The 62,521-nt window shown below is 44.6% G+C and overlaps 3 protein-coding genes across 6 annotated transcripts; 1 reads left to right on the top strand and 2 right to left on the bottom strand.

Annotated features, from left to right (window-relative positions):
• The first annotated feature begins 10,310 nt into the window (after positions 1-10,310).
• Positions 10,311-29,818, top strand: Ttpal (alpha tocopherol transfer protein like). Of its 4 annotated transcripts, none has more exons than XM_057780743.1 (5): positions 10,311-10,414; positions 15,109-15,571; positions 19,945-20,138; positions 22,208-22,318; positions 25,644-29,818. In XM_057780743.1, exons 2-5 carry the CDS (start codon positions 15,124-15,126, stop codon positions 25,920-25,922), a joined length of 1,032 nt encoding a protein of 343 aa, XP_057636726.1. In that variant the 5' UTR covers positions 10,311-10,414; positions 15,109-15,123; the 3' UTR covers positions 25,923-29,818. The 4 variants fall into 4 exon arrangements, with proteins under 4 accessions (XP_057636726.1, XP_057636727.1, XP_057636725.1 ...); XM_057780744.1 differs by having other exon boundaries at positions 10,338-10,414; positions 15,106-15,571; XM_057780742.1 differs by lacking the exon at positions 10,311-10,414 and having other exon boundaries at positions 14,718-15,571.
• A 5,409-nt stretch (positions 29,819-35,227) lies between these two features.
• Positions 35,228-60,751, bottom strand: Serinc3 (serine incorporator 3). The gene is made up of 10 exons (XM_057780815.1): positions 60,594-60,751; positions 53,130-53,291; positions 50,282-50,478; positions 47,996-48,075; positions 45,426-45,563; positions 44,522-44,691; positions 41,303-41,393; positions 40,685-40,865; positions 36,861-37,085; positions 35,228-36,147 (listed from the first exon to the last, which is right to left on the bottom strand). Exons 1-10 carry the CDS (start codon positions 60,630-60,632, stop codon positions 36,009-36,011), a joined length of 1,422 nt encoding a protein of 473 aa, XP_057636798.1. The 5' UTR covers positions 60,633-60,751; the 3' UTR covers positions 35,228-36,008.
• On the bottom strand, positions 41,410-44,505 carry LOC130881299 (28S ribosomal protein S21, mitochondrial-like). Its single transcript, XM_057780816.1, has one exon. The coding sequence runs from the start codon at positions 42,216-42,218 to the stop codon at positions 41,955-41,957; it is 264 nt and encodes an 87-aa protein (XP_057636799.1). The 5' UTR covers positions 42,219-44,505; the 3' UTR covers positions 41,410-41,954.
• Positions 60,752-62,521: the final 1,770 nt, after the last annotated feature.

Raw genomic sequence — 62,521 nt, 5'->3', positions numbered from 1 at the left:
GTGTTTTCGTTTTGCCTTTTGGATTTTTTATTTGTTTGAGACGAAGTTTCATGTAGCCCAGGCTGTCCTTGAACTGGGCTTGTAGCTGAGGATGGCCTGGGCCTTCTTGTCCTCCTATCTCCAACTTCCCTGGTATTGGGATCACAAACACGCCCTGCTACACCGAGTTCATGCAGGGCTGGGGGAAGCCAGCGCTGGGGATGTAGTCAGTTGGTGGAGTGCTTACCTAGCATGCAGAGAGTGCTGGTTATGATATCCAGTATCTAATAAGATAGGATGGCTCATGCCTGTAATTCCAGCATTCAAGAGGTGAGAGGATCCACAGTTCAAGGTCATCTTTTCATTATTCTTTATAGCTGAATACAATTCTATGGTGTATTTATGAACTTTGGACCGGTCCTGGAACTCGCTTTGTAGACCAGGCTGGCCTCTGCTTCCCCAGTGTTGGGATTAAAGGTGTACGCCACCACTGCCCAGCTCTTTTTCTTCTTTTTATAAATTTAAGTTTATGTTCACTGGTGTTTTACCCACATGTGTGTCTATGTGAGGTGCCAAGCTCTGGAACTGGAGTTACAGACAGGTGTGAGCTGCCATGTGGGTCCTGGGATTTGAACATGGGTCCTCTGCAAGAGCAATCAGTGCTCTTCCCCGCTGAACCATCTCTCCAGCTTGCCATATTTTCTTTATCCGTAGCTGAGTGCCCAAGCTGTATCCATATCTTGGCTATGATACACTGGGCATCAATAAACGTGAATAGCTATGTGGAATGCTGATAGAGCTTACTTGGGGTGGATATCCAGGAGCAGTGTAGCTGGATCATATGGTAAGTCTATTTTTAGTATTTTGAGGAACCTGAATACTGATTTCCATAATGACTACAACAGTTTACAAGCTTGAAGTCTTGATTCCAAAGGGCAATTCTTGGCTTTTCTTTTGTTTCAAGGCCACATTAAAAAAAAAAAAATACCCAAACCTACACTAACCCAATGGGTCCCAAGTCCAGCCCGGCCTGGCCATGATACCCTCCCTGAAGGGTGCCAGAGGGAATGCAGCTGGGAACAGTTCTACCTCCTCTGATACAGGTGCTGACACAAATGCGCTGTGGCTTTTCAGGCATTGTCACCACAGTGCCATTGGAAGCTACCTGAAACACTTTCACCTTAAAAATCAGCACAGCGACTTACACCAGTAAGCCCAGCATCTCCAGAGCTGAGGTGGGAGGCTTAACAGTTCAAGGTCAGCCTGGGTTACCCCGTGAGACCCTGTCTCCAAAAAAACCCAAACCAACACAAACGGTAGTAATCACAGCTGGCTCTTGACAACCCCATGGAGACGTGTACATGTCTGCTTTTCTGCGATGTTTCGAACGCCCTGCAGAGGGTATATTGTTTTATTGTCTTCTCCTTTCCCCTCTACAGTGAACTTTGGGCATCTCAAGTCAGCTAATGATGTTGGGACGGAAAGTGCCTGACTCAAAGGCTGAGAAACTTGAGCAGTCAGCAAGCACTGGCCAGGGGAAGGCTGATAACAGTTAAGATTTACTAAGAGCTTTATGGTGCCTGGCCTGGTGCTGCTGGTATAATGGGAGTGCGCTCTCATTTGATCCTCGAGGCAATCTGGAGTCTGTTATTAATCAGATGCAAACCTTCAAGTGTAGCTCCTAGGTAGTATACCTGGGGGACACGAGGGAAGGTCTTCTGAGTGGAGAAGAATCGTGTGACAGGCCCTGAAGGCGGGCCAGCTTGGAGTCACACCGTGAGACCCTGATGGAAGAGGGAAGGGAAAGGAAAATTTACACTCAGTGAGAGTAGCCCATGGCACAAACCCCACCTACAGCAAAATCAAGACAGATCTGTAATTTTTTTAATCTACCATACAGCCCCCATTTCTATACTTTTGGTTGTGAGCCTAGCCTTTAACGGCTGAGCCATCTCTCCAGCCCAACCCCCATTTCTAGAAAGTTTGTGTGCGTGTGCATGAACACCGCGCGTGGAGATTGGAGGAAAGCGTCAGGGATCTTCCACCATCTTTCTCCACCTCAGAATCTGAGACATGATCACTCACTAAACCTGGAGCTTGCTGGTTCAACTAGAGTGGCTGGTCACCAATCCTGGGGCCCTACCTGCCTGTCACCACCTCCCCTGCTCAGGATCGCAGACGCACATCGTCTCACCCAACTGTTGCTCGTTTATTGTGCTGCTGCTTTGCTTGCATATGTCTGTGCGCCGTGGATGTTACCCCATAAAGTCCCAGGAGAGGACTTCAGATTCCTCGGAACTGGAGTTACAGACAGTCATGAGCCTCCATGTGGGAGCTGGGAATGGAACCTGGGTCCTCTGTAAGACTCTCCCCTGTTTTTGTTGGTTCCTTTGGTTTTGTTTTTCGTTTGGTTGGTTAGGTTTTTGTGTAAACGCTGGGAATCCAAACTCAGGTCCCCATGAATGAATCCTCCTAGTGAATACTCTGCCAGTGAAGGTGTCTTCCCAGTCCACTCCCTAAATCCCTTTAAAAATGTGTTCTGGGAGCTAGTGTGATGGCTTAGTGGTTAAGAGCGCCGGCTGTTCTTCCAGAGGACCCAGATTCAAGTCCCAGCACCCACAAGGCAGCTCACAACTGTCTGTAACTCCAGTTCCAAGGAATCTGACACCTTTACACTAAAAGCACATAAAATAAAGTTAAATAAATCATTTTTTTAAAAAACGTGTTCTGTAGAGAAACATCTTCCCGGTCTCTGGGAGGAGACTCACCCCCACTGCTCTTCTGCTCAGTAGACAACTTCATAATCTCACATTAGAACACTCAGCCAAGCTGCCAATACAGGCTCCCAATTCGATTTAGGTGCAAGCCTCCTCCATAGCCAGGCCAGGTTTGCTGGGGGACGAGGACTAAATGCCTGTCATCTCCTTCCTTTGTGCCAGGGGTGAAATGGATACCTGTCATCCCTTTGCTCTGGGCCAGGGGGGTTCATAGGGATGAGGAGGGTAAACAGCCTGGCTGTCTTCCAGCTCTCTGGACCCAGCAGGCATCGGAAGCTTCCAATTTAACTGGGCAGCACTGAGATAGCCATGTGTACAGGCCTTTCTTGCCTTTGACCTTGGAGGATACACTTGTTTAGCAAGTGCACGGGAGATGGGGGGAGGGGTTCCCCTTAAGAATCCAATCCCTGAGCCTTGCAGCCTACCCCCTCCCCCCAGGAAGCAGTTGGTCACGGGGTGGGGATGGGGGACAAGCAGAGTCCTTCCTATAGGCAGTCTCTGCTCACCATGGCCCATGGGAGACCCTCAAGTACTCTCCCTGAAATGCCTGTGTGCAGGCTGACCTTGGCAGACACAGACAAATGTCCAGTTGCTTGCGTCTCAGCCCTAGATGTCCCTGCATCAAACTCCCAAACTTAAGTTTTCCAAATAACACCTCTCTTCCTGCATCTTCCCCCGGAAATGGCAGCTGCATCATCTGTCTGCTCCCTCTTCCCATCCGGGAGACCTGTGGATAAACACTGGATAAATACAGGGCTCAGAGGAAGGGGAGGGGCTTCTGTCTCTCCAGGCCAGAGCTTCGCATTGGGGAGTTTGGCACTGTGCCCTTGAAAAAATGATCGCTGGCTATCCCAGGAGCTCTTTCTCCAACTTTGTACAATTCCCTTCTACCTTCCTGAGCCTCACTTTTCCCATTTCTTCAGGGGGTAGTGATATTTACCCACTGGGCTTGTGATGATGTCAGGAGTGACCCAGTGAATTTACAGATCTGACACCCTGGGACTCCACACAGACCTGCGATTCCTTCCCTGTGACCAGTAAGTCATTTGACCTCTCTGTTTTCTTCCCTCCTTCTTCTTTTCCTTCCTCCTCTCTTATTTCAACAGGGTTACACTATGTAGCCCCAGCCGGGCCTTGAATTCACTATGTAGCCCAGGCTGGACTCAAGTTTGAGAACTTCCTGCCTCAGGCTTCTGAATGCTGAGATTATGGACTTGCTTCTTGTTTGCTCAGCTGCCACACGGGGTGCTCAGTAGAGTGAACACAAGGGGAGAGCCTAGTACAGTGCCAGGCGTGGGGTCAGAACTAGGTCTAGGCTGTGCATTAGGTCAGTGGAAGGGGAGGTGAGCTCTTAGGCCAGCGTTGATGCAGCAAGGGGTGGGTCTCCCCCATCTGCCCCCTAATCATTTCAGGCCATGTTTTGGAAAATATTCAGTCTGGCTGGGATCCAAAGCCCCTGGGAACAGACAGGACATCCTGTCCTTGTCCCTCCAGGCAGCCATGCTGACTCAGGGAGATCGATGTGTGACCACAAAAACACAGCTGGGCTCTGACCTCTTCTGGGAATTCCACACGGCTAAGCCCTGGGTACTACCCTACTCCCATTCAGAGACCTGGATGGCTCCCTTCTAGGGCCTGATTCTGGGCTCTGGAGCAGAAGGTAGCACACAGAGAAACAGAAGTCCCTGGCACTAGAGGCAGACCAGGCCTGGGGGTCACAAGCTTCACATGACCCTCCAATTGAAGTCAGACATCTCTCGCGCTTGCCAAGCCTCTGGCTCTCCCCCTCCCCCCAGCCCAGCCCTGGTCTGGACACTTTTCCAGCCAAACCAGGCTCCAAAACCACTGGTTGGGCAACCCTTGACCTCAGACTGGGTCAGACCCATCAGTGAAATTGTTGAAGAGAGTGGAATGTTTCTTTTTGAATCCCAAGACCTAGAGTGAGCCCTCCCCATCCTGAAACTCCAGCTCCCAACCTCTCAGGGTCATTAACTTGTTCTGTAACTTTGGGCAAGTTCCTCTACCTCTCTGAGTTCCAGCCCTGCCCCCTCCCCAAGAACTTCATGACAGCCACAGGGGCAGGTGCCCAGTGAGGGTAAGTTATTATTGTAAACAGCATCAGATGCCAAGCATAAAGTAGCATGGGCACAATACATCGGCGTCTCTGGGCTCAGTCTCCAGCCCTCCTCTCTTTCCCGCACCCATAATCAAATTAATGAACAGCAAGGGGTATAAGCTATGGAGTGTGAGATGATCAGGGTTCAATGCCAGGGGCAAAGGAGCCACAAGGCCCCACCTCTCCCTGAAGACTTTTAGGCAGTTAACGGGTGCTGGGAGAGGAGAACCGTTTACGATGTTGGCAACACGGCTTAACTGCTCAGCTGGTAGAGGAGCTTGCAGCCAAGCCTGGTGATCTGTGTTCAATCCTCGGGACTCACATGGTAGAAGAAAAAGATGATTCCAACAAAAGTTGATCTCTGACCTCTACTCGTGTGCCATGTGTACACAAACACTCACACCAGGTGTACACATACCACACACAGATGCACTAAATAAATAAATGTAAATTTAAAAACAAATAAAAAGATGCTTGACCAGTTCCTGTGTGGCCACCAGTAATTTCTTTGAGCCTTGTAAAAACGGAGTCGTGAGGAGTCTGTTATTTTATATGCTCTGGGATCCGTGCCTGGCAGACAGCAAGCCCTGATAAGGACTAAGCATTTCTAAGCATGTTCATAATGTTCCCGGGGTCATAAAGCTGTATTTCTGATGATTCACACGGGACTCATAAGTAGGGAGGGCCTACTATGTGTCTACTGCTATGGGAAACCATAAAACCTGAGCGTGTACAAGCACACACACACGCATGTGCACATATATACTTAGGGAGGTAAGCAGCTTGATTTTCACTTTTTAAAACCTTGATTTTAAGGGGCTGGAGAGATTGTTCAGTGGTTAAGAGCATCGGCTGCTCTTCCAGAGGACCTAGGTTCAATTTCCAGCACCCACATGACAGCTCACAACTCTAACTCCAAGAACTGACAGCCTCACACAGACATACACACAGGCAAAACACCAATGCACATAAAATAAAAAATAAACAATATAAAAACAAACAACAAAACCTTGATTTTATAAAAACAAAGCAGAGGCAAAAAGTCAAATTAAATGTATAACTTTGCTGGTTGTGGTGGCGCATGCCTTTAATCCCAGCACTCGGGAGGCAGAGGCAGGTGGATCTCTGTGAGTTTGAGGCCAGTCTGGTCTACAGAGACTCTGTTACACAGAGAAACCCTTTCTCAAACAATAACAACAAACAAATAAAAGTTATTTCTCAGGTCAGGAGAGATGGCTCAGCAATTTAGAGCACTTTCTGCTCTTCCAGAAGACTGGGTTCTCCTAGCACCCACATGACAGCTGTCAATCATCTGTAGCTCCAGCTCCAGGGAACCCAATGCCCTCTTCTGGCCTCTGAGGGTGGTGCACAGACACACATGCAGACAAAGCACCCACAAACAGAAAACAAAAAACAAATCATTTTTAAAAGGACTTATTTCAAGACAGGCATGGCACGCAGAACTGTTCACCTGGGTTTGACCCTGGATCCTATGTGGTATAAGTCTCCTGTAAGTCGTCCTCTGATCTCCACACATGCATGGTGTGGAGCATGTAATCACATGTAAAAGGAACACATGTAATTTTGAAAGAGTATAATTTGTGGCCAGGGGTGGTAGCTCCTCTCTGTAACCCCAGAACGTGGGATGCAGAGGCAGAACCGCTGCAAGTTTGAAGCCACCCTGCTCTACACAGGGAGTACCAAGCCAGCCATGGTTACAGAGCAAAACCCTGTCTCAGAAACAGGGGTCGGAGTATCCGCGAGCCGCATTTATATGCTTATACATTTCATTTTTAAATGGCCTCTTTACTCGTGCCAAAAATCCCACTGTAAAGTCTATACAGCTGAAAACGGTGCAGGCGTTCCTAGCCACACTAGTAATGTCAGGATTTATTTCTTTGGAGGTGGGACAAAGCTTGGAGAGCAGGCTGTTTGCAGCCTTCCAACCCAAGATGCAGGATAAGCTGCCGCTGTTTGATGACCTTTCTGCTCTTGAGTGGGGTGGTCACCGTTAACAGACATTCTGAGTCACAGTGTGCCAGATCTCTGCACATGCCACTCCTCTACACAAGGCTCACCACCCTCCTTTATGCACAGGGAAATGGGTCTTTCAATGTGATATGTCAGGCCTGCTATTTCTGAGTGTCCAAGACAGAAAAGAATACAGAAGTTCAAGTCTCTACTCGACCTCTTAATTGCTCTGTAATCATGGACACTGTCTTGCCCTTCCTTGATCTGAGCCTGCTCTCCAACCTCCGAAGCCACAGAGCCCAACTGTGAATGACCTTGACGACAAAGTAAAAGTTGGCACTGTGCTGTCGTAGACTTGAGTTCAAATCCCATTCATCTCAGATCGCTTTCTGAACTGGAATGTCCTGTTCTGTAAGCAACCGTCTCCTCTGCTGCTGTCCACCGGATTATTAGCAGGCATAAGTCAGAAGGTTGGAGCTCAGTGCTTCACTGTATCCAACTGCTCCTCAGGAAGAAACTCTGGCTCTTGCCTTATTTGAGATTCTTCCTCCATTTCTAACCATTCACTGTGAGCAAGGAAAGTTCCCCATACTTACCACGCTGATCGCCCCCTGCTGTCAGCATCTAGAACTGCAGCCTGTGCTCCCAGTGCCCGCAGTAGACCTGGATCTGGGTTAAAGATGGGTTTAATCTCAACACCTAGAACAGCAGGGTCCAAAGCTTTGCTAGAGACCAAACGTTTATTTGTTCAGCTTGAGGAAAGTTCAAGTTCATTATTTTTTGTCTTACAAGCCATTTAACTGGCTTTTTTTTTCCCCTCAGGAAGACTATGTTGGTTACTTTTCTGTTTTGGAGAATGAATCCTTCCTTTCTTAAGCCAGGGAATGGTTCCAGGTAAAGTCTCCCCACTTCAATGAACACGACGACTAAGGTAATGCTGTACAGGCACTTCACCGGTGGTTCTAGAGTCTATCAGGACAGCAATTAGCACTCACAGATCTAGAAGCTCTGGGAGTTTGAAAGGCTTGGCCAAGGTCATATTAGATCACCAGATTTTGGTGGCTGAATAATTAATCATGCCCTGCCCCTTGAGATGTTCTCATCGCAGCCTCTGAAACTCACAGCTATTCTGTGGGGGTAAAAGAGAGGTTGTAGATGTGATTAAGGTTTTTTCTCTCTTTTTTTAAAGATTTATTTATTTATTATGAGTACAGTGTTCTGCCTGCATGTATGCCTGCACACCAGAAGCAGACACCAGATTGCATTACAGATGGTTGTGAGCCACCATGTGGCTGCTGGGAATTAAACTCAGGTCTATCTGGAAGGAGCAGTCAGTGCTCTTAATCTCTGAACCATCTCTCCAGCCCATGATTAAGGTTCTTAAGATAGGGAGATTATTCTGGGTTAATAGGTGGGCCCAATGTAATTGCAAAAAGTTCTAAGTAGGAGGCAGAAGGATGGGTGTGATGGCGAAATCCTCTCAACTGCTTGGGACGTTAAGGCAGGAGGATGGGTGAGGTACTGAAATAGTCTCAGCTGCTCAGGAGCCTGAGGCAGGGGCTTTGTAAGTTCAAGTCCAACCTGAGTAACTGTCTCAAAAACAAAACAAAAATTTGAAACAAGGTTTTATTTCGTGGCCCTGGCTGTCCTGGAACTCATTATGTAAACCAGGCTGGCCTCAGACTCACAGAGATCCTCCTGCCTCTGCTCCCGGAGTGCTGGGATTAAAGGCACCAGCACCACAATGCCCAGATTTCTCAAATATTTGAATATGACTGAAAGAAGAGACATGCGCATTCACACTTATAATCCCTGCACATCCAAACCGGCACAGGAGGACTGAGAGTTTGAGGTCAGCCTGGACCACAGCAAGTTCCAGAGCAGGCTGGGCTATAAGACACTACCCCAAACAAACAAACAGCCCTTCTGCCAAATCTTAAAAGACTTATGTAGTTTAGCAATAAAACATTTGGCTAGCATAAATAACAGTCCAAGTTCGAACCCCTGCCCCCCTCGCACACACACACACACAACACACACACTCATGAAGGAGCCAGGAGTCATTCATTCGTATCTGTGAGAGCTGAAGCAAGATGGTGCAGCGATGTGGGGAAGGCCAGGGACGGAGTAATACCACAAGCCTCCACAAGTACCCAGAGAGGATGTAGCATTGCCGACTCCCTGGTATCTTTAGTAAGGCAAGAAAATCCATTTGTGTTATTTCCAGTCACCCGGTAGTGATTTGCTGTAGGAGGAACTTGAAACTAATACATAGATCTGCGGTGAGGGGAGCAACAGGACACCTATTTAAATTGGGGTGTCTGAGAAACAACAGTTTCCAAAGTCTGAACGTGTCCCAAATGTTACATAAGACACGTTGTCTTAAAAATAGACTTCTGTTTATCTGAAATTCAAATTTAACTGAGTGTTCTATATTTTATTTGGCAACCTAGAAGTTGGGGATTGGAGAGAACCCAGGATCACAGGTCTCATGACTTGCAACCTGGGGTGACTGGTACACATTTATATGCCCAGCACTCAGGAGATAAAGGCACCAGGATAGTGAGTTGGAGGCCAGCCTGGTCTACATGATGACACCCCATACTAAAAACAACAAACAAACAAACAAACAGATAAACACAATTTAGGATTCCCAGACCACTTCACACTTCTTCCCGGCAGGCAAAACCCGGTGTCCTTACATCCCTCCTGGACCCTTCCCACAGCCCTAAGACTCCTCTTACCCATAAGGAATGGAAAGGAAGAGGTGACTTAAGGTCATTCCTTTGGATCTGACATTCTCTTGGACCACCAGAATTTTTCCAGAAATGGTTTGTTGTCCTTATTGTACCTGAAAGAGGAACCTCAGAGATTTGCCCCCAAATTATAGTTGTACAAAACAGGTATATGTATGTAGTGAGGGTAGTTAATGGGTCAAGCACAGAGCTAGTGAACTCCCTTTCAAACTATGGCTGTCTGGAGACAACCTCGTGAGCCCCAAAGTAGGAAACAGGTAGTTACTGAGTCAGGGTCCAGGGTAAGAATCGTGTTATTCACGAAGAACTGACGCCAGGAGGCTAGGCGTCAAAATGGCTCAGCTGATGGTGTACTGACTCTGGACAGCCAAGTCACAAGTCAGCAGAAGGCCAAGGAGTTCTGGAATGCAGATTCTGAGGTCTGGGTCTGAAGCCGGTTACAGCACCTCTGCCTCTTCCCTGTCGTGAAGCAGGGTATTTGCAAAAACAGGACAATTTAAAGAGAAAATGATGCAAACACTAGGCATGCTGCGGCGTATGTTCTAGGGAAGCAGCTGCTTTCCTCCTCCAGGACTCAGTTTCCCCTGTCAACACACCCGGTTACACAACGTGGGCCACCAGGTGGGGACAGACCCAAGCCAACGCCGCCGCGTTCACTCAAGCGCGCTCCCGGGTGGGCACCGCCTTCGCGCGCCCGAACGTCACTTCCGGCGCGAGGGCCGGGCGGGCTGGCTGCGGAGTGCGGGTCTGTACTGCGCGCGCTGCCAGCCGAGGCTTCTGCCGCCGAGACCCGCGCTCCGCCTGCCGCCGGGCTGGTGAGTGCCCGCGAGTTTGTGCGTGCGCCCAGGGGCCAGAGATAGGGAACCCCAGAGGGCGAGACTGCCGGAAGTGAGCCAGTGGGGCGGGAGACCCCAGGAAATGGGGACACCTGGGGAGGGGGCGACCACCGGAAGTAGGGGCCTTGGAACGCTGTCAGCAGCTCGAAGGTCTCTGGGGCTCCGAGAGAGATCGTTTCCGGCCTCCGGTTGTTTGGGAGAGAGGGAATGCTCCACGGGGAGATGGTTCCAGGTGGGGAGGGATATGGTTCCAGGTGGGGAGGATGCTAGGCTTTGTCTCCTGTCCCCAAGGCCACCCATCAAGTCGTTCCCCAGACTGACAGCCACTGCTGAGCTCTTGGGGATTACAACAGGAGGCTGCAGGTGGAGGAGAGAGAAGATGAGGCCAGGGTGGGGCTTGACACTTCGCTCTGCCTCACTGGGCAGGGCTTGCTGTACTTCCCTTGATGTTTACTGAGTGCTGTCATGAGCCGGCACTGGGGGCTGTGGTGAGCCTGGCAGGCAGGCAGGGTCTCTGCTCTGTTGGGATCCCCACGGTAGGGGGGTGAGTGCTGGCTCCGTATCCTGAAGATGAACTGTGGAGTTGACAGTAAAGTTGAGCAGTGGAGTGGTGCCTAGCATGTGCAGGGTTGTGGGTTGGATCCCCAGCAGCCCACAGGAGGAAATAAGACAAGGGATATACGATGCAGAGTTTGACTCAAAGCAAAACCCTCAAGCATGCATGACCTCTTTCCATCAGACCACTGTGATGTAAGCTGCACAAGGAAGGTATGAATGTTTTCCGTTGTGTCCCTAGCATAGTCGGCACAGTGCCTGACACCTACAAGAGGCAGTCAGTAATTCTCTGATAAATGAATGGGTGGGAACTGACTCTGAAGGGTTTCACGTAAACACCTGTGACACCGAACAGACATTTCTAAAGCGTGATGGGAACCCAGGACTCGTCCTGAGGAAATCGGGGAAGCTTTAACAGAATAAATGACTTCGCAGCTGGGCCTTGACGATCACGAGTTGTGTGGTTGGTGGTGAACATGGAGAGGACATTTCATGCAGTGGGTATCGGATGTGTGAGCTACTCCAAGAATGGAGGGTCACTGGTTTGTCTCCCCTGGCAGGGGAGGGGTGGAGGAGGAAAGGAGAGGGCCTTTAAGGCTAGTTCTCTGACCTGTGACACTACAGTTCATCTGAGGTAGGCAGTGGGTTGGGATTCCAGGCACCTACCTGTTGGCGACTGCCATGGAAACAGCCCAGGATGGAGCCTGTGAAGGCAGGAGTGTCCCGTTCCTTGCTCAGCACACTCTGTGTAAAGTACAGTAAAGGGTTAGGTCATGGAGCCTCTATGTCTTAAGACCCTATTAGGTGCTACAAGGTATTGCACAACGATCACCTGGATATCACACTGGTTACCTGCACATGTGACAAGAACTGGAGATGTAATACAAAGAGCTCCTGCCCAGGCAGCTCAGGCAGCCTGGAGTGAGTGAAGGCTGGCTTCTTCATGTCACGGTCCCCTTTTGCCTGGGTCATTGTTGAACCCAGCACTTCATTATGGTCCACTCTTTAAATTAAAGTTACTTTTCATCATTTCTGTGATGTACGGATACACATGGCCTCTAAATCCATCTGCTTTCCCCCATCTTGCTTCCTTAGTTCTAGCTACATTGGGCATCTTTTTGTTTGTTTTGTTTTGTTTTGTTTTTGGAGACAGGGTTTCTCTGTGTAGGTTTGGAGCCTGTGCGGGCTCTAGCTCTGAGACCAGACTCACCTTGAACTCACAGAGATCCGTCTGCCTCTGCCTCCCAAGTGCTGGGATTAAGTCATGAGCCACCACCGCCCAGTTTACACTGGGCATCTTGCTTTTCAGAAAAGCCAGGCATTTTTCAGATACCCTCACACAACCATGTGATATGTTTGGCCCATCCTGCCATCTTTGCTCAAATGATACCCTGTCAAGTCTTCCCTTGCTGCCCCATTTAAAACCAATCTTGATCCCACCCCCCCTTCTGTTCTTCATAATAGTAGACTGTGTCTTATGGTTAGAAACTGTCTCCCATTTCCACTGGGCTCAACAAGACAGGATTTTTTTTCTTTGCTTCTACTTACTGTGCCTGGGGGGGGGGGGGACCCAGACATCGTTAAGTGTCTGATATTCATTGGATGCATGTATGTCACCCAATCAGGACTCAGGGTGAGTCTTTGTGGGTTGGGAGATGCTGGAGTAAGAACACACCATTGAGAGGGACCAGAATATGCATGGAATGAGGATACATCTTTGGAAGCAAGTGACAGAACCTGGTGTGACTAGAGGGTTGGAATTCAAGTGATAGAGTGGGCGATCCTAAGATTTGGTGGGAGTGGCCTGCTTGGTCACTAGCCGCAGTGAACCGGAGGGAGTTCAGCCAGGTGCAGCCAGGACATTACAGGTATGTGCAAGGACTCTTGAGATGGCCCCTGCTTTCCTTGTTGAGCATGGGGTGGAACATCAGTGTCCAGGCATGGACAAAGGCTTAGGCTCTGCAGCCAGGGAGTCCTGCTGCCAGCTCAGGCTGTCCTGTTTTCATCCATAGTGTGTTAGCGCAGGTTTTCCAGGAGCAAGCCCTAGCATCAGCAGATGGATGGGCAGTGTGTGGAGTTTATTGGAGTGCCTCCACAGATCCAAGGAGATGAGGAGGAGCCTTGGGTCCGTGAGGCAGGTCTGGCCCCTGTGACGGAGGTGTAGGCAGGAGGAATCCAGCTAGATCAGTCTCTGGGTCAGTCACTGGCTGGGGGTAGGGACAGGGGCTGTTGTGGGTGTTTGTAGAAACCGTGGCTTTAATAGGATAGGGCCTCTGAAGGGACTGCAGCGGGGTCCTTCAGTTACATTTCCATGATCTCCATAGTAAGTTACATTGTAAAACTTGGGCAAGCTAGATATGGTTGCACATACCTGCAATCCCAGCACTCCAGGGGCTGAGGCAGGAGGCTAGCAAGTTCCAGACCATCTCGAGCTACCTAGTGAGACTCTGTTTCTCAAAAACAAACAAAGTCTTAAATGTCCAGTTGTTCAGATCTGTTTCTTTGAGGCACTTTTGGTAAGTTTCTTATCTCCTACACAAAATTGTTCTGTACTCTCTTGTGGCTTTTTCCTCCTGCAAAGGTCAGTTCGTGAAGCTCTGCATCTGTGTGTGTGTGTGTGTGAGAGAGAGAGAGAGGTAGGTCTTCCTTGATCAATCTCCACCTTATTTTTTTATTTATTTGGGGGGGGGACACACTCTCATGCCACATTGTGGATGAGGAGACCAGAGAACAGCCTGTGGGAGTCAGTTCTCTTCTACTCTGCGGGTTCTAGAAATCAAACGTCAGACTTGGCGTCACGTGCCTTTACTTGTCAAGCCATCTCCCTGGCCCTCTGCCAGTCTACTCAGTGGTCCTCAACCCTCCTAATGCTGTGACCCTTTAATACAACTAATCATGTTGTGGTGACCCTAGCCATAAAATTATTTTCATTGCTACTTCATAACTGTAACTTTGCTGCTGTTTTATGAATTGCAGTGGAAATATCTTGATTTGTGGGATATCTGATGTGTGACCTTCCAGGTTGAGAACCACTGGTGTAACTGAACCTGAAGCTCGCTGACGACTGCCCGGCCAATGAGCCCCAGGGATGCTCCTGTCTCTGCCCCCTTCCCACCTACTGTGGGGGCAGACTTGCATCCCTGGAGACTGGGCATCTAAACAGCACCTTGGGCAGTTTGCTGGCTGAACCCTCTCAACAACCTAGTTTTGAATTTCAGCATTGACAAACTGCTCTCTGGGAAAGACTCAGTTTATATTCTCACCAGTATTTTAGAGGATGTGTTTCTTATTTTTGAACTGGGTCTGAATCTCAAGGGTGTTTGCATTCACATTTATGTAACAAGTCAAGCCCCTATTTAGACCCTTCCTAGGAAGGCGCAGTGTTTGGCTGTTGGATTTGACTTAGGTATGTGACTCAGATCAAGACCACTCCTCCTTGGGACTCCCTGAGGTAACTTGACAAAAACTCCCTGTCACCCATTTCCCGCTCTTGGGGTTCCAAGTAAGCAATGTTTCACCTTAAAAATTACAGACATGGGCCGGGCGGTGGTGGCGCACGCCTTTAATCCCAGCACTTGGGAGGCAGAGGTAGGCGGATCTCTGTGAGTTCGAGACCAGCCTGGTCTACAAGAGCTAGTTCCAGGACAGGCTCCAAAGCCACAGAGAAACCCTGTCTCGAAAAACCAAAAAAAAAAAAAAAAAAAATTACAGACATGGGCTGGAAAGATGGCTCAGTGGTTCAGTTTCCAGCACCTACATAGCATCTGATACCTGTCTGTAACTCCAATTCCAGGGCTTCTGACACCTCCCACACAGACATACATGCAGGCAAAACACCAATGAACATAAAGTAAAAATAATTTAAAAAGATTGACTCAAAAATAAAGGTAAATAAATGAATAAATAGAATACTAATAGTAAACATAATTTTTGAAACATTACATGTACACACACATGTGAGTTTGTGAGCATAGGGGCAATAGGCTCCTTTCACCTTTCTGAGGGTTCTTGGGATCATACTCCAGTAATTGGGTTGTGTGACAAAAATTACCTGTTGAGCCATCATGAAGGCCCATGTTGCACTTTCTTACCCTCACGTGTGACCTGTGTGTCAGCAGCAACCCCCATAGCTAATGTCAGAAGAAAGCGACTCTCTGCGAACCAGCCCCTCTGTGGCCTCCCTCTCTGAAAATGAGCTGCCACTGCCTCCACCTGAGCCTCCCGGCTACGTGTGCTCGCTGACAGAAGACTTGGTCACCAAAGCCAGGGAGGAGCTTCAGGAGAAGCCCGAGTGGAGACTCCGGGATGTGCAGGCCCTTCGAGACATGGTGCGGAAGGAGTACCCCTACCTGAGCACGTCGCTCGATGATGCTTTCCTGTTGCGCTTCCTGCGGGCCCGAAAGTTTGATTATGACCGGGCCCTGCAACTGCTGGTCAACTACCATGGCTGCAGGCGGAACTGGCCAGAGGTCTTCAGCAACCTAAGACCTTCAGCCCTGAAAGATGTTCTTAACTCTGGGTTCCTCACAGTGCTGCCCCACACAGACCCCAGGGGCTGCCACGTCCTCTGCATCCGACCAGGTACTGGGGGAACGTGTGATCCCTCTGGGGCGGGTCTGTTCTTCACCCTGCTTTCTCTCAAAGTTCCCCACTTGCTTGTTTTAGTGAAGGTACTTTTCTGGTTTGGTTTTGGCTTTTTAAAAACAATCCAGGCTGTTCTTAGATTCAATATACAGCCATGGATGATCTTAGACTCCTGACCCTCCTGCCTCTCCCTCCCAAGTGCTAAGATTTTAAGTGTGTACACCATGCCTGCCCCAAAGCTCTTTTGACTACAGAGGACAAACCATCTTCAGACTAACTGAGGACCACAGGAAGATCTGACCTAATGAGGCGGGAACAGCCCCCATATCCACCTACTGAAGTTGCTGCTAGAGCCCAGAGCCCAGGTCCCCAGGTCTATCTGTGATGGGCACAGACAGCTTCTTCATATTCTTTACCCTGAAGGACAGCAAAGCTCTCAGACTCACCTGGCCACTCAGTGAGCTTCTGTCAGTGCAAACTCAGATTTCCAAGGGAAGAAATTCAGTGGGCTGAGCAATCTGTTCTTGGTCGTGGGATACAGGCATGATTGCCAAGCCCCTCCCAGTGCCTCCTCTGAGTGGGCTGAAGACAGATAGAAGCAAGACAGTGTGGGCCGGGCAGAAGCCTGGGAAGGTACCCACTCTCTGCTCCTTCCCCTCCTTCCTCTGTGGGGTTAAACCCTGACAAGGTCTATATATTGTTATTTATTTGTTTATACTTACTTAGTTAAGTTAGTTAGTTAGTTTTGCAGTGCTGGACTGGAACCCCAGTGTGTACCTGCTGGCAGGAGCTGTACCACTGAGCTAAGATCAGAACCCCTTGATTCGTTTGCCAATACCAGCACTTCATAGTGGTACTCGGTGTAGCTTACTTTAAAAAAAAAAAAAAAAAAAAAAAGCATCCTTTTTCTTTCTTTTTATTTTTTATTTATTTTTATTTTGTTTTATTTTACTTTGTGTTTTGAGATAAAGTCTCTTTGTAGCCCTGGCTGTCCTGGAACTTGCTATTTATTTAGCAGGTTGACCTCAAACTCACAGAGATCCACCTAACTCTGCCTCTGCCTCTCGAGTCCTGGGACTAAAGGCGTATGCCCAGCTTTTTAAAAAAGTGTCTTTTCAGCATTACACAAAGAAGTATGGTAGACTCAACAGTAAACAAACATTGCATCTCTCTATCCTACTTTTCTGTGTATTAACTTTACTGTTCGCAGTGGAGAGGAGGTGGCAGCCTAGGTGTCGGGAAAGATAATGAAAAGCATGGTTATTTGCAGCAAGGGAAGCTCCCACAGAGCATTTAAAACCGTGGCCCTAGGAGCGGCTAAAGGGGGAAACTAGAAGCGTTAGCTAGTGAATGGAGGGCATGGGATGCCAGGCTTCTGATTCCTAATTCTGTCCGTCCTGGGCACCAAGTGCAGTGTAGGGGAGGATCTTCAGTCCACTCGCAGCCCCTGCAGTTCCCTGCCTGGCAGAGTCCAGGGAGAGTGAGAGATTACAGCACTCCTCCTAAGCAGGCCAGGAAGTGAGCACGTGCTGACGGCCCTGTGTCTGCAGCTGCACCTGCAGGGGTGCCAAGCGGTGGCGCGGCCACCTCCATCTGTTTCCCTCCGCCTGCCGGCCTCACACCACATTTCCTTCTCGCCGTTGACAGCTGTCTGTGCAGTCTAGAGCATTCTCTTCACCCTGCTCCGTGTGTCAGACATAGCTGGAGCCGCTTCACCTGCTGTGCCAGGCACTTTCCAAAATTAGGTGTTTATTTTGAAATAAGCAGTGCAGGTTTCTGAGCACCGAGACCCAGAAACCAGCCAGCGAGCTTTGTCTCCCTCTGTGAGCTCAGCGCAGGGGTGTTATCAGGCGGTCAGGTGTCACCATGCTGGCTCTGCCTCCTCCTGGCATGTGCTTGTGCCCTCCCTGCTGACTCAGCTTCTCAGGAGGAAGCGTACCTACAAAGATGTGCTCCTAACCAGGCTTTTTGCTTGTTTCTAAGTTTTTTTGAGATGTATGCGGTTGAAAAGATGATGTCCAGCTACATAGAGGCAGACTTAATTCACATGAACATTAATCACCAGGTTTGGCAAAGATTTGTATGAAAATTTTGTATAGGGCCAGTGAGATGGCTCAGCAGGTAAAAGCACTTGCCCCGCAAGCCTGTGTTCGGATCCCTAGAACCCAAGTCAAAGTGGAAAGTGACAACCTAGGATTGTCTTCTGACCTACATACATGCTCAGTGGCACACGTGTCCCCTCACACATGAGTACATGTGTCATACACACATATTCAGATGTGCACATTCATTACATATCCCATTTTTAACAAAATGAAAGTTTGCTCCAAAACTACAGAGAAACCCTGTCTCGAAAAACCAAAAAAAAATAGTTTGTTTTTTAATGTATTTTTTCTTGATTTCATACATATATAATTACTTTGACCATAAGCCCCCATTATCCATTATCACCCTTCCCTCTAATTCCCAAGAAGTCCTCCAGTGTTCATGTCCTGTGCTGCCCCACTCACCCCCTTGCAGGGAACGGGTGGGTGGGGAGTGGCCCACTACATTTAATTAGGGTCACTTGCTTGAGCACAGGTTGGGAGTTGCTTCCCTGAGCAAGAGGATCTTACCAGTGGTCGCACCACTGAGGACCATGACTCCGCTTCCCCAGCATTTGGGGAGGGATTTTTGTTTTTCAGACAGGGTCTTGTGTAGCCTAGGCTGGCCTTGGACTTCCTTGGACTTCTGTTCTTACCACCAACTCCCAGCAGGTGTGAGTATAGCACCTGAGTCAGCTTCGTCTTTATGTCTATGTCTCTATGTCTTATGGTATGTGAGTCTTGGTAAAGATTTTCTTGAGAATAGTAGTTTCCAGTTGGGCATGGTGGCCTGTGCCTACTGTCCCAACACTCAAGAGAATCCCTGAGAGTTCAGGGCCAGCCTGGGATACAGAATAACTCTGTCTCAACCCTCTCACCCCTGGCCCCTCAACCAAAAAAAAGAAATAGAAGAGAAAAAGAATAGTGATTAAGGCAGGTGGTGGCGCACACCTTTAGTCTCAGCACTTAGGAAGCAGAGGCAGGTGGATATCAGAGTTCAAGGCCAGCCTGGGCTACAGAGCAAGCCCCAGAACAACCAAGACTGTTATAGAGAAACCTTGTCTTGGGGGAAAAAATAGTAGGGATTAACAGTCAAAAAGATTGTCATTTTTATCTTTTTTCCCAAAGAGTGGAATCACTATGCAAATATTAATCAAGCATCAGGAGGATGCATGCAAGGAGGAACTTGAGGACGAGCCTCATGGAAATAGCTGTGCTCCATCCTGTAACACCCTGGAGGTGCTTATGAGTTAGGACTCCCTCTTCAGATGGAGTCAGTTGAAACAACTCATTTGCTCAGGTGATATCTGGGTTCAGTTAGATTTGGTTGGGGCGGGAAGCTAGATGGATGATCTCATGGCAGCCTTGGCACAGGCTTCATTCTCAGACCTGCTCTGGTCTCATGAGCCCCTGGACCTCGGGCCCACAACTTTACTGCTAGGAGAAGGAGACGGGATCTTCCCTACCCCGAGGACCACACCCTAAATGGAGTCTGGCTCTGTGTGGCCTGACTAGGCCTCAATGCTGTGGCTAGGACATCAACCAGCCTGGCCAGCCAGTCCGCATCATCACCCTCCCGGAGTCACCAGTCAGGTTAGTTCTGTGCAGCCAGAGTGGAAAATCAGGTGTGATGACAAGGCAGGAAGCAGAGGTGGCCAAGGTAGGTGTTGCCCTGTTTACTTAAGATCCACGCTGAGCTGAAAAGTGGTAGTGCATGCCTTTAGTCCCAGAACTCAGGAGGCAGACACAGGAGGATCTCTGTGAGTTTAAGGCCAGCCTGGTCTACAGAGTGAGTTCCAGGACAGCCAGAGCTACAGAGGGTTAGCGTGCTAGAACATCTTGCCCAAGGTCACACAGCCAATAAACGTCAGAGGGTAGCACGTCTGACTTCAGAGTTCATGCTTTTAACCTCAACACTCAATTGTCAATTGTGTTTTCTTTTTCTTTTTTGGTTTTCTTTCTTTATTTTTTTTGGTTTTGTTTTTGTTTTTCGAGACAGGGTTTTCTCTGTGTAGATTTGAAGCCTGCCCTGGAACTCGCTTTGTAGTCCAGGCTGACCTCACACTCACAGAGATCCACCTGCCTTTGCCACCTGGCCTAATTGTGTTTTTGTCTCCAGGTGTTCTGCTGGGTTCGGGAGGTGAGGAAACACCAGTTGCTAGGCAGGATTTTGGTGACAAGAATGTCGTTCTCTTCCATTGCAAAGCCAAGGTTTTAGACGATGCATCTTTTTCTGAGCGCTTGTTTGTATTCATTCCATAACACTGTCTATCCTTGTGATTTCAGACAGATGGATACCAAGCAACTACCCAATCACTGAGAACATCCGAGCCATATACTTGACATTAGAGAAACTCATTCAGTCTGAAGAGACCCAAGTGAACGGAATTGTAATTCTCGCAGACTACAAAGGTGTCAGCTTATCAAAAGCATCTCATTTTGGCCCTTTTATAGCCAAAAAGGTGATTGGCATCCTTCAGGTATGGCCCCTGTTCATCATGTACCCATTCTGTGGTTGCTTTGCTTTTCCCATGGCCTGTCCACTTGCTGCTGTCTTATGGGGACTATACAAACCCCACTTCCCATTGCAGTGGCCTGCTCCGCATGTCACAGCTGTAAAGACTGAGCTCTTATTTATTGACATGCCCCTTGCATGCTGCCTCATGTGAGCTGTGAGGTGCCTGGTGCACTGCCCTTCACTGAGGTCCACAGATGTCCAAGCCCTTGCTGTGAATTGACTTAAACAGACTACTTGGCTGTTGGCCATCATCTTACTTTGTTTTTTTGAAACAGAATCTCTTGTGCTTCAGGTAGGCCTCAAACTTGATATGTAGCCAAAGAATTACCCGGTCCCCCTGCCTCCACCATCATGCACACCTCCAGCATTGTAAACTGGAAAGTCTGGTTTCCCTTAGCTTCTACTGTTTTTTTCTTGTGCTGGGAATGCAACTCAGGACCTCATGTATGCAAACGCTCTACCACTGAGATACATTCCTGGCTTAATGTTTTATTTTGTTTTTAATTATTTTATGTGTATGGGTATTTTGCCTACATCTGTATCTGTGTACGTGTGGTTGGTGTCTGAGGAGGCCAGAAAGTATCAGATTCCCTAGGACTAGGGTTTACAGACAGCTGTAAGTTGACGTGTGGGTGCTGGGAATTGAACCCAGGTCCTCCCGAAGGGCAGCAGTACTCTTGGCTGCTATCTCTCCAGCTCCTGGCTCTGGGTTTTGATGGCTCCTGTTGAATCACACACAAACACACACACACAGTGTTGGGTTTGGATCTGTATTTTCTACTAATGTAAGATCACCCAGAAGGACCAAAATTCTAAAGTAAGTTTGGGAACTGTGATGTAATGTGTCCCTTTCTGGTGAATTTCACTGTAAACATCAGTGTATTAAAGCTTGTGAACAGAACTGCACTTAAAGATACACCCCCTCCTTATTTAAATGGACCTGGAGATTGAACCTAGAGCCTTGCATGTTAGGCAAGGGTTCTACCATTGAGCTAAAGTTCCAGCCCTTTTTAAAAAAAAAAGATTTTATAGCCAGGCGGTGATCGCGCACACGGAGGCAGGGGCAGGCAGATCTCTGAGTTCGAGGCCAGCCTGGTCTGCAGAATGAGTTCCAGGATAGCCAGGGACATTACACAGAGAAACCCTGTCTTGAAAAAATAAACCAACAAACAAAAAGCCACTTTACATCTTGAGATAGGGTTTCCTAAGTGGTCCTGGCTGTCCTTGAAAGTACTCTGTAGATTTGTTACTTTTCTGGTACTGTGGTGAAACACCATGACCAAGGCAACTTCTAGAAAAAGAAGTTTATTTCGTGTATGGTTCCAGAGAGGGCAGAGTCTATCAAGAGTCAGGCATGGTGGCAGGACAGGAAGCTGAAAGCTCACATCTTCAATAGCAAGCACAAAACAGACAGCACTAAAAAAAGCCTGTCCCCAGTGACATACTTCCGCCAGGAGGCCACTCCTCAACTTCCCAAACGGTGCCGCCCAGTGTGACCAAATGTTCAGATGCCCAAACCTACAGGGGACATCTCATTCAAGCCACCACACTCTGTAACTCAGACAGGCCTTGAACTCACAATCCTCCTACCTCAGTTTCCTGAATAGCTATGGTTACAGGCCTGAACCACTACGCCAGGCTAAGGAAACCTATGTGACTATGTAGGCCAGTGTACTCCTCTGGCTCACGAATTCCCCAAGCAGATCTGCTTTCACATCATATCTGGTACACCATGGGAAGTACACTTGGGCTGCTCCTACCTGGGAGGTCTGATGTTTTCCAGCTCTTTCTCTGTGGTCTTGGACCACTGTTTGTTGCTAAAAGAGCCCTCCCATCTGCTATCTTTGCCCAGCTCTTCTGACCCAGACTTCCTCAAAAACTTGTCTCCTGTGACTGACACCAGGGCTCTTTGAAGCGGCTATGAGGGTCAGAGCAGACTGGTGCTGGGCTTGTGGTTTAGGTGAGAGCAGCTGCAGAGGAGAGGGCACCAGATACTACCTATGTTCTAACATGGCATTCCTTCACCCACAGGATGGCTTCCCCATTCGGATAAAAGCAGTCCACATAGTGAACGAACCTCGGATATTTAAAGGCATTTTTGCCATCATAAAACCATTTCTGAAGGAGAAAATTGCAAACAGGGTGAGCGATTTCCTTTGAACTTGATACTTTTTAAAAAAATTTCCCTTGATTTTTTTTTTTCCTCACTTGATTTATTGTGACACCTAGAGCATCATTATTTTGTCCAGAAACTAATTTGGAAGTATAAAGTACTTAGACTTAACATGATCCATCCTTTTCATGAGGGAAAGATAGAACTAGTAAGAATACATTGTTTGCCAATAACGAGAACAGGACGAGGGTGTTGTGTTACTGCAGGGCCTCATGTAGCCCAGGCTGATTGGTGGGATTTTTATAAGCTGCCTCCCTGTTCTGTAATCTATTCAGACTTCTGGTCTCCTGTCTTAGACACTGTGAACCAACATTGCATCTTATGTGTAAGAGGATTTGGCTAAGGGAAATAATGGGTCACCAAGCAGATTGACTGATCATAGCTAACTCAGAGCTTCATGCATACTGAGTAAGTGCTGTACTGCTAAGTTATGCGGCCAACCCTGGAAGACACTTTCAAAATAGGATCTTCCTTTCTGACACACAGAAGCCCCTCCTCTTCTCATCTTTCTCAGGGCCACTGATGCAAATGTGGTAGTGACATTTTTATCCTGTTTCCTTACACCCAGAGACATTGAGGACACTCCAAGGCCTGGATTTCTTTCACACTTTTTCACACTTTCACACTTTTTCTTTTGTTTTAAAAATCTTTTAAAGTATGTGTGTGTAGGCAGAGTTTCTGTGTTCTGGCAGCCACTCCCAAACAACCACTCAAAGATTTATTATTAATTATAAATGCTGAGCCAATAGCTCAGGCTTGTTACTAGCTACCCTTACATTTTAAATTAATCCCTATTTCTTATCTATGCTCTGCCAGATGGTGGTACCTTCTTTCAACACCGCATGTTCATCCTGCTTCCCTGTTTCTGCTGGAAACTCCTCAGACTCCACCCTTCTTCTTCCCAGCATTCTCTCTGTCCTGAAAATATTGCTTAGCTATCAACCAATCAGTTTTTTATTAATAATGAGAGCAACACATTTTTACAGTGTGCAGAGGATTATTCAACAGCATGCATGTGTGCAATACACAAGGAGGCCAGAAGAGAGCATTGAATCACCCTGGAATTGGAGTTACATGTGGTTATGAGCCACCAGATGTGGGTACTGTGAACCAAACCCAGGTCCTCTGGAAGAGCAGTAAATGCTCCTAACTGCTCTCCAGCCCAGTTTTTTTTTTTTTTTTTTTTTTTTAAGCATCTAAAAATAGAGAATCTCAAGGTTGTAAGAGCTAAAGCTTAAAATCCAGCTCCAGGCCGGGCGGTGGTGGCGCACGCCTTTAATCCCAGCAGAGGCAGAGGCAGGCGGATCTCTGTGAGTTCGAGACCAGCCTGGTCTACAAGAGCTAGTTCCAGGACAGGCTCCAAAAAACCACAGAGAAACCCTGTCTCGAAAAACCAAAAAAAAAAAAAAAAAAAAAAAATCCAGCTCCAGATTCCCAGGCCCTTTCCCCGAGAATATAAACAGAGAAGAGCCTGTGTAATTCTGATCAATTAGCCTTGAAGGCTGCTGGCTGGGTGTGAGCCCCCTTTGGTTCCTGGCCTCCCTTTCTTTTGCTGTAATAAAACACAAAACAAAAGTCACTTGGGACAAAGGGGTTTATTTTGGTGGAAGGTGAAGTCCCTGGTTGAGTGGCACCCACAGTGAGAAGACAGTGAAGGCAGGGTAGCAGTTGGCTTACTCTCTCCATTCCGTGCACACCAGGATCTGGCCCTGCCTGGGGAATGGTCATACCCTCGGTCACCAGGGCTCTTCTCACCTCAGTTAACCTGATAAACACAAAATTGCCCACAGGCATGTCCAGAGGCCTGTCTGCCAAGTGATTCTGTCGCCATTAGCATTTTACCTTGCAGCCCTTGGAAAGATCTTTCGCATCTTTGAAATCCTCTTATTCATGTTCCATTTGTTCCCTCTGCTCACACACTCACTCAAAAGTATAATCAATCAACTTTATATGGACCATGGGAAGAACAGGCCCAAATCTTTTACCCCAAGATCCTCACACTCTGGAAAGGCACACAGAATGGATTGTGTGATGAAGGGGTTATGTACTCACTGGGGTAGTTAAAGCCGGTACCAGTGAGAAGATCTGTGAACAGCAACTGGGAGACCAGCATGGGATAATGTTGAGGTGTGGGAGGGGTGTCCAGCCTGGAAGAGCAGGTAAGAAGCCGGAGCTGAGAGATGGTGAGAATGATGAGTAAAGCCAGACTGCGACAGGCTTTGTGGGCCCATGAGATGACTGTAAATACAGTGACATTACCTGAGCCACACTGAAAGGAGGGGACTGTAGTGGTAGAAGCCCACTGGTAGGCTCTGAGAAATGGTGGTGGCCTGGGACGGTAGGGTGGTAATGAAGTAGTTAGTTACATCATGACTCACTGGAAGTTTCTCAGTGGGGTGTGCTAGAGAACTGAGGTACCCCAGGCTCCTGGGGCTAAGGAACTTACTTCATCAGCACCTACCACAGGGAGATTGTTGCATTACTGATTCTCCCCAGCACGTGTGTTTGTGCTTTAAAAAAAAAAAAAGTTTTGCAATGTCTTAGGTTTCAATTGCTGTAATAAACCCATAACCTAAAGTATCTTGGGGAAGAAAGAGTTGGCTACATATCCCTGGTCACAGTCTACTGACGGAAGCCAAGGCAGGAACTTAGAGCCAAGAACTGACACAGACTATAGAGGGATGCTTCTTACTGGCTTGTTCCTTATGGCTTGCCGTTTGCTATTTTATATACCCCAGAACCACCTTCCCAGGAATGGCACTGCCTACAGTGGCTTGGATCTTCCCACATCAATCAATCAAGAAAATGTCCTGAAGGCCAATCTGATGGGGGCATTTTCTCAATTGAAGTTCTTCTCTTTCAAATGATTCTAGCTTGTATTAAGTTGACCACAAAGAACTAACCAACACAATTAGCATATATTAATATATAATAATCATTTCATTATGGCACTGTCACTCCTCATTACCCTCTTGTCCTCCTCTCATGCCCATTGTTCCTCTTCAAGTAGTCCCCCTTCTACAGTCTTGTCTTTTTTGTCTGTTTTGGTGATCCGAGTTTATTTAGGATCACTTACAAGGTCATGAGTAAAGGGCCATACAGGAACATGGACACTTACTAGTGGCTACAACACTGAAGAAAATCCCCCTACCCCCAGCAACTATTAACTGCCCATAGATCCTTAAAGGAGTGGGTGGTCCTGCCTCCAACGCCATGATGGAATGTTGAAGGACCCAATCTTGTGCCTGTGATCACAGTTGCTGAGTCTGTGCTTTTTATACTGTTGTGTTTTAGTTCTTTCTCCATGGGTCTGACCTGAACTCTCTCCATACAAGCCTTCCAAGGAATATCCTCCCCAGGGAGTATGGGGGCACAGCTGGAGAGCTGGACATTGCCACCTGGAATGCGGTGCTGCTGGCATCAGAGGATGATTTTGTAAAAGAGTTCTGCCAGCCTGTGCCTGCCTGTGACAGTCTCCCAGGCCAGCCACTGCTGCCTGAAGGACTGATCTCAGATGCGCAGTGTGATGATTCCATGCGAGCCGTGAAGTCCCAGCTCTATTCCTGCTATTAGCTCTCTTCTGGGAGAGTCACCGTGTATAATTCCTTCATTCCTTAGAAAGGCACAAGACTGAAGATGCCGAGGCCTCGGTCTTGCGCCATCATTATGCAGTGACGGAGCTGCCTATAAAGATTAAAGGTGAGCCCACCACAGGCAGACCATTGGCTATCTGCATTATTCCAGGGAAGACAAGGAAACTGCCCTGGTGATTCCCAAATGTTTGCAACTGCTAGTCTGGATAAGCTGTCTGTATCTGTTTCTTACACATCTTGGAAGCAACCAGGGTCAAAGTCACTCTGAAGTAACTAGGAGACAAGTGGATTGATCACGACTCTGAAACAATTTATTTGGTCACAACTCCGAAGCAGTCTGCCAATCCTGAAAGATGGCCACACATGAAACTGTTGAGTCTCTTTCCCTAATAACCCTAGGTGTTGACCTCTGTTGCTCATCAGCAAGATTCAAGATTCAGGCCCTAGCTGTCATCACTGGACCTAGAAAGCACTGTAAATTGAGCAGTACAAATACCAGGACCCAGGCAGTAGTTATAGATCAAATTTGGAAGCCAGGTGCTTCAGAGCATCCCTGGGCTTCCAGGGTTGAATCTTGCAATAGAAACTTTTCCCAAACCCATAAAGCCTTAGCTCTGGTTCTCCATGGGATCATACTGGTCAACATAAAATACTGGATTTCCAGACTATGTGAGTAACACATTTGGACTAGGAGTCATGTGGCTGGACAAGGCATGGACCTCAGCTTTGTCATTTCTAAAGTAAGCTATGTGGGATGGTTCTTTGAGGTGCTGAAATTGTTAGGTTTTCTGCTTGCAAAGATGACCACCTAGAGGTGGCTGGGTCTTGGTATTTTGTGGTATGTACACAAGCCTTACGTAAAGGAGTATCACCATTTGGCTGTGCCTTTGGTGGTAACCAACTGCCTTTGTAGAATGATGGGTGACCTTGAAAGGGATGGCTTTTGCGAGGCTGACCAAATCTTGTACAAACCCTTCCACCCTGGAGACACTACCAGTATCAGAAACAGTCACAGTAATGGCCAGCTTTGGGCTTCTTCTATTTTTGTCTCTGGAAACACACTGGGCCAGGTTGTTGCTGGTGTACCTGGGGCCCAGCAGACTGTCTAATGCGGATGAACCAGTTGGCCAGAATGTTAGTTTTGCATTTAGGCACTTTAGACACCTGTCAAAATTTTAGCCTTAACCCAAGCTTTGAGGGAATTATCTCCTGGTTTTTGACCCATTTCCTTTGGTATTCATCGGGTATTAGGATGTTAAATAGCGTCAACTACTGTTGGTTGTGTATTTACTAGAGTAAGCAGGCATGTATGTGGCTTTGAGACTCAAAGGTCGGTCGACTGTTACTAAATTTCCTAAAACATCTGCAGTTCTTAATTGAAACTTACCACAATAATGCCAAATCTGGGAAACATTCTTTTCAGCATAGATGCTAATCCTTGATCTTTTAGATCCTGGCTGAGCTTAAGTGCCAAAACACAGCCGTCTTGACTGCCCAGAGACCATTCACTACTGAGTTTCTGCTATGTGGTTTAGCTCCTGGCAGGTTTTCTGCCTACAGGGATGACCACTCACACACCCAGAAAAACCCATGATGGCTCTGAACCCAACAACCTGGGCAAGAGATTCTATTAACAGCTTTCTTAGGTCCTAAAGAGGAAGAGAGCACAAGAAAAAAGAATAGACAAAGGGAGCCGGGCGTTGGTGGCGCACACCTTTAATCCCAGCACTCGGGAGGCAGAGACAGGCAGATCTTTGTGAGTTCGAGGCCAACCTGGTCTACAGAACTAGTTCCAGGACAGGCTCCAAAGCTACAGAGAAACCCTGACTTGAAAAAAACCAAAAAAAAAAAAAAAAAAAAAAACACACAAAACAAAACCAAACCCCCTCCCCCCCAAAAAAAAACAAGACAGAGAGAAAGATGAATTCCTTCCCTGGTTTAAATCCTGTCACATGACTAGCTAGTTCTTTGTTTAACAAAGGGCAGCCAGGCTCACTGGGAAAAATCTCAGAGCATAAAGCACCCAGTTTGCTAGGCCTTTCTGATTAGGGAGCCATTCCATCAAGCCTGAGAGCGTGGGTCTGCTGTCCCCACAGCTGTTAACACTGCTGCCTGCTGACTCTAAAGATCAGTCTTGGCACCTCTGGGTTGAAGCCTCTGTGAGGCCAGGACCTCCTGGTGTAAAATAAAGCAGCTCGTGTGCTGAGCAAGGAGCGCAGCAAAGCTTCAGTTGACGGGAACACTGGTAGAGGCATCAAGTGAGCAAGACTTTAGGGGTAAAGTATCTGACTTTAAAGTTCTAGACATTTTACAGATAGCTAAAAATGAGCTTTTCCTAAAATTCAAGGTTATATGGTGTTGGGAGGGAAAAGCAATGGTGAAATAGAAGTGGGTCCCAGCTTTAGCGCTCTACTTGGCACCCTTGATCACTGGACAAAGAAGCTTGTTCACTGAACTCTCAATCCTGTTCCTAATTGGTTCTCTGGCCATAATTATGGGCACTCTTCTTTTTAAAAACAAGGTCATTTAAGAATGTAGGTCAAGTAAATAGGCGCTGCAATATCCTAGGGATATGAGAGTTTCCTTCTCTTGCCCAAGTCCACTACAGACTTCCACTAAATTCTGATCCCTGAAACCTATTGTTTTTTTTTGTTGTTGTTGTTGTTGTTTTTGATTTTTCTAGACAGGGTTTCTCTGAAGTTTTTGGTGCCTCTCCTGGAACTAGCTCTTGTAGACCAGGCTGGCCTCGAACTGACAGAGATCCGCCTGCCTCTGCCTCCCAAGTGCTGGGATTAAAGGCGTGAGCCACCCCCCCACCCCCGCCCCTGAAACCTATTGTTCCTTCATGGAGGGACACAGATAAAATCTACAGCAATAGCCAGAAGTGCTGGCTTCACACCTTGGCTTTCTCTGGGCACAGGCCGGTTAAACCACTCTCATCTCATCCTAGGTTTGTAAGCACCTCAGGTTACAAGGTTTCTTCAGAAATGCAGGCATTCCCTCTGAATATCTAGGACAGCCTTACGATCCAGCAGGCAGTTTGGTGGATGTCATTTCATCCTCATCATTCATGGACCTTGCTTTTTCATCTGGGCAACAGCTACAGTGCTGTTGTGGCACTATAATACCTCATCTTGAAGTCATGCACTTCAGGTTTTCCTGTGGAATCTCCTTTAGGAAGGAAAACATTCACTCGATGTACGTGTAGCTGTTCTATGGTCATGTCAGGCTGGAACACCAATGGTTGCTCAGGACAGCCAGCTATCTTGGTAAGGCGCTCAGTATTGCCATCTGTTCACTCTAAATCTCAAGCAAATTTCTTTCTGCTCTCCCAATTTAGAAATGCTCAGCTTCAAATGCAAGAAGCGCTACCAAATACTTCTCCTTGGGAGCTAACTCCACAGGAAGGCTCAGTATGACTTGCAGTTGGAGACGACATGTTTATAGGTTTTCGATTACCTGGGGTCCTGTGTGTGTGTGTGTTTTCAATCTCACTGGAGGCTTTTTCCATCAGGCAGTTAAATGGTGGCTGCTTTGGAGTCTCCTGGATGTGCCTCGGCTTCTTGGCATAGCACACAGGAACCCAACAGGTAAATACTTGAAACTTCCCAGCGGCCAAGACCTTCAATACCCTTCTGACCGGTGGGAATGGGGCTGTTTTCCTGAGCAGTCTAGGCTACTATTTTAGCCCATGGTCACGTTCCTTACTTCAAACTGAAATTCAGTTTGACTTTGAGTTTAGGCACATGTGGTGGATTCATCTACTTCAGTGTTTGTTTTGACCAAAAGTTTATTTTTCTAGTGCATTTTTCTAAGTGGTGAAAATATGTAATTTTAGTATGCATGACTGGACCTCCAACAATAAAAATCTCTGTAAGGCTGAGTGTATACTGTGCTTTTGTTCTTAAAACCTGGATGTAATCCTGGTGACCTGAATAAACACAGGTTTCCTAACCATGGGCCCAAGTACAGCTTCCTGCCCTCTAGATGGACTTGGGAGGGGCATTGTGGCAGGCACTGGCTGCCACTGAAGATCATGAACACTTAGAACACACTAGTTATGTATAAAGAAAAATGACCTTAGTTCCACACAGTGGTAGAGGCATGCATTTTTCAGTTCCCAAGGCTTGAGATCTTTCTCTGGCCTGGCCCTGAATCCTTCCAGTGATAGCTAATGATTCCTAAAGAGCTGCTGTGGCATGGGCAGTGTGCCAAGTGCACAGAGTACATCATTTCGTTTAAATCTTCAGACACTATGAAATATATTGCTCCCATGAGAAAAACAGGGCCCAAAAATGTTAATTAGCTTGCCAAGGACACTCCAAGCCAGGATGGATCCTGTATCAGGAGGGCATGATAGGTGGAGTGAGAATCTTTCAGAGAAACAGTCACATGAAGTGACAAATAGCTATTCAGTCCCTGGTATTCTAGAAGCTGAGGCTCAAGTTTGGGGTCAGCTTGAACATCACTAGACCCCCACTGTTCCACTTGATCTTAGTCAAAAGGCCAAGAAGTAGGGGTGGTACATGCCTCTCTCTGAGTTCAAGGCCAGTTCCAGGACACAGATAGTTTCAGAACAGCTACGGTTGTTACAGAGAAAAAGTCCAGACTATAAGGGGCTGCTGGAGTAGGATTAGTGCCACACACACTAAACTGCTGCCCGCTATTTGTTCATAGAGGACATGTAATGTCCCAGAGCAGGCAGCAGTCTGGCTGGCATAGTGGTTGAATTAGTTGGGAAACTCTTAGCACAGGATGTAGGTTTACTGCTGGCTTCCGGTGAGGCAACAGACAAATGTACACGCAACAGTGGAGCACGATCTCTAGGTGAGCCTTTCTGGGGAAGTCTTGACTCTTTACTACCACTGTAAGGCAGTTGTGAGGATCAGTACCTCTCCATGGTCCAAGGCAGACCTTTTCCAGCCTTCCAAAGCACATGGCAATGGTTGAACACTGCCAGTCAGTAAAAGTCCTATGTGACTGAATTTAAGGTTGGTAAAAGTAGGGTTAGGGTTGTGGCTTAGAGATGATCAGCATGCAAAAAGCCATGGATTTAAAAATGGACAGTGGTGGCACACACCTTTAATCCCAGCACTTGGGAGGCAGAGGTACGCGTATCTCTGTGAGTTCTAGGCCATCCTGTTCTACAGAGTGAGTACTAGGGCAGGCTCCAAAGCTACAGAGAAACCCTGTCTCGAAAAACCAAAAGTCATGGTTTGATCCTCAGAGCCTTAAGGAAAAAAAAAATAAGCTAGTAATAATAGCTTTAAGCCATCACTCTCCTTAGAGGATTTTTTTAAAAAGAAATTAATGTTCATGTCATGCTGGGCAATGGTGGCACATTCCTTTAATCATTTAACACTAGGGAGGCAGAGGCAGGGGGATCTCTGTGAGTTCTAGGACAACCATATTACAGAGACCCTGTCTCAAAAAACAAACAAGTTCATGTCCTTACCTGGACCCCAGTCACTACAGAGATGACCTGAAGATGCTCGTGAAAAGCTAGCACTCTAAACACAGCACTCAGAAGGCAGAGGCAGCCAGGGCACTCTTGAGTTTGAGGCCAGCTCGGTCTATTCAGCTAGGTCTAGTCCAGCCAGGGTTACATATCGAGGCTATCTCAAAGGAAAAGATACTAGTGCCTAATCAGGTGATGTGAAAGCGGTAAGCAGTCTCTCCCTGTGTGTCTTCCATCTATTCTGTCTCCTATACCTTGATGGGCCCAGGAGCAATGAGGTCTATCTGTAAGCCTGAGGTTTCTCTCTGCGTTGCCATTTTCTCGGTAACCTTGGGCAAATCACCTTCTTCTAAACCTCAGTTTAAAGTTTAAAGAGAGAAAGGAAGGTAACCACCAACCATGGCAGTAGATATTGTTAAATCACTACAAATGTAGCTATTCACATGACCTTTGGGAGCAGGAGGACTGCTAAAGGGTAAACTAAGGCTTTGGGAATGCTAGGCAAATACTGTATCTGAGCTACATCTCCAGCTACACAGTATCTTATTCTTCACTTGAAGATAGGCTTAAGTCACACAGCAAGAATCAGGACATCACTGCACAGGCTGCTAATTTGTGTACCTGGGTAACAGGATAGATGGACCAACACAAGAGGAATAAAGAGATTAAGTACAATCCCTGTTAAGCAGCACAGGCCTGGCATTTGCTGTCAATAACCAGAGATCATCCATCAGCAGAACACTTAGCTTAGCTTCCTATGTAAGAAAAAGGAGTCAAGTAAGGATTTCTCATAGACAAAAAGCTGTCCTGCTTTAAATCAGATCTGAGTTATGGTCTAAGAGTTCAAAAATTCTACCAATAACCAGACCCATGGTTGGTTTATGGAGAAAAAGAACTCGCTGGGGACTATACTCAGCACCTCATACATGCTAGGCAAATGGTTCACCACTAAGCTACATGCCTATGTGTCTTTTATTATTTAAGATAAGGTCCCCCATGTTGCTCAGGCTAAAACATGACCTATAGCCAAAGCAAGGGCTAGAGTTTGTGATCTTCCTACTTCAGCATCCTTAGTACCAGGGATCATAGACGGATGCTACCATTCCTGATTTCCAAGGCTATTTTTGGCAGTGCCTTTGGTTAGCAAGATAAAATTTTAGGCTGAGCATGGTGGCTGCTGCCTATAATCTATCTCAGTGTTTAGTAAGAAGAAGGGGCAGAACTCCTCAAAGGACTCCTCTCTCTGTAGTCTAGCCTAAAGAGTATCAGGCCAGCACAACCTAGAGCAAGACCCTTTCTCCAAACACACTGACCTAGAGCAGTTCTCAACCTTTCTGATAGTGTGACCCTTTAATACAGTTCCTCATGTTGTAGTGATACCCAACCATAAAACTGTTTCTACTTCATAACTAATTTTTTTGCTGTTATGAATCATAATGTAAATATCTGTGTTTTCTAATGGTCTTAGGCAACCCCCATCAATACCCTTCCCAAAGGGGTCATAACCTGTAGGTTGAGAATCCCTGAACTGGAAAGTAAACTAATTCAAGCTGGGCCAACCAGCTTCTCCCAGTGGCAAACTCCGCTGTTGCCTTTGATAAATACCTAGAATGTGCCACTGATCGCTGAGTCGGGGCCCTCAAACTGCAGATGAGCGTGTGTGGAGTATCAAGTGGACTCACCTGGAATGGGATGATTTTGAACTTTGACTCTAGGTTTACTCAAAATGCCGGCATTCTTCATACCTGTGTGTGTACAGTTCTGCACTTGATGTGTAATTCACTTGCATCTTGAAAGAATGTTTCATGTTAAGAGCCAGACTTAATTCATTCTTAAGAGTGTAGCCAAGCAAAGGTGGACTGTTCTATTTTTAAAGAGAATTTATAATTTCAAATTAATCTCAAATTATCATGGTGGGGAAAAATTATTTATTGGACTTTACTACATTATTTTGAATCATAAGGCAAAGAACAGGGAACTGTGTTTTGAGATTTAGGACCGCCAGGCGGTGGTGGCACATGCCTTTAATCTCAGCACTCAGGAGGCAGAGGCAGGCGGATCTCTTTGAGTTTGAGGCCAGACTGGTCTAAAGAGCTAGTTCCAGGACAGGCACCAAAGCTACAGAGAAACCCTGTCTTGAAAAAAATCAAAAAACAAGAAACAAACAAACAAACAAAAAAGACAAAGGGAAAGATGAATTCCTTTCCTGGTTTAAATCCTGTTATGTGACTAGCTAGTTCTCTGTTTAACAAAGGCAGCCAGGCTCACTGTCTCAAAAACCAAATAAAATTAAATTAAATTAAAAAAATAAAATGAAATTTGGGAACTTTAAAGGTCTGACTGTGACTCCCCTGCTGCTAAGGCAGGGCATCTGCCTTATAGTTAGGATCACAGGCCAAGCCTGTCTGCCCACAAACCCTTGTAACTTGATTTCCACACATGAACCTACAGGACAGTGACTCCAATAACGCCTGTCAAACCCAGCTTCCCAAGCCTCCAACTCTACTCAGCTGATTATCTGTATGATTCTCTAAAACCACCTCAAACCCAGCCTCTATCAGATTCTGAACATCTCTGACCTTTTAAATTTCATCTAGTCTTGTTTTAATCCATAGTGACATTGGCACTTACTTTCAAAAGTGCTCAAAACAGATTCACTCTAAGAGACAACTTTATCTCCAATCTCAGGTATGAAGTAATGACCCTGAGTGAGGCTCAGGACTTGTGTGCTCAAGGTCACAAGCACACTAGTACTCAATAAGCATTTGAAGGCCAATTAATAGCTAGAAAAGAGCTTGGCTCAGATAGAGACCTAGGAGGTGTGACTCCCAAACCTTTATCATTTGAAAGAACAACCTTCATCCTTTTGATACAACCAGGATCCCAAATAGAACCTATCTACACAGATTAAACCAGAATCTCCCAGAAATCAATCTCTCCTATCCACTTTAAACACTAATGTGGAAATGGTCTAAGCTTTCAATTTCCCCCCAAACCCTCTTTACTTCTCTATTTCAAATCTCAGATAAATTGCCCTGATATCTGGTATGAACCAAAATTACAAATCCTAAGGGTGGCCGGGCGGTGGTGGCGCACGCCTTTAATCCCAGCACTCGGGAGGCAGAGACAGGCGGATCTCTGTGAGTTCGAGACCAGCCTGGTCTACAAGAGCTAGTTCCAGGACAGGCTCCAAAACCACAGAGAAACCCTGTCTCAAAAAACCAAAAAAAAAAAAAAAAAAAAAAAAATCCTAAGGGCATTCTCACTAGGAAGTCCACTGTACTAGCCTCTATCTAGGGACCTCTTCTTATGAGTTGTCCCATGTTGGTCAGCTCATTTTCATTAACTTGAAGCCCAAGAAATAAGAATGTGTATCTTTCATGTTTTTACCCCTACAGGGTGTAGTACAGACACTTGGCCAGTTTCTGTTGAAAAGCCTACTTTATTATTTATTCCTACTGGGCTGCTTTTCAGTAATATCTTCTTTGACAGTGTCTTAACTACCTCTTACTTACTTTGGTCTTTACCAGAGAAAATATTAGGGATAGTTTCTAAATGAACATAAGACTTCACTTACTAGTCAAATCTTAAGTGCCAAAAGAGAAGCAAAGCATCTGCCTGAAATGTCAGATTGACAGGCGACTCTCCAAACAAGCAAACAAATAATACTACTGACCAAAGCCATTTGAAGAAGGAGCCTTAAGAAACTAGGTATGGTATCTCAGAGCTACATTTCAGTACTTGGAAGCTAAGGCAGGATTTGAGTTCCAGACAAGTCTGGGATACAAAGAAAAGACCCTTTCTAAAAAAACAAACAAACAAACAAGAAACTAAATATCTATTTTAATCAAGTACTTTTATAATGCAAATGTAATAAACTAACATGCCTCTGACTTTTACACACTTATAACAAGATCAGTACATAACACTGCAGCGTTTTCCCAAGTGAACTTTCATTTAATCAAATCTACAAAGCATTTATAGGGATGACATATCTGACAAAGCCACAGACTTCTATCAAGCAGCAGTGTAGTATAAAAAGTAAAGGAACTCAATAGCCTTCTCTCAGCCTTATCAGCAGCCATGTTTCTGGGGAAGGACCTACATCCATAATTCCTTTCCACAAACCAGGATGCTACCTCTGAAGAACCAATGGAAGAAACAGTGTGCCTGTGTCACTCACCAAAGACCTCTACTGAGGGAACTGTGGATTAATGCATTCCTTTTTTGGTTTTTAAGGAGACTGCAATAGAAATATATTAAAGATAGCCTCAAATATCCAACAATCTTCTAACTTACATTTTAGACCCAAGTAGGAATCTACAGGTCTTTATAAAGAACTCTCTTCACAGCACAGCTGTAGTTCACGCTAAAACACAAAATGTTTTCTTTGTGCTATAGCCTTACAAATAAACATGTATATATATATATATGAAAGTTCAGATTCTGCATCAAGCATTATTCATTTCTTGCCTTTTGATATAAACATTAATACAGCCAAATTTGTAAAGCGTTCACTTAACAGTTTAGTGGATGAAACGAGAAGGGATATGTGTTTTCAGCAAAGGAGCTTTGTCAGCTTTAGCAGTATCCTTGGCACTCCGAAGCTCAGCTGAAGTCCCGACCTGTGAGGATGAGTGGAGCCACAAGAGTCCAGAGGTAAAGGAGGAGGCACACCCAGCTGGAGCCCATTTTGACCCACACAGCTAGCCAATTGCTGGATACTTTCTGGAACTTGGCATCAGGACTAAGAAAAACAAGAAGGGGGAGGGGAAGGAAACTTAATATTGTGAAGCTGAATCCTTCCCATACCACTCACTCACCCTGGCCAATGCCAAGAAACCCCTCAGGGAGACTTAGCTGCTACTATTAACCTAGGATGGTTCTAGTAGGGACTTGAGAAGCTATTTTAAGTTACTATGACCAACAGACTCTGCCTCTCAAACAGCATTTTCCTTCTTGCTAACATGAAAGACATAACTATTCTTTTAGCAAGGTTCTTATGTACCATGTGAATTATTCTAGTTACTAACAAAATGGAAATAGTCTCCCTGAAATGGTTCCTGCTTAGGATATTATTACCTTGACCAGAATACTTTAATATTGCCTTTCTAAAAGCACAGGAAAAAAATATATCAATATCAGGCCAAATGGGTTTTATGACATGATTTTCTTAAAGCGACCAATAATTTGAACCACAAAGAATTCCTACTGGGTTCTATTTCAAGCAGGGCATGTTAGCACATGCTCTTAATCCCAGGAGTTAGGTGACTGTAGCAGAACAAGAGGAAGTTTGAAGCTAGACCATCTTAAACAAACAAAAAGGACTCCAGAAAAGGACACTAAATACAAACAGCTTCATTCTCTGAGACAGAGAAGGACACCACAGTAAGGACAATTCACTTAGATATATAGGCATTCCCAAGGGCTGAGTATTCTATATTTATCTGTTCCTCCTACCTGTACCAGCTGGTTATAGTCATCATGATGTACAAAGAAGCACAGCAGAGCATCAAGTGAAAGAAGGAATAGTTATACTGCACCCCCTCCTTCTCATTGTCCACAGCCCGACGAGGCTGTCCATCTTCTTCATCGTTGGCTCCATTGGTGGTATCACCAAGGATAACACTGTCACTCCCAGAGAGGGTCAGCTTGTTAACTTGGCTATTGCTTGAAGTACGGATGCTGGAAAGTAATCCCAAGAAAATCACATCAAAAGGGAGCCATTTCAGATGAAATGATGTCTTTGACCCATGTATGACTAAGTTATTTCTGGGCTGTTCCTACTTTGGACACAGAAAGCCTGCTGAAAGCCCTGTCCAAAGATACAACCTGCTGCCTATTAATTACAGGATGGTACTCTTCTTAGTAGTTGCTATTTCATGGCTCAATTCCAGAAGCACACTACCCAGTGTCTCTTCTACTGCAACATAACTGCCTCTACTATGCTTGTAATATACCACCTACCTCTTCCTAGCCAACTTATGTAGAAAGAGACTGCTTGTTCATTTCCTGGCTGCCCAGACTCAAATAATCACACAGAAACTATTAATTACAACACGGTTTGGCCTATTAGTTTAGGCTTCTTATTAATTAATTCTTACATCTTAAAGTATTGCCACAATGCTGTGGCTTACCAGGTAATTTCCAGGTGTCTATCTCCTTTGGCAGCTACATGGCGTCTCCTTGACTATGCCTATTCTCTCTATATATATATCTCTGTTCAGATTTCCCAACTGGCTTTACTCTAAGCCACTGGTCGAAACAGTTTTATTCATTAACCACGTGGGACATTTTTCTGTATATGTGTTGCTTTTATTGGCTAATGAATATAAAGAAGCTGCTTCGGCCTATGGCAGGGCAGAATATAGCCAGGTTGGAAGAGACATATAGAGAGAATAGGCAGAGTCAGAGACATGCCATGTAGCTGCCTAAGGAGACAGATGCTGGATCCTTAACAGTAAGTCACAGCCTCATGTCGAAACATAAGATTAATAGAAATGGATTAATTTAAGATTTAAGAGCTAGCTAGAAACATGTTTGAGGCTTTGGCCAAACAGTGTTGTAATTAAAATAGTTTCTGTGTGATTATTTGGGTCTGAGCAGTCGGGAAACAAGTCAGCAGTCTCTGACTACACATTTATTCATCCTTCACTTCTCTCTCAGTGCCATGACCTCTTGAAATTCTTCCCTGGCATCATTCCTCCCTATGACAGGTGAGAGGCTTCTTCCTACTTCCCAGTGATCTCTAGGTGTGCTGTCCCAGCACTTGTCAATCCTGCCTTGAGAGGTATTCAAAGAACTCCTTAACATCAGCTATAGGCATCTGGATTTCCAACACTGCAGATGCTCACTAGAACGAATTAATGACTAAAGAAAAAAATGTGAATGACATAAACTACACAATCATTTCAACGGATAAAGCATATGACAAAATTTAGTATTTTTCAAGATGAAAATACTCAAAGTGATGGGTAATGGCAGTTCACACATTTAATCCCAGCACTCAAGAGGCAGAGACAGGTGGATACTTACTCTGTAGACCAGGCTACAGAGTAAGTTCCAGGACAGCCAAGGCTACACAGAGAAATCCTGTATTAGAGAAGGAAAGAAAAGAAAGAAAAAGAAAATACCCAAAGAAAGAATATAGACTTTTCAACTGATAGGAGTCCATCAGTAAACACAAAACCAGCAAGTGTCATACTTAATAATGAAAGACAAAAACTGCTCCCTCTCAAGATCAACAACAAAGCAAAGATCCCACTGTTGAATTTACTATTTAACATTGCACCATAAGTTCTAGCCATAGCAATTAGACATGAAAAAGATAACCAGCAACTGATTTCAGCAAGCTGTTATATACAGAAGGCACCTATTTCTATATCATGGTTCACGTTATACCATGGTGGACTTGTAATGCCAGCACTCAGAAGGCTGATATAGAACGATCAGGAATTAAGTGGTGCATATACATATGACAAGCAGATAAACATATATGCATAAAACAAAGTTATTTTCTAGATAATAAAATAAATAAAACAAGCTCAGAGTGGTGGCACTCACCTATAATCCTATCACTAAGAAGAATGCAGAATTCAAGGTCAGTATAGGCTACAAGACTTTGGAAAAAAAAATGGGTAAGATAGCTCAACAGGCTTGGCATGGTGATGTACCCCTTTAATCCCAATACTTGGGAGGCAGAGGCAGGAGGAACAACCTGAATTCCAGACCACCCATGTCTATAAAGCAAATTCCAGAAAAGCCAGGGCTAAACAGAGAAACCTTGTCTTGGAAAAAAACAAAACAAAAAGCTCAGCAGGTGCAAGTAAACCCTGACAATCTAATTACAGCCTTGGAATGAGAGTGGGAAGGAGAGACCCAGTTCCTGAAAGTTGTCCTATGACCTCTTGTGCCACGGCACACCCCTACCCACGTGGGAGGTGAAGACTGGAGAACTAGTTCTAGCTCATCTTCAACTAAACAGCAAATGTGAAGCTGGCCTAGACATGAGCTCCTCCCTCAACAACAAAAAGTGTAAAAGTAACCAACCAGTCTAACTGCAGTAGTTTGCTCATCCCTAGATAATCTTTTAAAATTGGGGCCAATAAGATGGTTCAGTGAGTAAAGATGCCTGCTGCTAAGTCCGATAACCCAGGACTCCCATGGTGACAGGAGAGATCCATGTCCCACAAGTTGTCCATTAACAATTTTCATATGTGCACTATGGTACAACTGTTTCTCCCTCAATAACTATACACAAAAAATAAAATGTTTAAAAAAACTAAGTTAAATCTGAAATACCATGTACTAAATGTTTTCCATGGTAAAAGTAGATTGAAAAGGAGATATTCATTTACTATTTTATATGTGGTCTCTCTTATTTTGCCAACTTGTAAAAATAAAATTTATCTTGACTGATTTTGAATTATTTCTTACTTTTAAATTATTAATCTAATAATATATGGAGAATGAAATGAGTAGGAAGATGAGTACAAATAAAGTTATACCTGTGGTTCTGTGATAGGGACTATTAAACTTACAATTTTTTACATAATATAAATGAGGAAAAAAGACTTATAAAAGAATTTTAGCACAGTTATGGAAATCACACCCAGGGCTTCACACATACCAGACAAGTGCCACATACTCTGACCAACACCTTCTGCCCCAAATCATTGTATTTTTTTTTTCTAAAAGTTCATTCTAAGATCCCTATTTCCAGCCCTTGGATTTTTATCCTTCTACACAAGGAGGCACCTCCATAAAACCAGAACAAAGTATGAGAAGCTTTTCTGAACGCCCCCCCCCCCCCCATTTTTAAAGACAGGGTTTTTCTCAGTGTAATAGCGCTGGCTTTCCTAGAACTCATTCATCAGGATGGCCTCGAACTCAGAGATTCACCTGCCTCTGCCTCCTAAGTGCTGGGATTAAAGAAAGGCAAGCGCCACCACCACCGGCTGGATTTTCTGAACTTTAAGACACACACACACACACACACACACATATATACTTGCAAAGATATGCAGTGAACTTTTTATTGAAGGAAGCATCCTGGTAGGATTTGCCTAAGGAGGTGGAGGCAGGAGGATCATGAGTTCAAGGCCAGCCTGGTCTACAGAGCTAGTTCCAGGACAGGCTCCATAGCTACACAGAGAAACCCTGCCTTGAAAAATATATATGGGGGGTGGGATAGATAAATAATTTTAATTCTTTACACTACTTTTAAAACATATTATTCACTTTCATGAGAATCCTGTATTAAGCACCTCTTATCTAGAACTTACCTAGAATATATAAGGCAGACAACAAAGATAAACAGCCCCCAAAAATCATCCAAACTCATAGAGTGTCCACTCCGTGACGGTGGAGTATAAGCAGGAGCAAGAGTAGTTGAATTTGCTGGAGACACAGTCGGTGAAGTTAATTGTGTAATGATGCTCATAAGAGAGGGGTTGCAGGAACGGTCTGAAAATGGGAAAGTTTTGATATCATTAGTTACAGGTCACTCGTGTTCCAAGAAGAATCAGAGGGCTTGCCTACACACCATTTAGCTGTGTTGTGAAACACAGGAAAAGTATGTTTAGAAGAACCTGAAACTTACCAATCAGTACTGTATTTACATCTTACCCAATGATCTACCTTTAGAAAAAGTAGTTATCTTAAGTTTTATAAACATCTATTGTGACTTCATTGGTTTTGTGATGTTTAACAGACCATTTTAGCTTCCAAACAGGAGCGTATCCCTAGTTTTATTCCAGTTACTTAAAAGGTAAATAGCTGAAATCTACTAAGAACACTGACCATTTCCAAGTAGTTTTCTATTTGTTTCACATTTGCTCTAGCTCCAGTTTGTATACCCAGCAAAGGAGCACGTTTATTGATGAGTTAGGACATTCCCTTACCAGGTTCGTTGGTCATGGCTGACCACGTGAGGTAAAGGGTATACAGAGTGATAATGGAGGACTGCAGGAGGCCAGAACGAGGCTGATGTTCCTGTGGAATCAAACAAAAACAATGCCATATGATCTGTAAGGAATGAATGATTCCCTGGGATGCACTCAATTATTAGAAATTGAAAACCTGCTTTCTGACAGTTAAAAGATGACAGGTAGCCCTTCAGTTTCCGTTAGTCTACAAAATAAGATGACGCTTCTACTGCTGGTTTGCAAAGCATTTCACAATCTTGAAAATTCCTTTATATCACACAAAGGCTTTCAGTTTCTAACCTCGTTATATGAAGAAAACTCCACTCAACTCTACCACAAAATAGCTAGGTGACCAATCACTTCTTGGAAATGTCTTGGTTTTTATTCTTTTTTTCTGGATACTGTTGCCCAAATTCAATCCTGCTTCAGCTTCCAGGATTGCTGGAACTAGAGATGTACCATGTCCACTTAGTAATTAAATGTGAGCTAACAACAAAAAAAATGTAAATGAAAAATATTTTTTTGTTTGTTTGGCCTTCTTGTTCACGCGTGATCGAGTTTATTGTAGAGAAAGGTAACAGAGATTGGGGTTGTGTAAGAACAGTCAGACACAGAACTAATGTGGGCCTTAGCAGCCCAGCCATGGATCTGCCCGATTCTTCCTCATCAAGAAGTTAATCTTTCGAGCCATTTCCATGTTGTAGATCTTCCGGCATGTTTCATAGATCTCCCGCTGGCGGCGGCGGCAGGGCTTCTCATAGAAACGTCGCCACTTTATGACCTCAGTAAGCCCATCGGTAGTGAGGATTCTGTTCAGGGTCCTGTATGCACCTTCCACGTTCCCCTCCTGAACCATCACAGTTCTGGCAATGAACTTCAGGTGTTTAGCCATGGCCTTGCTTTCAAATCTTCATTCTTCAGGACGTACAGGCTGCGGCCGTAGCACTCGGACTCCAGGACACTCCCAAAAATATTTTTTTTTCTTGGAAAAAGATCACAAGTTTAAGATCCAAGGCTGGTCTTAAACTCACTAGGTAGTCAAAGATGATGATGACCTTGAAACAACTGATCCTTATGCCTGGTATTGAGATCAAACTCACCTTTGTGCAGGCTGTATGAACCTCTAGCAAAAAAATCAAGCAACACCCCAGTCCCTCAAGCTTTTAAAAAAATTATTATTTATGTATTCTATGGTGGGCGTAGAACCTCAAGTATGGTCAGGAGTTAGTTCTCCTACATGTTGGGTTCCAGGGATGGCACAGGGGTCATCTAACAAGCACCCTTATAAGCTGAGCCATCTCAGACACTTCCCTCATGCTTTTTTGATAAAGGGTCATAACACTAAGGTTTTCTAGACTAGCTTCTAATTCCTTAAGGGATTATCACAATTCAGTCTTCTAAGCAGCTGGGACTACAGGGATGTACTAGAAACCCAGGCATTTTTTCACTTTACGAAAAACAAGGTAACTGGGTGGTGGTGGCACATGCCTTTAATCCTAGTGCTTGGGAGGCAGAGGCAGGCAGCTCTCTTCAGTTTGAGCAAGTTCCAGGACAGGAGCCAAAGCTACACAGAGAAATCCTGTCTTGAAAAACAAAACAAAGGAAAGGGGGGGAAAAAAAAGCAAGGTGATCTGGGATTACAGGCATATCCAACCATACTCATTTTAGTTTTCTCACATTTAAAATAATTCTCTTAAATTCTCTTTTCTCTCCTTCCTTTAGTTAAGAACTCCAGTGGCCCAGACTGGCCTTCACTTGCAGAAATCTTCCAACCTCAGCCTCCTAGGTTTACACTGGTTCTCACCATTTTTTTTTCTAATTTATTTTCAATCGTGTGTTTATGTATCTGAGTGAGTGCATGCCACTAATGTGTGGATGTCCTTGGAGGTGATCAGCCTCCTGATGTGGCTGCTGTGGACTAAATTGAGTCCTCTGAAAGAGCAATACTTACTGCCAGTAACTGACCCATTTCTCTAGTCTCCTTAATTTTATCAATCTGTAAAAAAGTGTTTGTGTTGTGTATGTGCATGTGTGTAACTAACAGGTGCATGCCTTGGTAAGTGTTTTGAGGTCAGAGGACAACACTGGTTATCAGTCCTTCCTTGTTTTCTGCATCTCCCACTACCTCTCCCAGGCTAGCTGGTCTCAAGTCTCCAACCCCTCTCACAGTAGGAACACTGAAATTACAGATACGACTACCATGCCCAGCTTTTTACATGAGCTTTGGGGATCTGAACTCAGGTCTCTTCCTATGCTTGGTGTTTTATCCATTAAGTCACCTCCTCATTTACTCTTAGAATAAAAACTAAGCTTGGTAGCTCATGTCTGCAATTCTAGCACTACTGAAGTGAAGGATAAATAATCAGGTATCCAAGGTCAGTCTGGGCTACAGAATGTAAAAAGCCAAACATATGAAAAACATTCTACTCACATTTAAGACTCTGTTAAGGTTTTATTTCTTTGGTTTCAGTTCTTTGAGCCAGAGTCTCACTACATGGCCGTGGCGAGCCTGGAACTAACCATGTAGACCAGGATGATCTCAAACTTGCCAAAACTGCTGATGGACATTACCACACCAAGCTTCAAGTTACCTAGTTTTGGGAGCGGGACTACTTTCTTCTCTTTAAGTTCTGTTTAAATATATTTATTAAGTATGTGTAGGGACATGTGTGCCACAGTGTATGTGTGCATGAAGGTCACAGGACAACATGCAGGAGTCAGTTCTCCCTGTCTACCCTATGTGTCCTGGGACTGGAACTCCAGGTACCAAGCTCAGGAATAAGCACCTTTACCCACTGAGGCAACTCACCATCCCCAAGCTACTTAGTTTTTAATGATCAGGAAATGAATATCATCAAGATATAGGAACTCAACCAGGCATGGTGGCACATACCATCAAAGAGGTCCCAAAGTTCAAGGTCTGGACTGTCTGGTGAGTTCTAGGCCAGTTACGGCTATAACATGAGAATATCTCAAAATATAAAATTAAAAACTAAAAATTAAAAAAAAGTAAAAAAAAATAGCTACTCAATAGCACATACACGATCACTAAGCTGTAATTACAAATATTTAACAATAATATGGAGAAATATTTAAGTAGCTAAATTCAGATATAATTAAAACATTGCCTGCAATTTAAGATTAGCTAGCATTAATTCTATGTCTTTCACAAGTGAAAACAGAAAACCAACATACCTGAATTTTGGGGAGAATGGATACAACAGAAACAGCAACACAAAAAATCAGGTTAAGGCTGATGAAGACCTTATTTTCTGTGCAGCCATCTGGTTTGGTGTAGAAGATGTAGAACAACACAGCAAATATGATCGAAAGGATATAAAACAAGCTTGTACAAAACAGCAAAGCTGGAAAAGGAGAGAAAACAATATGAATATTCAGCAGGCTCTTTGAGACAACTTCACTCTGTAGCCACTGGCTACTTAAACCTGGCTCCCATCACAAATAATGATATAACCTCCCTGGTCTGGGAAAACAGTTCCTTTCCATTCACATAGTTAGTCATATAATTGAATCTAAATCTAGAAATGTTTTCTTAGCATCTCAGCAGTACAGTTCCATTACTGACAGACTCCAATGATGAACGGACTATGCTCACCTTCCAGCAAGCATACAATTCAAAATAGGCTTAAATGACAAACTAGCTTTTTAAAAGACAGTTATAGGGGTTGGAGAGCATTTGTGGGTGCTCTTCTAGAGGACAGGGGTTTCAGTCCCAGGGGAATCTGATTCCCTCTTCTGGCCTCCATAGGCACTTCATAAATGTGGTGCACAGACTTAAATGCAGGTGTAACACCTCCCCACACATACACATACTGTTTTTAAAAAGTAAGCCCTAGCTGGGCGGTGGTGGCACAAGCCTTTAATCTCAGCAGAGGCAGGTAGGAAGGCAGATCTCTGATTTAAAGGCCAGCCTGGCATACAGAACTGGTTCCAAGACAGCCAGGGCTATTAACAGAGAAACCTCATCTCAAAAAAACAAAAGCCCTAAATTGAGTTTATATATTCAAAACTGGAGATTTTATTATACTCCCTACTTAAGGTAGCAGTATGACATTCTGCAGTGAGCTTAGGCACTTACCAGCATACCAGAGCCTTGGGTTTCCTTCTTCCATTCGATTTACCCACGATTCATTCCAAGAGTGAGCCATGTCTACCAAGAGCACCAGTTGGATGATGATGAAGAACGTGGCCCCTAACATGCCAGCACTAAACCAGACTGTAAACAAAGACAACAGTTACTCTTCACCATAACAGTAACATTTCAGAATATAGCTGCTGAACTTTATGAGCAGACTTCAACTCTGGTAAAGGACAGGCAGTAAAGACATTCTGTCTACAACAGTGCAATTTGATTTCAAACTTACAGGTATTCTTTAAGGAATGTCAGGGGATTTCCTACCTTTACAAGCATTTTACATGTGTGTATTGTGGAGGCCTGAAAATGTGAGCCTGTTTCCACATTTGTGCTTCTACCTCACACACACACACACACACAAACAAAAAAAAAAAAAACAAAAAAAACAAATGGGGTGCCACCTAGGTGTTGTTTGAGTTCTACTCTCAAGGTTACTGTCAACAGGTGTGGCCAATTGCCAGACCTTGTGCTCCAGGAATAGGGAAGTAGATTGTTCCACCTCAAACAAAAGTCTCAGGATCCAACTAAGTTCCAGTTCCCTTTATGGAGATAACTTTGGATTCCACCCAGGGAGTGGTTTGCCTATAGAATATTTTGGTCTAGGACGCGTGCGCAGGACTTGTTTTGTTCTAGCAACAGAATGTTTAACTACAAATGTAGCTGGTGACTTTCAATTGGTAAGTTTATTTACTTGTATCATGTTAATGCAGTCTTTTGTCTTACTCCTACCTTATGGGATCAGGGGTATTTTAAGCAGCTGTAAATTAAAGTAGGCAAATTTTCAGTACTTACTGGAATTCCCTCCTGATACTATCCTATATGTTTCTCCATTTTATTATTTTCGTTCTCGTCTTCATATTCTCTACTACATTTCAAATCCCTAAGCCTTTTACCCTCTGAAATGCATTTTTGTCAAGCCTGGTCCCCAAGAGTGAGTGAGTGAGTGAGTGAGTGAGTGAGTGAGTGAGTGAGTGAGTGAGTGAGTGAGCGAGCGCGTGTCTGTGTATACTGAGCATGAGTGCATCAAATAGACATCTGAGAATAATTTCTTTGAGTCAGTCCCCGCCTTCTATCATGTGAGATCCAGGGTTCAAACTCAGGCTGGTCATCAGGCTTTGTGGCAAGTGCCTTTTACCCTCGAGACCTTTTAAGACTTGCTTCAGTTTGTAGCGAAGGGAGTCTGGTGAATTGATTCATGAAAGATAGTTATCAACAATCAGTTAAGAGTACGTTCTTGGGGCTGGAGAGATGGCTCAGTGGTTAAGAGCATTGCCTGCTCTTCCAAAAGTCCTGAGTTCAATTCCTGGCAACCACATGGTGGCTCACAACCATCTGTAATGAGGTCTGGTGCTCTCTTCTGGCCTGCAGACATACATGCAGACAGAATATTGTATACATAATAAATAAATAAATATTTAAAAAAAAAAAAGAGTATGTTCTTTAAAATCGGCCAGACCAAGAGTAGGCTAATGCTTCCAAAATGTCTTTTGGTATTCAAGCTTGTTTTTAAAGACAAGAACCACAATTACAGTGTCTGAGTAGAGTTATAGTAACATCTGTCTTTCTGCAGAGTTTAGCAATATTTTCTAGATACCATATGACAATTTTATTTACACTTCCTCTATCTAGTTTTGTTTTGGCTCGTACAAACAAAATTATTTTGGTTAGTTCATCCGGACCATGGTCAGGGTCACAGTCCAAAATGGACTGCCAAGGTAGATGTGACTATTGGGGAGAAGGCTGAGGAGTGTCTAGGCAGACACAAAACTGAGTTAGGACAAGATGGTATTATTTATTTAATCAATTCACTAAGACCTCACATTCTAAATAACTTCCTAAGACTCTTCCTAAACTGGGCAGTGGTGCCGCACAACACTCAAGGGACAAAGGAATGTGAATCTCTGAGTTCTAGGACAGCCTGATCTATAAATTGAGTTCCGGAATACACACTGAAACCAAAAACACCAACAACAAAAAAAATGTTCCCTTTCCTTTTAGGGAGATGGAGGGAAACCAAATAGGAAACTGTCAGATGTCACTTGATGCCATGTCACAGAAGCAAATTAGGACAGAGAAAAGTCAGTATGGGAGTGTTAGAACCTCATGTTGGCCAGGCAGTGGGGGCGCATGCCTTTAATCCCAGCACTTGGGAGGCAGAGGCAGGTGGAACTCTGTGAGTTTGAGACCAGCCTGGTCTACAAGAGCTAGTTCCAGGACAGGCTCCAAAGCTACAGAGAAACCCTGTCTCAATAAACAAAAAAAAAAAAAAAAAAAAAAAAAAAAAATCCTCATGTTGATAAGTTCTCTGATGACTTTTCCTCACGAAATGAGAAGATAAACTATTTAGTATAAAATTAACATATAGTTCCAGAAAAGCTGAGAAGTGGTCAAAATACCTCCTGGTTTTAATTCATCACTGGCTTAATGTGTGGTCACACAACTGGACACCATGTGTCTCTAAGGCCAGCTCTTAATCACACAGTTACACACATCAACCCCTCAGCAGTCCATACCTGAAGTAAAATGGCCCCCAGGGATATAGAAAGATCCAATCATGATACCAATAATGGCAGCAATTTTGAAGAACCAAAACCTATTAAAGAACAAAATCACACTTAAGAGAAATACTAACTTTTATTCTTACACTGAGAAAAATGCATATCTGCTAACAAAAAAAGCTCAAATAGCATTTGAAACATAGATATCTAGGCTTATTTCTTCATTTGACCCAATATTCCACTCAATATTTCATACAAAATATATTAAACAAGGCCTTGTGACATATGCCTCTGATCCAGTTACTATAGAGGTTGAAGCAGAAAGATACCTGTCAGGAGCTATTTTTCATGAGCTATTGTGGACCTGGACACAATTACATCTTATAGCAATTGATAATTCAGATGTCAACCCACCCAAGAAATTATCCTCAGATGGAGGAACCCTGCCCAGCAAAGCCAGCAGGGCCACTGACTCTGAAAACTGTTGCTTTCATCTATAATTCACTTGTGCAGTAACAGCTATGTCATCTCCCCATTACCATGCATTTTCATGTAATGTGTACATTGATCTCATGATTACACCTCAATCTTATGGGCACACATATCTGTGGATGGTCAAAAGCATGACTACCCTCTACACTATGTTATCCACACTATGGTAAGAAATTTAGAAGCCTGTTCTCTATCATTAGCCTTACTGACAGAGCAAGCTGGCCAGATGTGTCAAGGACAAAATTGCAGGTGTCTGGCCTTGTAGGACCTAAAGCCCCTCAGAGGATTTATGATGAATTAGGGTGGAACTGCAGGTGTCTCTCCTTGTTCCATCTTAGTACTTCAAGAAACCAATACCTCCTAACTGACTAGCCACTTCCAGGTATTATAATCACACTTTAGAAATTTAAAATAATGCACATATTCTTTGCCTTTTGCTTAGATCTCTCAATGGTCTAGTTTTATCCCTTTGCATCCTGCAGTGGCTTCTTTAAGACAGTCTGGACCTTCTCACAGATGCAACTGCAGTTTGCTACAAACTAGCTGATAAGTTTTGCTATATATCCTCAAACAATGCCTGTGTCCTTAATAATTTTCCTTGTAGTTTTTTATTACTAACAAGTTGCTAAGTATAAACAGATGTATGCTTGGGAATTTCTTATGGCAGGAGATGGAAATATAGATTGAGAATAAGATAGGAGAAATTATAAACCATTAGAAAAAAATAAAGAGCACATGGATAGAAAAACGTGTGAGAGAAGATTCTTTTCCTATAGCCATTAGACTTTAGTTCCTACACTTATTGTGGCTTCTCTTTTTGAACCCTGAGTGAAAGTCACCTGATCAACATATATAAAAATATTTAGAAAAGCATTAACAAAAAACCAAAATAGAACACAAATACTTTGTCCATAATCACAGTGCTCATTAGCAAAAAGGCCAGAACCAAATCTGACTTTCAGTCTTTCACCTTTACTACTGTCTTGAGCTAAGTATGGGGATACAAACCAGTAATCCTACTAGAAAGGTGGAGGTAAGAGGATCAGGACTTCAAGGCTAGACTGGGCTGATGAGACCCCATCTCTAATAACCCAACCAAAGCAACCAACCAGCCAACATGGCTTGCATGCCAGAACATGAAGTATCAAGCTTTGAGAACTGAATATACATGAACTTCACCCCTATCTTCCCAGCTAAAAGATCTTAGGCAAAATATTTAGCTTCTCTGAAATTCAGTTACTACATCTATAACAAACATAACATTTACAAAGCTCCCATCAGCTTCCAACTGAGAAATTTATGTCAAAGAGGAACTGGTCAGAAGGAAGAAGCAAGAGAAGCAACCCATGGTTTTCCTTTTTTTTTTTTTTTATTAGTGTTCTAACTTCCTTGTATACTGTGTGTGTGCTTCTGTTAAAAGTATGTGTCTCAGGCACATGCTTATCTATAAATGAAAAACAAAGTATCTAAGCACTGTGTCTCACCTATTTTACAAGGCACTCTAAGCAACTGAAAGAAAGCTATCAAAAAATTATACTAAATAATCTTTTATGTATACATCTAACCACTGATTAAATATTGCACTGCTTCCATTCAAATGGCATATCAACAGCTGAAGGTGAGGAACCATGAATATTAAAAGACAATCTTGAGGGTGGTGGAGTTATATGCCCTTAATTCCAGCACTTGGGAGGCAGAGGCAGGCAATCTCTGTGAGTTCAAGGCCTACAGAGGAGTTCCAGGACAGGCTCCAATGCTACAGAGAAACCCTGTCTTGAAAGACCAAAAAAAAAAGATAATCTTACATACCCATTGTGTATTGCGGCTCTGGGATCTTTACTTGTTTTTACTTTTAACATGAGCAAAAAGAAGGCAAAGAAAAAGATGGCCACAGCAAAGTTGATCCGATATACAGCTTTAAAACCGACCAGCACATCACAATCTTTCTCTGCCTTTAGTATATCAGGCATCTTGATTTGAAATCCTTCTTCACAGAATCCAGGAATCTGAGGAGACAAGGAATTTCAATGCCATGAGAGTATTAACACTACAGAAATGTTATCTCAATCCAGAAGCAGAACTTGTGAAGAAAAAAAAAAGAAAGTCAGAGGTTAAGGCTGCTCTTTCAAAGGTTCTGAGTTCAAGTCGCAGCAACCACATGGTGGCTCACAACCATCTATAATGAGATCTGGTGCCCTCTTTTCGCATGCAGGGATACATGCAGGCAGAACACTGTATCCATAATAGATAAATGAAAAAGACTGAGAACCGAAATTTCTGACTTCCAATTGACTACATTCTTATTACCTAAGAACATAAACAATTACATTTAAAAACAAAAGCTGGGATGGAGAGACAGCTTAGTCATGAAAAGCAGTTGTTGCTTTTACAGAGGATCAGGATTCAGTTCCCAGCACCCACATAGTTGCTCACAACTGTCCATCCATAACTCGAGCCATGGGAACCAATGCCTTCTTCAGACTTCCAAAGACACCACCAGGCATGCACATAGTGCACATACATACATGCAGGAAAAACACTTGTACACATTATATATATAGTGATAGTTTGAATGTAATCGGGCCCCATAATCTCATAGGGACTGGCACTATTAGGAGGTATTGGAGTAGGTATGGCCTTGTTGGAGGAAGTGTGCCACTTTAGGGATAGACTTTGAGGTTTCATATGCTCATAATATTGCCCAGTGTCTCAGTCGACTTCCGGTTGCCTGCAAGATGTAAGACTCTCAGCTTCCTCTTTAGTACCATGTCTGCCTGCATGCCTCCGTTCTTCTTGTCATAATAATAAACTGAATCTCTGAAACTGTTTTCCTTTATAAGAGTTGCTGTGATCATAGTGTCTCTTCACAGCAATACAAACACTAAGACACACATAAACACACACTTTTTTAAAGCTGACTAGTTACAACTGTTAAGCCTGTAATCCCAAAGTTTGAGAGGCTGAAGTAAAATGACTACAAGTTCCAAGTCAACCCGCACTACATAGTGAGCTTAAGATTAGCCTGGGTTGGGGCTGGAAAGATGGCTCAGTGGTTAAGAGTATTGCCTGCTCTTCCAAAGGTCCTGAGTTCAATTCCTAGCAACCACATGGTGGCTCACAACCATCTGTAATAAGGTCTGGTGCCCTCTTCTGGGCTGCAGGCATACACAGATAGATATATAATAAATAAATATTTAAAAAAAAAAAAGATTAGCCTGGGTCATTTAGTAATCCCTTCTCTGAAGACAGGATGTAACTCAGTGGTAGAACACAGGATGAATCTATGGGCTTGGTCTGGTCCTCAATCAACCCACCTTCCTGAGGTTATTTCAATTTTCCTACAGAATTTTTCAGCTACAAACTCCTTCTAAAGGTAAAGAATATTGTAGCTTAAAGCGTATGCAAACAAGGATAAAACGTTTCTAAATTGTTTCCCCTGGGTTGTTAGACTATGTATTAAGGTTTAAGACCAGTCTAGGCTACAAGAAACCCTATCACATAGTAATAATTGTTTAAAAAAAAAAAAGTCGGGGAGTAGTGGTGCACACCTTTAATCCCAGCACTCTGGAAGCAGAGGCAGGTGGATCTCTGTGAGTTCGAGGCCAGCCTGGTCTACAAGAGCTAGTTGCGGGACAGGCTCTAAAACTACAGAGAAACCTTGTCTCGAGAAAACAAAAATAATAATAATAATTGTAATAATATCAATAATGTTAAAAGCGCTAGCTGGGCGGTGGTGGTGCACACCTTTAATCCCTGCACTTGGGAGGCAGAGGCAGCTGAATCTCTGTGAGTTCAAAGCCAGCCTGGTCTGTAAGAGCTAGTTCCAAGACAGGTTCCAAAGCTACCAAGAAATCCTGTCTCGAAGGGAAAAAAAAAGCCCTAAATTACTGGGGCTTTAGAAATGGCTCAGGGATTCCTCTTGTGGAGGACTGGGGTTCAGATCCCAGCACTCAAACTTAAATGGGGCTGAAGAGATGGCTCAGAGGTTAAGTGATGTGGAAGGGTCTTCTGTTTGTGTTGATTTCATTGGTTAATAAACTGCCTTGGCCCATTTGATAGGCCAGCCCTTAGGTGGGTGGAGTAGACAGAATGGAATGCTGGGAAGAAGGGAAGTGAGCCAGACGCCATGCCGCTCCTCTCCAGGGGCTCCTCTCCAAGGCAGAGGTGATGAAGCTCCAACCCAAGTAGGCTAGAATCTTCCTGGTAAGACACCACCTCGTGGTGCTACACAGATTATTAGATATGGGTTATTTAAAGCAAGATATGAGAGTTAGCCAGTAAGAAACTAGAGCTAATGGGCCAAGCAGTGTTAAATGAATACATTTGTGTGTTGTTATTTTGGGGCATAAACTAGCCAGGCAGCCAGGAGCTGGGCAGCTCCTTTCTACAGTTAAGAGCATTCATTGCCTGCTCTTCCAAAGGTCCTAAATTCAATTCCCAGCAACCACATGGTGTCTCACAACCATCTGTAATGGGGTCTGGTGCCCTCTTCTGGCTTTCGGGCACACACACAGACAGAATATTGTATACATAATAAATAAATATTTTTTAAAAAGTATCTTAAATTATCTTGATTGAATATAACAGTAAAAGTATTGTAAAATATAAAAAGTAATAAAAAAATACCCATGGCAAAAATGCTTTAACTTCTACTTACCTTCTTTAGCTGAGTTTGTATCCCTTCTGTCATCATGATGCAAGACACAACAGTGCCAAGGATGAGAATGGAAGCATAGATGAGTCGAGTTACAGTGGAATTCTTGCTGATGGGACAGCAACTGCACAGCAGACATGATGCTCCACTACAGAGGCATGGAACCTATAACAACAACAGCATGAGCCATAAGAGCTCTTTTACTAGCTGGGCGGGTGGTGGCTTTAATCCCAGCACTCAGGAGGCAGAGGCAAGTGGATCTCTGTGAATTTAAGGCCAGCCTGGTCTACAGAGCAAGTCCCAGGACAGGCTCCAAAGCTATGCATAGAGAAACCCTGTCTCAAAAATCAAGAGAGAGATCCTTCACTGCTGTGAGGCAAACGGGTAGGTGGTTTTAACAGAATCCTGTTTAATGTGGCAAATGCCTGTAATCCCAGCACTCTACATGGACTACAAATTAAGTAAATCCAGGCATAGAAATACCCATGTACAGGGCTGGAGAGATGGCTCAGTGGTTAAGAGCATTGCCTGCTCTTCCAAAAGTCCTGAGTTCAATTCCCAGCAACCACATGGTAGCTCACAACCATCTGTAATGAGGTCTGGTGCCCTCTTCTGGCCTGCAGACATACATACAGACAGAATATTGTATACATAATAAATAAGTATTTTAAAAAAAAAAAAATACCCATGTACAATCTCAGCAGAGACTGATGGAAGAGCATCACAAGTATGAAGCCAACCAGGGTTACATAGGAGTGTCTCAAAACACAAAACAAAACAAAGCAAAAATGCAAAGGCTTTAGAGTCAATATAATTTCTGCTACTTTAGTGAATTTTTTTTTTTTTTTTTTTTTTTTTGGTTTTTTGAGGCAGGGTTTCTCTGTAGCTTTGGTGCCTGTCCTGGAACTAGCTCTTGTAGACCAGGCTGGTCTCGAACTCACAGAGATCCGCCTGCCTCTGCCTCCCGAGTGCTGGGATTAAAGGCGTGCGCCACCACCGCCCGGCTACTTTAGTGAATTATGTATCTAACCCTTGTTTCCTTTCTATAAAAGGGACTCAATCAAATAATCATTCTTTAGATTTTACAATAAATGAGCCCATCACACAATGCCTAAAACATAGGACGAGCTTCCAAAATATTATATTCACATAGCATATTTTATGTGAAAAGAAAAACACAAACATAACTCTACTTTTTGTTTACTATGAACCTTAGCTCCCAAAGTGATGATTACTACAATCAGGCATGGTGGCTCAGGCCTTTAATTCTAGTACTTGTGAGATTGAGGTTGGTAGACCTCTATGAATTTGATGCCAGTGTTGTCTACATAAGTGAGTTCCAGGCCAGTCAAGACTACATAGTGAGACCCTGTCTCAACTTGCCTGACCCCCAAAACAAGACAACATTATATGCTTGGTTAAGAAACTACCTGATTTGCCTTGAAGTTTGAGGTTATCAAAATAGTACAATTGGTTAATATAGATTTATAAACAACAACTATAAACAGTGGATGATTAGAGCTGGAGAGATGGCTTAGCAGTTAAGAGCACTTGCTGCTCTTACAGGGGACTGGAGTTCAGTTCCCAGCACCCACATAGTGGCTTACAGCCACCTGAAACACCAATTCTAAAGAATTCAACACCCTCTTCTGATCTCTGTGGGCACTGGGCATGCAGGTGATGTACATACATAAATGTAGGCAAAATATTCTATACATAAAATAATCTAAAACACTGAAGCACAAATCCAAAAACAATGAATGGCTCTCTAGTCTTATGACATGAGTCTCAACAATCATTTTTATTGTAACTTTCACAGATGTATCAGGCTTTTGTATTAGAGCAAGCTGATTAATTTAAAAGCCTAGTTCTCTTGAGATGTAAAATGGGTGCAATGACACATCATCTGAACTGTGTGAAGAATAATATGTCTGGAATATAAAGTAACCAGCATAACTCCTGACTTAGAAAAGGACTCAGCATTGCAGTAAATATGTCCAATCGGAAGAGTGAACTAGACCAACCAGCCTCAGTCCAAAAGAACCAAATTATAGCTTGAATCTAGCTATTGTAATTCAGGTGTTTTGAACCAGGTGTGGTGCAGGTCTTTAATCTCTACACTTGAGAGGAAGAGGTAAAGATGGCCACAAATTTGAGGCCAGCCTGGTCTACAAAAGCAAATTCCAGGGCTACATGTAACCCTATCTCAAAAATAAAACAGCCAGGAGGTGGTAGCACAGGCCTTTAATCCCAACACTCAGGAGGCAGAGACAGGTGGATCTCTGTTAATTCAAGGCCAGCCTGGTCTACAGAGTGAGTTCCAGGATAGGTTCCAAACCTCCTGAGAAACCCTGCCTTGAAAAACTAAAATTAAAAAAAAAAAAAAAAAAGTTTACAAGATCCAATGAGACCAACTTCACAAAAACGAGTTTAGCTGGGCGCTGGTGGTGCATGCCTTTAATTCCAGCACTTGGGAGGCAAAGGCAGGTGGATCTCTTTGAGCTAACTAGGACTTTTACACAGAGAACCCGTCTCTAAAAAAACCAAAGAAAAGGGAGAAGTTTAGACACTGATTTGCAATACACGGAAAAGCTAGAAGATGAAGACAACTGTGTGGAACTATTCTAATCTCAGAACAAGGCTACTTTTGCCTCAAAGTAGGTTGAGTTGAGAACACAGCCCCACTGCCTCTGATCAGAAGCAGAAAGAGTTAATCTTTAAAAGCTTTGGCTGCAATTTATTTTAGGGTATCCAAATATCACTGTAAAAAATTCCATTCCAGGGGGTGGGGGTGTGGGAGCAAACGTCTTTAATCCTAGCACATCAGAGGCAGAGGCAGACAGATCTCTGTGAATTCAAAGCCAGCCTGGTCTACAGAGCTATGTTCCAGGTCAGGGAAACAGCCTGTTTCTCAAGAAACTGTATCTTGAAAAAAACAAAACAAAAAATTTCAGTCTTTCTTTTATTATTATTATTTTTTTTTTTTTTTGAGACAGGGTTGATTTCTCTATAGCCTGTCCTAGAACTAGCTCTAGACCAGGCTGGCCTTGAATTCACAGAGAGCCACCACCACCTGGATCTCTCTTATGTCCTGGAACTTGCTTTGTAAACAGGCTGGCCTCTACCTCAAAGATCTGTCCATCTCTGCCTCCAAAGTGCTGGGATTAAAATCATGTGCCACTTTGCCCAGTCTATTCCACTCTTTAGTGACTAGGCTTGGATTCTGCTTGAAGCTTGACCCCCTGTAAACCCTTTACCCTGCACAGATAGTTAATTCAAACAAACTACCCTGTAAATTTTATTTCTCAGGAAAATAATAAAAATTCTGCCTAATCATTAAGAAATGAACTTCATACAGCCACCCAGGGAACCACCACTACACTGAAATTGCCAAATTTGAGCCACCATCCCATGAAAGTAACCCTTAGAATGAACAGCAGTTTCTATTGTCTTGGCCTGCAGCGGCTATACTACAGTGCACTTAATAAGCTCTCTACTGTCCTTTCCTGTCTTTGGTGGAGTATTCACATCCTGGGTATTATTAGCCCCAGGCCCAAATCTACAAACCAAAGAAAGTAAAAAGACTACCAACAACCAAAATGGCAGACACATATTCTCCCATCAATCTCAGAAGGCAACAACTCTGAAACACCATAGTGTCATCTGCAGTTTCCACCCACTGCTATGGCTCAAGACCTAGCTGTGCTACTTTGCTATACAGTTCCAGCAAATCAATACCCATATTTACTTCTCCAGGTCATAAACACCTTGATGGGAGGCACTTCTAGCTTTGTACTTTACACTTTTGCATAGTAGGAAATGAGTAAGTACTGTCAATCTGCCTGTCTACTATACACCCTGTCTTTTCCTTTCCGTTTCGAAAAAAGAACACTGCAACTCTTGCTCAAGCCAAAAAAAACCTAGATTCTCAAAGCCTCCCTCATTTGACTTAGAAGAGCAACTTGCAGACAATGAAGTGGCCATACATGCCCATTTAAAGGAAAGTTTTAAAGCTAGGGAAAACCACTTTCTCATGCCAATGTAAAACAAACATCACTTATCAATCCCACTTACGTTTTCAAAAGACACAACGCTGTGACCTCACAATAAGATCCCCCCCTTTGCCTCTTTCACTTTCTCTAAGTCAACTGTCCAAGTAGCAAGATCCAACCACTTGAGTTACTCATCACCAAGAACTCTAGACTTACATATATGGTCTTTTCGCGCGCGAGGGGGGGGGGGAGCGGGGGGGGGAGGTCAGGCAATGTAGCACACATCTGTAACCCCAGCACTGGGCTACAAAGTGAAATCCTGTCCCCCAATTAATAATAATTTGAAGAGTTCTGTTAAAACATACAGGCCAGTTGTGGGAGCTCACACCTGTAATTCCAGCACTAGGTAGGATTGCTGCAAGTTCGAGCCAACATGGGCTACAAAGTAAAAAAAAGCAATGGCTAAAATCCTTTGCCTGGAGTGGTAACACAGACCTGTAATCCCAGTATTCTGGAGGCTACATCAGGATGGTGAGTGTGAGGCCAGCGTGAGGACTGGGGGTGTAGCCTGGGAACTCTTTTTTAAGAGATGCCTTTAGCATAAGCAAGGTCCTGGGTTCAATCTTAAATACAAAAAAAAAAAAATAAAAAAGATAAAAAAATTACCTAAAAAATGAAACTATACAGTGGGTATCTTCATGACTTGGCTCCTTGATATCCTCCCCTCCCTATTTTTTGGGGGGGATGGGAGATAGGCAGTTGGGTTAGATTAAACCCAGTCTCCGGACACCTGCGTAAACTGTATTTGCCACTTCCTGTTTTGAGACAGGGCCTTCCAAGTGCTGAGATAAAAAATGATCTGCCATGCCTGGCTCTCCACAGCCTTTAATTTCCTATTATTCTCTTCCCTCATTCCACTCTTGTTATTAACCCCATACAGGAAAAAAAAGAATTAATAAAATATAAAGCAGTTTCTAGATATAAATACTTGGTTTGCATCATTTCATATAAAACCAGAACTTGAAATGATGCTATCCAGGGAAAAACGAACAAGATATTTACGACATTACCTCTGCCGCGAAGCAGAGACTGAATCCTTGGTTCATTACATCAGTTCCGGAATGAGTAAACAATCAGGAACTGGTTCAAGGTAACATGCTTCTCTGAGGCAGATTTCTTAGCTTATTCAGTATATTCTCGGTTTCCCAGGCCCTAAAATTAACTTTTTAAAATGTTTTAACATTGACAAAGTGATTTGACTGATTTCTGCACTTTCTTCTCACAACAGCTCTGGAGGACAGAAATGCCAGTGTAATGAGCATGGAAGCAGATTCCTCTGAATGAATGAAAAAGGGGAATCTGTAGTGTAGATAGAGCAGGAAATTTATAGAATAAGAATGAATGTAACCTGGTGTAATGTAAAAGCATTTCTTCTTGTGTGTGGTATGGAAAATTACTAAGGTGAAATATTAAGAGAACATTTGCCTGCTTGAAGGCTGCCATACCCACCTGGCCCTGCCAGATGTGAGGGCTGCACCCAGCAACCATGGTAACGAAATAATCGTGCCACACAAGAGGGACCCCCCCCACCCTTCTGTGCCCAGTGATACTGATAACCTAGGACATCTGGTTATCGGAAGGATCAAACGAAGGGCAATTTCAAACTGACTTAAAAGAGGTGGCTGAAGCAGGACGGTTATCGCACTTCTCACAATGGCCCCGGCACCAGGCCTCCGTGGAAAGAGAGATCCTCCTAGCCTGCCTCCCAAAAAGCAGCAATATTAAACGCCTTGCTTAAACATTTAACGCGCTGTCTCCCAAGTACAGAGCTTCATCTCCCGAAAATAGATATTTAACGCCTTGCATCCGGAATGCAAATCCTCATTCCATGAGAGTGGACATCGAAGGTCTGTCTCCCGAGAACAGACTAGATACTCTGCCTTTCAGAACACTTTGCCATCCCGAGAGCAAAGCCTCATCTTCGAGAGTAGAGAACTAAAAGCCTTGTCTCCCGAGACTCGGTCACCCGAATAGCCGAGTCCAAGGCCCTACCAGATACCAGCCTGGAACATCAGAACCTTATCTCCCGAGTGCAGACTACGGGATCAAGATCTTCGCTACCCAGCCCCCAGCACGGATAAGAGCCCAGCCTGAAGAAATTCAAAAAGCCCTTTTTAAGCCAGGGAATACCAGGTCGTATGATGCTATTTAATGTGTGTATGAGATGTTACGAGAAAAGTATAGACGTGTTAATATATAAGTTTAGTGTGTGAAATGTTAAGAGATATTTTATGGATAATTGATAAGATTAGGAAATATTAACGGGCAAGTTAAGGTTAAAAAGCGTTTTATAGATAATTAATGGATAAGTTAAGGTTAAGGAGTGTTTTATAGATAAGTAATGGATAAGTTGTATTAAGGTTATAGATAAGTAATGGATAAGTTGTATTAAGGTTAAGAAGTATTTTATGGCCGGGCGATGGTGGCGCACGCCTTTAATCCCAGCACTCGGGAGGCAGAGGCAGGCGGATCTCTGGGAGTTCGAGACCAGCCTGGTCTACAGAGCTAGTTCCAGGACAGGCTCCAAAGCCACAGAGAAACCCTGTCTCGAAAAACCAAAAAAAAAAAAAAAAAAAGTATTTTATGGATAAGTGATAAGTTAGATTAAAGTTATGAATTGGTTTTATGTATTAGGTTTAGTAGGATTAATAACTGTGATATTGAATTGCCTGTGTGTTGCCCATCATCAATCCCCCATGCCTATTAAGATTGTAAACCCCATTGATGCATTAGATATTGAAGTTGCTAGTAAAGAATCATCATAAAAAAAATTCTCTTGCTTGGTCTGGTTACTCATCACTCTCTGGGGAGAAGGGCACAGAGTCCTCATAGATATTACTCGAAAAGAACCTGGAGCTGAAGTCCCCCAGCTCGTAACAGCCAGGTTGTTTCATCCCACAATGATTAGGCCGCAGCGCTAATTAAATAAATGGCACAGCCAGTCCCGTCTGAACCCGAGCTGCAGCGGGGCTGACTTGAAATCCACGTTCCCCAACCAGCTCTGCAGAGCGCTGGAGTATGCCGAGCTAGGGAGAAAAACTGGCTCCGGGGACCCTAAATTTCACAACGCCACCTTCAACCCCCTCACGCACCCCCTCCGAGGAACCTAGGCTTCGCTGCTCCTCCTCCCATCCCGCCGGAACCCAGGGTCCGGAAGGCTCGCGGGGGCGGAGCGTCGGAATTGTAAACAATGGCGGCCCGGCCTCCCGCCACCCTCCACCCACACCGAGGGCCAGCCCAGCCGCCGCACCCCGACCTTTGGACGTCACCTCCCGGGGCCTGGAGCCCACGCACAGCCCGGACTGCCCGCTCCTCTCCGCGGGCCTCGGAGAGGGTCGGGCCCGCCGTGGGCGACCTGACAGCCATTGCCGCGCGCCTCGGGCGCCGGAGACCCAAGGTCTCGCTCGGGACTCACCCAGCTGGCCAGGGAGAAGACGCCTAGCACGGCCCCCATGGTGACGCTGGGGCCGAGACCACCGCTCCGAGCGGCTTCCCTGCGCGGTGGCCAACTGCCGGCTGAGGCGTCGCCTCAGAAACGCGACGATTTCTCAAGCCGGAAACAGGGCCCGCCCTTCGCAGGACGCCCAGCACGTCATCGAGCGGCCCCGCCCATGGCCCATTGACTCATTGGCTAAGGAGGAGGGGGAAGGCGGAGCTACGGCTGCTGGAGATGCAGGGGCCACAATGGGTTCAGGGTAAACAACCCCTGGTTCACTTGGGGCGCTGGTGATCCTAGGGTGCACAATGGCGCAGAGAGACACAGCACATCCCCCGCAAACTGTAGATCTGTGAAGAAACTGCATCCATACTAAACATCCTACAAGCTGTTTAATTGTGGCTGGCCAGTACATTGTGATTATGGAGAGATGGAATGTTTGTAAGGCTGGAGGCAAACAGGCTATGTTGGGTCATGCATGTAATAACCAGTTAGGACCTGTGGTCCCAGCACTAGAGAGGATTGGAGTCCAAGGCTATCCTAGGCTACATAAAGAATTCCAGGCAAACCTGGGCTACAATGTGACCCTGTATCTGAAGGAGAGGGTTGTTCTTGCACCGAAAAGCAGTGGTGCACGTCTGAGAGAGAGAATGAGACAGGATGATAAAATTCCGAGGCTATCCCGAACTGTATGATGAGTTTGAGGCCAGGCTGCTGAGAGAGAAGAGAGAAAGACTGAGTCACATACCTTCTTCCACAGTGGAGTTCATTACACCATTCAGGGTTACATGAATGTTCTAGAGCCATGGCCATCTTGGGCTCAAAATAAGCTCTTATTCCCTTTAAAAAAAAGACCATCATTTTACATCATCAACTCAGAATTTGTGACCCAGTTAAGAGGAGACTGGCAGAACAAAAGCTCCTATTGTAAGGAGATGAGTGTCAGGTCCAAAAGACACTCAGAACAAATGGCCAAGTGTGGTGCCTATTAGCACACCCAGAGTACAGCAGGCCTCCAGGCTCACCCAGTGCCTGAGGATCCTCTCAGCTCTTCTAACCGCATCCCCTACCCTGAACCTCTCCAGCCCACAGACTTCCCTTCCCTTCCCCCAGTTTCTCATGTCTATATATTCCTGCGCTCTCTTGGTTCTCTTTGCCCTCTTGGTTCTCAGCTCACACTAGGTTCTCTTGTGCTCTCTCTCTCTCTCTCTCTCTCTCTCTCTCTCTCTCTCCTGTCTCTCTTTTCTTTCTCCCTCCCTCCCTCTCCTCTCAGGGGCAGATTCAGTCTGCTGGCTATAGGACCCAGCCTTGACAAGCTCAAGAGAGGCCTGAGCCTCAGTAGTTTACCCTGAGGCAATACCTGACTCCATAAAGACCACAAACTAAGATTACCCAGGCACCACCCAGGAGCATATCATCCAAAGGAAATTCCTATTTTTCCAACCGTTGTAGATAAGATCACCTGCCAGCACTGACCCGTAGCTTTTCACCAGGACACCCCTAGACAATGTCAGTCAATCAAGGGTCCTAAATCTTAAAAATCCCTCACCCCTGCCTTTGCTAACTCTAACTGAGCTCAGGGCTCTCCGATCACTCCAATACATTGGACACATGGAGAGACCGACCCAGTTTGCAAACTCGTGTAAGAATAAAGGCTCTTTGCTTTTACACACAGACTCGGTCTCCTGGTTGGTTTTGAAGGGGACAGTGTGATCTGGACATAACACTGGCCAGGTCCAGTCCACTACTTTCTCTCCCTGATCTAGGCTCTTCCAGATGCCTCTGGCTGTTCTCTCCCTCACATCTACAATAAAAGCCTTCTCCTCAGCCTATCTCAGGGTTTTCATCTCCTAATTTCATTCAATGGGAACTATGAAATGCTATAGGATATTCTTTCAGTAAAAGTA

The sequence above is a fragment of the Chionomys nivalis genome, chromosome 9, assembly GCF_950005125.1.
Source record: "Chionomys nivalis chromosome 9, mChiNiv1.1, whole genome shotgun sequence".
NCBI classification, from domain to species: Eukaryota; Metazoa; Chordata; class Mammalia; order Rodentia; family Cricetidae; genus Chionomys; species Chionomys nivalis.
The sequence above is the reverse complement of the archived record's forward strand: the minus strand, read 5'-3'. Positions and strand labels throughout refer to the sequence as shown.

What these genes read in the sequence shown, in the direction of transcription:
- Ttpal (XM_057780743.1), top strand. Translation starts at nt 15,124, where the DNA reads ATGTCAGAAGAAAGCGACTCTCTGCGAACCAGCCCCTCTGTGGCCTCC. An exon ending in CGTCCTCTGCATCCGACCAG is followed by an intron (nt 15,572 to 19,944) that starts GTACTGGGGGAA and finishes TTGTGATTTCAG; the next exon opens with ACAGATGGATACCAAGCAAC. An exon ending in AGGTGATTGGCATCCTTCAG is followed by an intron (nt 20,139 to 22,207) that starts GTATGGCCCCTG and finishes CTTCACCCACAG; the next exon opens with GATGGCTTCCCCATTCGGAT.
- LOC130881299 (XM_057780816.1), bottom strand. Translation starts at nt 42,218, where the DNA reads ATGGCTAAACACCTGAAGTTCATTGCCAGAACTGTGATGGTTCAGGAG.
- Serinc3 (XM_057780815.1), bottom strand. Translation starts at nt 60,632, where the DNA reads ATGGGGGCCGTGCTAGGCGTCTTCTCCCTGGCCAGCTGG. An exon ending in TACAAACTCAGCTAAAGAAG is followed by an intron (nt 50,479 to 53,129) that starts GTAAGTAGAAGT and finishes TTGTCTCCTCAG; the next exon opens with ATTCCTGGATTCTGTGAAGA. An exon ending in CCCAAGGCTCTGGTATGCTG is followed by an intron (nt 44,692 to 45,425) that starts GTAAGTGCCTAA and finishes CTCCTTTTCCAG; the next exon opens with CTTTGCTGTTTTGTACAAGC.